Source organism: Cyrtonyx montezumae, unplaced genomic scaffold, assembly GCF_038088225.1.
Source record: "Cyrtonyx montezumae isolate F1298 unplaced genomic scaffold, pur_monq_1.0 scaffold_13, whole genome shotgun sequence".
Taxonomy (NCBI): domain Eukaryota; kingdom Metazoa; phylum Chordata; class Aves; order Galliformes; family Odontophoridae; genus Cyrtonyx; species Cyrtonyx montezumae.
Genome location: NW_027071859.1, coordinates 30688339 through 30743505, shown reverse-complemented (window position 1 = coordinate 30743505; position 55167 = coordinate 30688339). Strand labels below are relative to the sequence as shown.

General features: G+C 37.7%; 1 protein-coding gene across 1 annotated transcript; it reads right to left on the bottom strand.

Moving 5' to 3' along the window:
- Window positions 1-14518: 14518 nt before the first annotated feature.
- TTK (TTK protein kinase) lies at window positions 14519-45866 on the bottom strand. Its single transcript, XM_065730934.1, has 23 exons — window positions 45786-45866; window positions 42052-42228; window positions 39661-39808; window positions 39191-39416; window positions 35953-36059; window positions 31590-31733; window positions 29126-29234; window positions 28962-29037; window positions 28782-28879; window positions 27952-28051; window positions 27165-27288; window positions 24187-24368; window positions 23926-24062; window positions 22533-22659; window positions 21757-21849; window positions 21090-21247; window positions 20859-21010; window positions 19377-19501; window positions 19040-19123; window positions 17062-17238; window positions 16233-16323; window positions 15840-15937; window positions 14519-14725 (listed from the first exon to the last, which is right to left on the bottom strand). Exons 3-23 carry the CDS (start codon window positions 39806-39808, stop codon window positions 14636-14638), a joined length of 2646 nt encoding a protein of 881 aa, XP_065587006.1. The 5' UTR covers window positions 42052-42228; window positions 45786-45866; the 3' UTR covers window positions 14519-14635.
- Between the last annotated feature and the right edge of the window lie 9301 nt (window positions 45867-55167).

The window sequence follows — 55167 nt, the reverse complement described above, 5'->3', positions numbered from 1 at the left end:
AACAGGAGAATTGTTATTGAGAAAGGGTCTGACGTCCAGAGCTACCTCTCTTGGAGAAACAGCGTCTCCATGTTCAATCATTTACTTGAAATTGTGTTCAATAAAGCAAGTTTCATACAGAATCTGCCAAAGGGATTACAGAATCCAAATCAATCAGCTCAGTTGCAATGCTTGTTTGAATACAAAGAACACAGAGACACTATGAGAAAGAAAAGCATGTGTCTGCAGAATGCTTAGATTAGTGCCAAAGAATCCTTTCACCCTCTGTGGTTGCTATGACAAGATAATAAAAGCTTTGTGGCAGGAGGATACATCCAAGCTTGTATCGGGTGAGGTGCTTATACCTACAGTGAGGGTCATTCTGATCCAAATCTCTCTTCCTCATCCTACTTCCTCCTGCCCCACACACTTATTGTTCATTAGATAAAGCAGAAAAGACTCTAGCATATCCTTCCGTAAAGCCAGTGCTCGATACCTTCTGATGTGAAGATGAAAACCTGCTACCTTTCCCATAATTGGCCAAGATCCCAAAGAAACCCTCAGCTTGCTGTGAAGTAGAGCTGAGCCGAGGAAAGCTGGCTCTGGGATACAAATGCTTCATATTAAACCTTGTACTCTGTACATACACATAACTTCCTAATTGTGTTTTATGCAAGTGTGGACAACTGACACAGCTTGACCACACTTGAGACTGGAGCTGATGGCAACCACATACGTGGGGGTGAAAATATTTTGAGGGTTACCTCTAATCTTTTCCCAGCTCTGACTTTGAGAAGGCTGCTGGGAGATGTGCCATGCCTGGGCACTTCCTCAGGGATCTGTGCTCCTACTGGGTCCTGGGCTCATTTGCACCCACCAAGTTCTATAGAGTATCTTCCCAGACACATAAAGCATGAAACAAATAATCTGTGTAGATAAATAAATGACCCTGATGTGGTTCACTGGTAGGAGAGGATAACAGTGATGCTCTGAGGGATGCAAACCCCCCCTGTCTCTGACTCAGTAGAAGCAGGGTCTCACCAGCTCAAGCAAAAATCTCTCCAGGAACTTTGGAGTTAGGTTCCCTTCATCACTTCAGGTCACGCAGATCATGTATGTGGTAACTGAGCCCAGCACAAGTACTTCAGCAAAGAGAGATAACTCCTGGCAGTCACACGCAGGAACCTACTCACTCCTGATATGACAACAGTCTCCAGAAGTCTATTATTTCTTTTCACTCAGACCACCTAAAAGGTAAAACAAGCTACTCAGACATAACTGCAACATGCAAGGACACAGAACTACATGCAGGTTGACTTCACAGATAGAAAACAGCTGATGACAGACAATATTACAACTGACTGTAGTTAACCTTTAATTGGGATCCAACAACAGCATGTGTGTGCTAAATACATTATTTCAAAAGCAAGCACATATATAATCCCATCTTATTTACGCAACAAGTAAAATTAACGTAAAATGTTAATCTTTGTTCTGACACAACCATGTTCACATTGTACAGCTGCTGTGCTGATGGTACCATTTGACATTGGGCCTCAAGTAGAATTGTCGTGATCCTGTCTTTACTGCACTCTCTATGAAAGGAGGCCTTTGTATTTGTGAATATACTAATTAAAAACAAATAAATAAATAATGATTTATTCACACTTGTTTTCAAGCATGAGCTGCCCTTTTTAATTAGGTCATAGCACATGCTTGCCTTGCTTTAGCCCAGTATAAGAGAGAGCCCAGGGGCAGCTTTCCCCAGCTCTCACTCATCACCTATGACTGATTCCTTCTTGCTGCACCTCTCCATGGTGTAATTCTGATTTACGAGCTTATAATCACAACAGGCAGAGAGCCTGAGAGCCATTTATCTTCATCTAAACTTACTGATAATTCTTTCACACCTTCATCTCCATCTTCCATCCTATATAAGGACTGAAAAGGATTTCTATGTGAAAAAGGAAACACAGTGCTACGCTGTTTTAGGCAGTGCTTCCACACAAGATACAGCTCAAAGTACAAAACTGGTTCAAAACAATTGCTCTGCAGCAACTAGAATGGGGTCTGTATCTTAAAGCATCAGAAATGGAAGATGCAGCCGCTGGCCAGGTGGAACACAAACAATGAAGTAAGAGCTCATCTGATGTACGCAGAAGATGAGAAGGAGATGAGGCATTGAGGTACAAGGCAGACGGGGGCTGCTAAGCTAACGGGTCTATGAAAAAAACAAGGAGTGGAAGGGATTTTCAGGTAACAGTCCCTGTGGTGTGGATGGAGAAATTGGACAGGAATGGAAAGGAGCTGAAGACTAAGAAGTGGAGCTAAACCAGAGCCTCCAAGGGAGAGCATGGAGTTCACGTACAGCCAGGAGAGAGCCTAAGGGACTCTGAACACGGTAGAAACACCCCACATAAACACTCAACCCTATTTCACAATGTCTTTTTCAACAGTTTAATAGCCCTCTCTTAGATACTGATGAACAGGAACCATTTACTACTGTGACACATGTGGCTAACTGCACTACAAGCATGTCTCATAGATGCTCCTGAAGTATGTATTCACAGTCCATGATTGTGACTTCTTTGCCTGACAGAGGAATGGGATAACAGGTATGACAACCTGCACAGCTGGCACTCAAGCTAGGGAATTGTTTCTAAGTATTCCTTCTCCAAACATTTAATGAAAAGGAGCTTCTATTCCATGTACTTCCAGGGGTTATAGAGGCAGCGAGTTACTCCTCACCCTGATTCACACAAGGGAGACTTTCAGGCTGCTGCTTCAGTGCTTCACGCTCATCAGCATGACTGGCAGCACCAACCCTCACAGCCCAGTCACCAGCCTTGCCAATAAAGCTAATATCTCAGAGAATAGAGACACAGCAGAAAATATGTAGGAAGCAGGCAGCTGACCCAGTGACAACAGGCATTCATTTTTTCCCCAACCCTTTACACTTAGGTCGCTCAGCCAAAATGGCTACAGTTTTTTATCTATAAGGTTAAAAAAAAATAAATCAGCTTTGCACATTGAATATAAGCATGAGCAGCCCTGTTGGCTCAGGCTGAGTTGGCTAAAGCCTTTTATTGGTGTGAAATTTCATCTGTGCTAGAAGAGATGAGTCAGTGAGGAACATAAGGCCCACAGTGTCCTGTGGCCCCTATCGGGCCACAAATAAGAGCAGGTCTAGAAGCAACATCACCCTTGCATTTCAGACCACTGAACTTGCATACAATTAAACGTAGCACAGAGTCAGTGAAGCAGAGGCCTCTGAGTACCACTGGGGCACAGCTCCAGGGCCCGCAGCACTCACCAGAGAAGAGTACAGTCTTCCCCGTGCTCCCTCAAGCACCAAGCTTAAACGGAAGTCTTTTCTCCGGTCAGAAATAGATTTCCTTAAAAACGCAGGGAAGAATCCATCCCCGTTGTCGGCTAAATCTCTGCTCTCAGCAAGGCGATGGTGCCCTCAAGTGGATGCAACTTGAATCTGAATTGAGGTGGGTGATGTAGAACTAAGTAGCTAAGCGCAGCTGCTAAACCGCCTTGGCTAAACAGTGCCCGCCGGCCCCAGGGCATTCCTTCCTTGGCACCCAGTATTGGTCAGAGACAAGATATTAGGCTACGTGGACCTTGGTTCTGACCTCACATCTGCCTTTTTCTAATAGTGAAAGGATCAGCAGATAAGCACAGATGAGGCCGTCTCATTTTAAAGTGAAAGTAACACGCCAAAAATGTGTCCAAATTTAGAAGAAAAATGTGGAATGACAGAGATGCATGTGGAAAGTGATGAAAAATACAGCTTGAGTGTGTTTAAATCAGTGCATCTTGATTAATTTCCCCTTGACAATCAGTAGATCAGGATAAGTTATGCATACACTGACAAACAGCTACTGGCACAACAGCCTCTTACTGGTTGAAATGGGAAAAAGTGAGGGGAGCTACATGAGCCACTAGGACAGGGGACAACATACAGCATTAATAGTGGGCTCACTGAGAAGACTCAGAAGTGTGAGTAGCTCTGTGCAAAGAAAGAGCAAGTCCTTCGAGCTGAAAAAGCCCTTTGAAGGTAAAGGATCACAGCTAATATTTTCCTTAGTGACAGAAACAACACTCTAAGGAAATCTATCACTAACCTCTGCTTTACATCAGCCTCAGTTCAAAAACAGTAACTCACATCCAGATAGTAATCTTCTCAGATGAAAATTAATTGCAATAGACCCAACAGTGCAAAGAGCAGGTCAAGCACCCAGAACCAACAATTTGAGCTGTGTGCTGAGAGCTCAGCAGTAGATGGCAAGAAAGAACAAAATTTCCTATCAGTCATTTTTGATTGGTTATCAATGGCAACTGCTTAAGCAGTTGGAACTGAATGATCTTTGATGTCCCTTCCAACCCAGGTCATTACATGATTATATATTCTTTTTCTGCAGAACTAGCCCTGTGTTTAATACATTCCTTCCATATGTGTTTGGCCCATCCTTAGGGAAGGAGATTTCATGACTGGGCTACGATGCTCTAGAAGAAGATGAAAAATCAACCTGTCACACCTCACAACTCAATATACCCTTCAAACTATGTTTCTAAGTACAAAATTAAGAGAAAGAGATGAAATTTTCGTTAAGCAGAATGAACAAGACAACTTGTAATAGCTCCAGTTTGCTGCAAGCAGATAAAACAATAAGCTGTTATGGAAAGTGTGTTTGGATGTACTCCCTTTGGATTTTCAACTTGAAGCATTGCTAATGTTATGGATTAATCTTACAGGCTCTCATCCTGGTGGGGGATTTCAACCATCCAGATATCTGCTGAGGAAGCAACACTGCAAGCAGTGAGATTCATAGAATCCATTAATGATAATTTCTGGTTCAGGTATTGGACAGACCCACCAGAGGTGAAGTGCTGCAGGATCTGGTGCTCATCAATGCAAAAGGGATTGTTAAAGATCATTAACACTGGGCTGCAGCAACCATACCCTGGTTGAGTTTGTGATCTCAATACAGGCCTGGCACATGGAGTCAGGATCCTGAACTTCAGGAGCAAACTTCAGGCTGTTTAAGGAATTATTATATGAGATCCCCTGAGAAACTGACCTTAGAGACAAAGGTACAGAGCAGAGCTGGCAGCACTTTAGGAACATATTTCTATGAGTGCAAGAGCTCTCCATGCCCCAGAATAAGAAACCAGGCAGAGAAGCTAGGAAACCAGCATGGCTGAGCAAGGACCTACTAGTTAGACTGAGGGGAAAAAAGGATAAGTGTAAGCAGTGCAGGGGAAGCACAGATGGCTGCCCTGGAAAGAATATAGGGATGTTGCCCAGCTGTGCAGGCATGGGATCAGAAAAGACAAGGTGCAGATGAAATTGAACCTAGCAAGAGATGTGAATTACAACAAGAAGTGTTTCTTTATATAATGCTGGGCAGAAGAGACAGGCAAAGGAGAGTACACCCCATCTGATAAATTAAAAGGGAGAGCTAGCCTCCTCTGACATGGAGAAGGCTGAGGTACTTAATGAGATCATGGCCTTGGTCTTCATTGCCAGTCAGGCTCCTTACACCTCTGTTGTCCCTGAGCTTCTAAGCAAAGGTCTTGGCAGCAAAATCACTTACAGTATTAAAGTGAAATAAGTCTGAAACGACCTCACGAGGCTGAATATGTACAAGCCTATGGGGCTGAACAATGTACATCCCACAGGGTCCTGACAGAACTGGCAGATATACGACTGTTAAGCTGCTCTCCTCCATTGTATTTGAAAAATCGTGGCTGTCAGTGACTGGAAAAAGGGAAACATCACTCTCATATTCAAGAAAGAAAGAAAGGAATACCCAAGAAACTACAGGATGGTGAGCCTCACCTCTGTACCTGGGAAGACGGTGGTGTGGATCCTCCTGGAAAAGATGTTAAGGCACACATTAGATGAGGTGATGTGACACAGCCAGCATGGCTTCACCAAGAGCAGGTCATACCTGATTGATCTGGTGACCTTCTACAATGGAATGTCATTTACCTGGACATATACAAGGCCCTTAACATGGCCCAACACAACATCTTGATCTCTAAACTAGAAAGAAATGGACTTGAAGCTGGACTATTCAGTGTTTAAGGAATTGGATGGAAGGCCGTGGTCAGAAGGTTGTCAGTGGCTCTATATCTAGGTGGAGGCCAGTCAGGAATGGCATGTCTCACAAATGGTGCTCTCTAACACCGTTATCAGTGACACAGACTGTCAGATTGAATCAGAAAGCTCATTGGTGACATTAAGCTGACAGGTGTAGTTGACACAATAGAAGGGAGGAATGACATAAAGAGGGGCTTGGATGTGCTCGGATGTGCTCAGGAAACAGGCACATGAAAAGGCCTAATGGAATGGCCTGCCTAGGGAGGTGGTTGAGGCACCATCCCTAGCGCTGTTCAAGAAGCGTTTAGATGAGGTGCTAAGGGATTTGATTTAGTAGTTGGGTAGGGATAGTGATAGGAGGATGGTTGGACTACATGATCTTATAGGTCCTTTCCAACCTTATGAACTTATGAATAATGAAGTTTAACAAGGCCAAGTACTAGGTTTTGCACTTGGGTTGAGGCAATTCCAGATACAACTACCGAACAGGAGAACTCATTGAGGCCCTGCAGAGAGGGACTTCAGGGTCCTGATGGATGAAGAGCTTGACATGAGCCAGCAGTAGGAACTAGCAGCCTGGAAGGCCAACAGTATCCTGGGCTGCATTAAAGAAGAGGTGGCCCTTTGCCCTGCCCTTGAGACTCCATCTGGAATACTGTGTCCAGGTTTTCCAGAACCCAAGGGGAGCTTACAAGTAGGAAGGGTACTGACTTTTTACATGGCTTGGCAGTGATAGGACAAGAGGGAATGACTTTAAACTGAAAGAAGTAAGATTCAGGTTAGGTGTTTGGAAGAAATTTTTTACTCAGAACGTAGAAGAGCTGAAATGTTTTCCCAGAGACTCTAGATGCCCCATCCCTGAAAGCATTCAAAGCTGTGTTACACAGGACCCTGGGTGGGCTGATCTGATAGGTGGAAACCTCAACCATGACAGAGGAATGGAACTAGATATTTTTAAGGTCCCCTCCAACCTAAGCCATTCTATGGTTCTACAAATGACATTTCCCCATGAAACCATCACTGGAAAGCTTCCAGCCATTGCCCTACAACAGGGAATAAGAACGCATATAACAATGCATGAGGCAATGTGCTGTGGGAAGGCTGAGGATAGGGGAACTGGGAAAGGAAGGGTTGGTTAAACAGGTTTTACAAGGACAGGTGGGGAAACCAGTCCATGCACGATGGCAAACTGTGTGCCAAAGTGGTTATTGGAACATGACCAATTGTAGTGACCAAAGCTGCTGGCAGGAGCTGCTGCTAGCCTACATACATGGCTATGTGCAAAACATTACCTGATGCCTAATATGTCAGTATGTAGTTACAAAATGAGTTGGGAAAGTTACAGTGCATACACAGGACCTAAAGGTGAAGTTTTATAGTTTTATTCACCAGTTCTAACCTGTAAGAAGCAGAACTGAGCCAATACTTAATCCTATATAGGAGTATAAGTGCTACACTTGATTTCCAGCAGCCTTGCATTCATTTTGCATCAGGGCTAAGATCTTCACCCTGTTCCTAGCTTCCAGGTGCCCTACTGGAGGCATGGAGGATGATCTCAGCAGAGAAGTTACAAAACTGGCATAATTACATGAGGTACTGACTCAGAAGATGAAGGTGGGATGTGAGATAACAGTGAGATACAGTCAAGAAGACACTGCTAGTGTACAGAATGCCTGCTATGACATGATTGCTTTTCAGATGATACTAATGCATCTAATCAAACATTTGAATGCTGCTTACGAAAATTATCTTGTTGACAGGCATGGAGATTGAAATCAAGTATCTAGCACCCAAAACACCCCAACCACAGGGCTTCTGCTAAGGAGCCTAAACATTGCTGAAGCAGTTCAGAGCTAGAGCCCGTACTATCCGATATTGGCTTTCCAAAAGTGAAGCCTAGTAAGAGATTCCATCTCTGGCAAAACGTCACAAGTGCTTGGGATCAGAGGCTTAAAGGGAAATCCCAAGCCAGAGATTGCATCCATACCTTTTGCACTCAGTGCCAAGGATCATCCTAACTTCCTTGAACACGCCTAGTCTTTTTGAACCTCCTTATATACTTTTGGCTTCCACAGTAGCCTCATTTTAAATGTAATCATATTTTACATACAAAACAGCATCTTCCTTTCATCTGTTTAAAACTTCTAACTGATCATTTCATCAAATGACTCCCAGTATATCTTCAGCCAACACGATGCTGACCTCTCTTCCACCATCTTGCCAACAATATTTAACACTAGGATCACTTGGGTATGTGGATCACCACAGCTCCTTCAGCCCACTTCACTGCAATCTTCTTTAAGTGAGAATGGCTGACTACTTATTTGATAGTTTTCTCCTCTCTGTCAGTTGAATGGGGCTTTGAGCAACTTTTTAATCTATTGAAGGTATCCCTTCATGGGGCCAGATGTTCTCTGGAAATCTCCTCAAATCCAGTCAATGTCATCCTTTTATGATCCTTGAGCAGACTTTTCTCCTCTTGATATATTAGCCTATTTTCAAGACACTGAAGGACTCTGTGTTAGCAGCTTTTGGAAAATCCAAATACACTGTATATAAATACCACATACTCAGGCTCTGGAGGAAGAACTTAGATTTTTTTCCCCTCTGTATTCATACATTCATACCTTGAATCTGCACCATAGACTAATTTTCTCCCCTCAATCTACTTATTACTGAAATCTTACTCAGCATTTTAATTCTCCAGCTCCACATTTTTGAAGACCAGTATCATATTCACTGCCATCCATCTCTGGCCATGAGATTAAATTAAACTCACACAGTACACTTTCTAGAACAGCTACTACTAACTCCTTTAAAACTCCTTCAGTTAACACTGCCTGGAATTGGAGATGTTAGTGCCTGAAAAAGCTACTTCTGACACATCATATTCAAATAGTTCCTTGGAGCTTTCTCTTACAATGAAAGGTTCTGACATGAAAAGTTGTGTGTCCTTCTGTGCTGAATACTGAAGCAGATAACCTAATTTCCTGTTGATCTACTCTTCCTGAAAAAAATTAACAGCATAAGCAGCAACAGGGCTTCTTAAAAATCAAAGCAACAACTTGAGCTTTCCTAGCAAAGCAGATGATGCCCCAGGTTTGAGTGTTCAAGAGCCATTGAGATCATGTCCTCAGTAATACACTTTAACTTTTGGTTAATCCTGAAGTGGTGAAAGTTGGCCAAGACTTTGTCTATCCCTTCCAATTGAACTACTCGATCATACAAAACAGCAGGGTTTCTTTGAATCTTCATCCACTCTCCCTAAAACTATTCTTTGTTAATATTTGCATTACTTAACATGCACCCCTGCAGATAGAAAACATCTTCACCTTTGCAGCATCAAAACTCTGCTAAGAACCACTAAAATCTGCTAAGAACTAAAATCAGATCAGAAGACATTTCAGCACACATCCACCTTCTGGTGGATCCACCCAAGTTCAGCTCCAGTTTAGAAACTCCAGCTCCTTATTACTGAGGTACTTTTATCCATAAAGCTCACTGACACACTATGCGTGTGCCAGTGAACACCATCTTGACAAAGGGCTGGCTGCCTTTTACACAAACTACTGGGAATGTGGAAATCCCATCTCAGCAGCCAGGCCCTTTGAATGCCCAGGCTACTAGATATGTCCAAATCACATAAAGCAGAGGCGGCCTTGGAAGTTTTGCCTTACAGTGCAATAGCTAACATCCTCAACAGTGAAGTGAAACACGTGGGTTGCAGGCCTTCCCTTCTTCTGCCTGAGGGATAGACATTGGTCACTGCTCCCCACTGGATGGCTCTGGAGACCTTCCGTGCCATGACAGCTGCTACATTGCCCAGTACTCTTCATCCACCATTGTAAGGAGACGCGATTGCTTTCTGCCACATTGAACTGTGCTTGCAGAAATCAAAGACATGTTTATGAACATTCAAACACCATACAGACAATAAGCTTTATTCCCCTCTTAAGAATATTTTGAGCACATTGCCACTCTACTATAGCAGCATTAAGAGCTCCCTCCTTCCCACACAGGAAATGAAGTACAAGCTTTGCACAACAGGCATGGTAAGAAACAACTCTGCCATACTGTAAGTGGACAAAAAGAATGAAAAGAGCTAAGTTTCAAAGTAGTAATTAATTCAAAACCACATGGGAAACAAGTATTAACATAATAAGTTATATTTCCTTAAACATGCTTGCTGCTTAATTGTAATTTTAATAGGTTTTAACAAAGATGTAAATTAGGGAAGAAACAACTTGAGATAGACAAAGCAAGTATTCAGAGTTTACTTACACTTATCACACAAAAAGCACATTATTAAGTGGGTACCAAGACAAGCCAGAGATCTTTACAATATACTGCGTTGAAACAAACGGGCTGATACTGTTTAAATACTGACATCTTCCTAGTATTTATTAAGGGCTCAAAACAGCAGCACCACTATTCCTTAAATTCATCATCTCTTTCATTGCAAAAGCTGCCTAGATTTTAGCAATTCATCTGATTAGAGCTGGCGTCTTGGAGTTACATCACTGTTTAGCTGTGATTTCACCTGCTAAGGCAAGGAATTGAGGTGAGGAGTCAGATTTTTATCTTGGGTTTCATTGTAGCAACTCCCATGAAAGTGTATGGATAGGCTGTATAAAGCCTCCTGTTTCAATACAGGTGTACAGTGCTATATCCTACAAGCAATCACACTACAGTGCCTTCTTCATTCTATCTCAGCTTGCAAGAAGATGTTTCTTAATTACTTTATGTGGAACAAACAAACAAACAAGGGCATACTTGGAAAGCTTAGTGACCGGCTTTGTGAACTTGGCAGGTGGGAACAAATAATTGAGCTTGGAAGCAATACATGCATTCAGCAGGAAGAGAATACTTGTGTTAACCATTTAGATTTTAGGTTTAGCTGAAATGGGATCCCCCTAGCCACAGAAGTACCAAAGAAAAATATGATAAAATTGCATTTTCTTTTATCCTGAGAACCTGTGAACACTGATGGAACAATGCAAACAACAGGGAGAAAACAGCAGTTAGTTTTCAGCACTTACTGTATCACCAGCAACATCACTGGCACCTGCCATCCTTGTTGAGGTGCCAAGGAGTAAGACAGCATCAGAGACGGACCATAATTCAAGGTTACTTCAATTGTTCAACTTGTAACTTGATACTAACTGCTGCTCCCAAGATTGGTCATTTATTTAGGATAAGACTATGCACTTAAATAACAGAAACCCATGAGAGGAACCACTATCATTTGATCACTTACCTTCAGTTTAAAACATCCCTCTCTGTACTCTCCAATGTTTGGAATTCAATCATTCACTTTCTGCACAGCTCCAAGTTCATCAGCAGCACAGAGAACACTTTTCAAAAGCCAAGGAGGAAAAGAGGAGCCTGAGCCCTCTAAGCCACTGGGATACATGCATCTCTCATTCCTTGGAGAAATGTTCTGAGAGCAGAGTTACACAAGACAACAGCCTCTTTTTCTTCTCATGTTATACAAGGATTCCATTTTGTATGTTGGCATACCAAGAAAAATTATCAGAGCCTTCAGAACTTACACATTAATCCATTTAGTCTTCGGATTACAACTATGCTTACAGAGAAGCTAGCTCAGCTGCTCAGGCAGAACAATGCTGTGCTAATCCACAAACATGGAAGGTTCCTTTCTGTGGTTAGGCATTTCTTAGTGTTACCTGTTGACTGAAGGCTTTTATTGGATCACAGCATTAGATTTAGAAGTTACAGCTACCCCAATTCATTTTTTGAAAGAATTGCAAAAGGGAATTTACTGAAATGTTCTCATTTACCTTTCTACTTCTCATGTAGCTACAGTACATCAGTAATAGTCTACACAGCATTACACTATGCATACGTATCCAAGAACAGTGTTTGTAAACAGACATGCCCTGCTCTGGTTAAGAAAATTATCTTCTCCCCCCACCTTACATATGTACAATGTCCTGCAACAGCAGACTTGAATGTGATAGTAATGCAGGATGGGCGTTTTATAATCTTGAGAAAGCTCCAGGCAGCAAGCCTCTGTTAACCAACATATAAAATGTGCTTTTTGCCCTTTAAAAAGAGAACAACACACCCACCACAACAGGAATGCACTCACAGGCAGTAAGGGACAACTGCCAATCTAGGTAGATATTGTAATCTAGTACTGAGGCAGGAAGGGAATATAAATAAGGAATATAAGTTGTTCAAACTTTAAATAAAAAACATGACTAACAACCTACTGTAACTCATCAGTCCCAATCCTCTTTCCACACTCCTATGCTGTGGTTTCTTCAGCAGTGACTGCGTGAGAAAAAGGATTGCAAAAGCACATAACAGTGAAAAAAATGTGGCACACTTTCTCTGCATATTCAATTTTAAGCAGCAGATAAACAAAACAGTGGAAGTTTTAACAACTGTAACAGTAGAATAGTTATGCAGAAATATTTCCAAGCCTAATCCAGAGAAGTAGCTAAGAGACACTTCAATAGCTCTTCACAAAGAAGGAAGATTCTGCAGAGTAAAAGTTCTCTCCACTAGTTTTTCTCTTAAGCATTTCCCCCAACTCCCCCAAGATAAAGCCAGAGAATGTTTCAGTTCACATGCTGTAAGGAGTTTCCCAAACTGATACAATAGGAAAGCTACCATGTTAACTTGTTTTTCTTCAGAAGCTTCAGTCTTTGCAACAGGTTTTTATGTAAGAGACAAGCAGGGTACAATGACCATATACACTCATTGTGCTTTAGTACAGGAGTAATGAGGTCTGAAATAAAAAAAAAAAAAATCAAGAATAACAGTATCTTTGGAAAAAACAATCCAATAATGCAGAGAATTCCTACTAAGCTAAAATAAAAGAGGGCAGAAGTTAAACAGCCACAGGTACACCACACCTCAGAATAAGTGTTCTTTATAAAAGAAGCACTTGGTACTGTCACAGCAGGATGGCCTTAACTGGCATAGGAAGATAATGAAGGCTTGGCTTTCAATCAGGCTTGAAACAGAAGCCTAAAAATTATAGAAATTCTGTTCCTCAGAAGTTTGTTGGTTTTGGTTTTTTTTTACTACTAAATTATTAGAAGGATTGCTTTGCTGCCACTCAGATTTTTATTCCTCTAAACCATGAGTCACAGAAGCAAAAGCCACAGAAAGCAACTGGGAGGTGTCAGCAAAGCATAACACTCCAAAATCAAAATGAGAACAAATTCTGTGAGTCCAGGTAACTTGAAGAAAAATCCTCAGAATTAAGGTTGGTAAATACTTAGTGTACGTTTACAGTGAAAGAATTCCTCCACAAAAAAGGAGGATTTACAGTAACTTATCAAGACATCTTTTCCATTGTGAGTTACCCAAAATTAAGTACAGAATACAAAAGCTACATTAAAGTTGTTCAAATATTTTAATACTCATCTGAAAGGAAGTAAGCATGAATTCTGTAATTAACATGTAGAAATCATCAAGGAAGGCTTCTCTAATACTGACTTTCCACTTTTCCCATCACTGTTCAAAGGGCACAACACTCTTAACTCATGAAAATCAAGAAGCTCCACTTCAGTATTGAACCTAGGAACTTTATATGCAGAACTCATGAAGGAAAAGGCAAAAAACACTAACAAAAATACTTGCTCAAGATAGATTCTACAAACTGACAAACTGTATTTTCAAAGGACAACAGGGCAGCTGTCTTGAAGGCAATTCTTCTCCCTTAGTCTGAAACAAATATATTTAAATGCCTTTCAGTTAAGTAATTTAAAATACACTCTTGCACCAGAAATATACCTCAGTGACAACAAAATCTGATCAATCCACTAATAATCATGTATAAAAACCCAGTCTAGCTATATTCAGTAGGCTTTATTTACATTGCTTAGTGCTCTTAAAAAATCCAAATGAAGTGGTTTCTGAGCATCATTAATCTTAACATTTTTTCTATTTTGAAGTTTGTAAAGCATACTGGATTTGCAAAGCAGTAGTATTTTTAACAGAACAAACCATTTTATCCCTGTTATTCTCTAAGAGCAATGCTTCCACTGTGCCATTTATCAGTTAGCAAAAGAACAGCTCAAGAACTGTATGACATTTACATGAATCTACCAGAATTGTAACTGATGGCTTACATAAGCAGAATGCTTTTTTTCCTTGGGTGTGGACAAACCTGGACACAAGAGACTTCTACTTGGTGGCAAAGAACAGAACAGCACAATATTGTGTTTACACTGTAGAATATTTCAAGAGAGCAGCAAATTTTACATAGCCACCAACTGGTGTTCTAAGAAGGATTTTCTATTGTTTAGTTTCAGAGTGATAAAGGAGCTTAAAGAATCTTGTACAAATTTTTGTAATCCAAAAACTGTAGTGCTTTGTTAGAAAACAAAGACCACAGTCACAAACTAGCCATTTTCACCAAGTGGCAAGTCAAGATTTACTGTAGGCTTTTTTTACATTTAGTTTTTAAAATGCAAACTTTATGCTGAGTGTCCTTTTAAAAGCTAGCAGCACAAAATACTCTTTTGAACAGACCAGTTAAGTTGCATCCCAAACAGCAGTACATCACTTTGCTGTCCATGTTTTTTGGCTCCCAGATTTAGCAAATGCTGATACATCAAGACTTTTACCACTGTTGCATTGTTCATATAAAGTCTGAAAACAAATAAAAACACAGATATTTAGGTAAACACACCTGTTTCACATAGATTTTCAAACTTGATATTTATAAGCAATGTTACCACCTGAAATAACTCATCACATTTGGAATATTACTAACTGCACTAAGATTTGTCTCAGAAATCAACCAATGAAGATGCATTTAAGATAGATTAGTCATACAGCAGATGATGTAATGCAATATAGTGCCTGTAAGAAAGCACACATTGACTTAGCAGTGTGAGCAAAAGTAGCATTTCACAAGTTCGAAGAGAACTAATTACCAAGATTTGAAATCAAGTTTACTCCATTAGTTGTCTCTGGTGTGGAAATATCAGCATGGAAAGAGATATGCATACAAAGCCTGCTCACACTGAGTATACAAGGAAGCAAAGTTCATGTGAGGAAATCAGAAAAAACAGTGGCCACAAACACAGCCACATCACAATATTGCTAGAAGGACAGTATCTTGCTCACACAAGTTTCAGATCAGCTTTCAGAATGAAAGGAAGAACCATCTATAGTGATAGAAGATCAAACTTCAGTAAGGAATATGGGATATATTTTTGTATTAAATTATTTTAGGGTCACTTATGGCTGTTAGAGAAAAATCAGAAAGAAAATCCCTATGGGTGCCAGAAAGTAGTAATACCCGCAGACTTGAAAAAAACTCCTCAGCATGCCTGTGTTCTTCAAGAAAAGCAGATCATGAAAGTCAGGGTTTAGTTTGTCAATATCTTGAACGCAATAACAGGGAATTAGGTAGGACAAGAGGAAGACAACAGGCAGCTTCTAACTTTGTCAGCTTAAAAGAAAAGCAGCACAGTAAGGACTGTTTTGGAGAGGAGATGCTAAGGCCAGACAGGATGATGAGCACTGGAAATGAAGACATACAGACATACCAGGAAAAAATAAACCAAGATAACCACCAGCTTTTGAAATCTTCCTGTTTAGATAGAGAGATCCCACACGCCTGCAAACAAAGGCATGACAATATGCTATGTTCTTGCAGCAGTAGTTAAAAGCTCCCTTTATCTTTCACTATCAAGCATTTTACTTTTTTCACATGAACACGCACTAATACACACATTGGGAAAGCCACTTTACTTACCCTAGCAGCTCTGGAAATAGAGTTGGGAGAATTTAAGTCAACAAGTTGGCCAAGGATACGCTTTACTTCCTCTGTTGCTCCTTTTGCATTTGTAACACCTGAAAGTTAATTTAAAAGAGTTAGAGCAGCATACAATTGTGTATAATTACCAACAAGACTGTAAGACATAGACAAAAGGTCAGTTTTGAAATTAATCATTTAAAAATTAGAAATTAAATGTTTAAGTGAAGTCATATATATATATATATATATATATATATATATAACATACATGGGTACAAAACAAAATCTATTAGAATTTCAGAAAATAAAAGCTATGTTAAAAAAAAGACTTGATTTCTTGAACAGAACTGCTGTTTAACAAAGATTTCTTAAAAAAAAAAATAGATGTACCTGTTTGACACTGGGTTTGAATCTGAACATAGGGATGTATCAGCAACTCCGAAACAGATACTCGTTGTTTAGGATTTCTTACTAAACAGCGCTGCAAATAAAACAAAGAACATTTTGCCTCCTAATCAAGGGAACCAATCTTAATTCCTAAGAACTAAAATTAAAACTGTGGGTATTTCATGGCCTAGCAAATTAACATCTGAACCTCTTAACTGTTAAACCACTAACTCTGAATGACCAACAACCCTAAATACACCAAAAGATGACCCTAATTACTCCATGAAGATAATTGCTAATGAAGGGAAAGTTGAATAGTCTGTTTTACTCCAGCAGAAACATAGGAAGAAATCATAGGCTCTGGTCTTTACATCTCTTTATTCTGAAAAACTCAAAATGACACTGGAATTTGAAAGTCAGGGATAAATGTCTCAGGATCCTACTTCGTTCCCTCCTGAGCAACACAATTAGGGCTCTTAAGTAAAACAAATAAAATAAGCAAAGTTTCAAATGCAAGCAAGTACACAGGATAAGATAACTGGGTGAGGAGTATAAAAGCTACTTTATTTACTTCGGCTGGCTGGCTCAAAGGAGTTAAACCAAACTAAGCATTTACTTGCTACTGAGATGAAAATGGATTTCTACTACAGAAACAGTAAAATAGCTCTAGTTTTAGTAAGCCCTTTGGAATAAGGCCTGTTACTACTAGCAGCAACTAACATTTGTGAAACAAGCTCCTCAAGTACAATTCATTAATTCTATTTAAGAAAATATGTTTTAAATAAAGAAGTTACCATTATTGGAACCAAAACTAATCTTCAGGAACAATTACCTTTAGTACATCTTGAAGATCTTTCTCAGCAATATCTGGGAATTCTATTTCATAATGAGGATCAACAATAGCATACAGTTTTTTCCGTGTGTTTGTTATATGTTGAAAAGGAGTCCTTCCATATGTCATACAATACAAAATGCATCCCAAAGACCACACATCACTTTTTGGACTTATCTAATGAAAGTAAACAAAAAAAGATTTCCTCACTTAAGGAGTGGTAACTGTACAGTTCACTTAGTTTAGCTCTTCACACTGGATAACATGATTGACAATGCATTACCTACTAACACAATACTGTAACATGACTTTCAGTAATTGTGATAAGTCTCTTTTTTTAATTATCTTTGAAAAAGCCTAATTCCATAACTTAAAAGCCCTTACACTGAATAGCAATATTCTGATGTTGGATTCACTCATAAATCCAAATAAAACATACTGAATTAATTCAGCTCAGAAACGAGTAATGCATCACAGAGGTATGCTTGTGCCTAAAGTAGGAGACTACAGCCCAGTTCTTTTAGGCTTGAAGAATTCAAGATCTAAATTCCAATCACCAAACCTGGGCTGCTCTTAATAGAAAGACTTCCCACTCTTCTTACTGAAGCACTTTTAAGAAAAGATGAGGTTGTAGTGTAGGTAGAAGTGGAGTGAATATGGAGGAGACAGACTGCATTGACTCAGCATCACAATGGTTGGATTTCTGATGAAACAAGCTGAGAGCCAGAACAAGCCTGCCCTTTGCATGTTAAAGAATTTAAAGGTAGAAGTTTTAAAGAAATAGGTATAATCTTTTAATAAAGAAATCATTTATAAACCTCAACTTATAAAACATTCTGTCCTGTATCTCACAGGATTCAAGATAGGATGATGCCTGTGTCACCGTCATATCTTCCCACTTAAGTAAACACACCAAGAGTGTTTTACAGCACAAAATTTTTCTTACTTTCATAAGAAGATTTCTAAGCCAGATCTATTTATGCAGAATGCTAAAATATAGCTGTAAAGAAGCTAACAACAGACTAAAGAGATCCATCAACTTTTGGAATAGACATTACAGTGGCACAACAGGCAATCAAGGAAGTGGCTAGGGAATGATTCAGTAGAGAATATGGAAAATCATGATCATAAAAATTCAGATGAAATGAAATCTTGAACTATGGTACTATACGTCCTTCCAGGAACACAGCATTTGTATCAACCTTCTGACGCTGCAGGTTCTGGAGTAGCTGAGGTTTGTGGTTTATAGCACACAGGGGCAAAAAGAGACATCTCTACAGATAGAGACAAGCAATTCTCTGTCTTAGCTTTTAGACTGGAAGTTTAGCAGGAAATGGAAAGAAACCTCAGGAAATTTTATCAGGATTCTTTGAAAGCTAGGTACAAGGAAACTATATAAAAATGTGTCAACAAAAGCACTGAACACAGGACTAAGCATAAGATAAAGTAGATGAGACCTGGGGCAAAACATCCACAGCCAAAAGAATGAAGAATTTCCAGAACAAATTAGAGTGATCATTAAAAAAAATAGTATTTTCATTGTAAATGCCAGCAGTAATCTTCACTAAAAGCCATCAATAAATCAGAAACCCAGAATTCAGAACAGAGTGACATGCTGCATAAAGTCCAATACAGATAACTGCTGAATGTCTTTTATACTGATAGCACAGGAAAATTGATTGAGACAGTTCTGTTTATTATCAGTTTACATTTAATACTATTTATTGTCTTCTGTCAGTTACTTCAGCTCCCTCAAGTCCATGCACATGTCTTGCTTTCAATTTCATTAAATCATCACTTCCCTAAACATTCTGCAAACAAAAAAAAGTACTTAGCCTTCAAGCTCTGCCCACCACTACCTTGCCATAGATTTCACTGTACTCAAATTTCAGCAGATTTTGGAAAAAAACTAAGCCTTAAATCATATACATGAATTATATAACAAGCAAAACAATAGGATAAAAAAACAAACCCTTACCTTAGATTGAGATTTCCCATTTTCTCCATAGGAAGAAGACATATCTTGTATTGCTTCAGGTGGCATATAATTCATTGTGCCAACCTAGTAAAAATGTATAAAAAAACTTCCTTATTTCGATGAAATATGTACTTAATTTTACAAGTAGTTTGACTTTTATCTCAAAGTGCAATAAAGAATATAGAGAATATGCTGAAGGCCAACATTACTTTAAATGCATTTTTACATTTTTGTTGAAGTTAGTATAGAACTCATTCAAGTTGGAGGATTAACATAGTCAACAAGCACTACAACATTTTACTGAAAGCTGTACATCAACTTTCCAGAAGTGCATCACCTGTGAATCTTTAACAATGCTGGTCACATCTGGCTGCATTTGGTTTGCAATGCCAAAGTCAATCAGTTTTAACATGCCATCAACTATCAGAAAGTTCGCTGGTTTCAGATCACTGTGAACAATGCCTGTAAAATAGAGTTTGAAGTCAACCCAAGTTGTAAGTCATATTTTCATTGCTCAGTTACCTAACTCTTATACAGAGAGAATATGCATATCACATGTTGAGTGATAATATTATCTGCATATTTCATTTAATAAAGTGTTGTCTTTTCTTAAATCAGCAGTTAAACTTGCATAATAAGTTCATAGCTTGAAGTATTTAAATCTGCAGTAACCCTGAAATAAGTCCCTGAAACTCAAGTTGAATAGTTTCTCTTCCAGTACAGGACAGGCCCTCTAGAGGACCTAGGCTTATGCTGTAGGTACACAGCCATGCAAACAAAAGAGTCGCATTTAGCTTCAGATTCCTTAAGTTCTCTTTTTGCCACAGCACAGGTAGTAGCTTTTTTGTAACCTTCACTTATATAACAAAGAAGTAAAACAGGCACAGAGTACTATTTCAGTGTTAATAGACTAAGTACAGTCATAAAAGCAAAATCAGGAAAGAAACTAGAAATTTAACTACTAAAAACAGATGGTAGTAAAAGATTTCTGTAGTTCTGTTGTTGCTGATCAGGAACACTGCCATACCAAACTGTTCTGGATCTATCCAATTATTTACTTCTTTAATTTTATCCTAAATAATTAGCTCAGGATCCAGGAAGCAGAAAATAGCAAACTAAGCTCTCTCTTTTTCCCTCCTTCTTCCCTGCAATTTTTTTTTTTTTTTTAACAACAAGAACCAACTTGGATCTAACAGAAGGTTCTCTTCACCAATGATTTCCTGCACTGATGTCTCAAATACACTCTGCTTACATTATGAATTAAAAGGTTTGGTCATTCTTACCCATATAAGAAACCAATTCTGTATATTATCCAACCTTCACTGTGTTACACAGAAACAGAACACTGACACATGCATTTCAGTTATGTGGATAAGGATGATAGGAAGCCTCAAGAACTACAAGGATTGAAAAAGCTGAAACATTAAGTAAAGAAGACAGATCTGTGCAGAAGTAAGGAAGTCAAAACTCCTTTGGAGAGTATAAGTGGTTTCTGTGAGAACGTTATGGAGAACAAGTAGTTCCAGGAGTCTACAGTGTAGTCCATTACAAAAATCATTTTCTAGCTGTTGCAAGGAAATAGAAAGCATTATAAAACAGTGATAGTTGTTGATCCCTTTGAGTCTACAGTGAGTCCTACCTCAATATGCCTAATACAACATCAGGATACACTCTCTTCTGTTCTATTGTCACAATACAGTAAATACCATCTTCAAAGATCACTAGGCTTACACCAAAATTGAGAGCAGTGTCACTTCCAAAATTCAGAACACCATCTGTCCTATGACCTATACAAATACCTAGAATTATTTAAGAGTACCGTGTTCATGGATTGTGTGAACAGCTTCCAACATATTTTTCCAATAGCTCTTCCGTTCCAATGGATCGATGTTTTTCTTCTTTTTCAGCCAGCTATTGAGATCAATGTTTCCACACTCCATTACCATGTAGATATGTTGATCAGTAATTTCACTAAAACAAAATAAATGTTAAAATTCAAGGCATCTTTATTAAATCAATACTGCTTGATATGAAAAGGAAGTATACTCACTAGCTATAAAGACGGATTATCTTATCACTATGCTCTTGTAGCTTACTCAAATGAGCAATTTCATTCTTATAGCTTTCAACAGTCTGCTGATCAGCTTCTTCTAGATTCACATACTTGACTGCATACAGCTGCTTCTTTTCATTCAGCACTTGAAACACCTGAAAAAACAGTTAAGTTCATTCCATCTTGAATCTGATTATGCCATGGTCCCCCATCACTATATACTAATCTAAGATAGCAAGGTGATCACTTTCTTATTTCTGTAGTTTCTGATCAGTTTTCTAAGTAAATGCATTCAGTACTTTCATTTACTGTTTTCTTTATTTCAACACACATTGCTTCATTCACCCACTTTCGACTTTCTCCACTGAAATCAATACTTCTGCTTAATATTCTGAAATGGGGATGCCACAAAGTATTACAGCAAGCTCAGAACTCTGAAAAATAACACGGTAACAAATCTCATCTGCATCCTATGCTTCTCTGTACCTATGAGGGATAAAGTGTAAGCTTGGCTTTAAAATCATGTTTTAGGTTCACGTCAGACAAACACTTCATATATGTTAGCACAAGTTCAAGTATTATTAATTAACTACAGTATATATTTATATTAAATACCACTGTGTAAATGAGTGACTACATCTAAAAGGCTAATATAGCACCTTACCTTGCTTGAGCCTCCACTACCTATTTGCTTTAGTATTGTATAAACTCTTCCTTTAATAGCAATGCATTCATTTGAAGGTATAGAAGCTGAGACCTGTGTACATACAGAAAAGTAAAAGAAAGTAACTATTGGTACACATGCACCATAACTTGGTGGAGCTCTACTTTTATTAACATCATTTAAGTTGTCCTGATGTTCCCGAACAAGGTAAAGCATACAAAAGATAAACCTTAAATATGTTTGTCTACAAAAAGCTGAATATCTCCATAGCATAACATGTAAAACAATCATCAGAAGTTTACTAAGCAGCACGATTTCAAAAGTTTGTCCATCAACATACTGAATACAGGCCTTGAAAAAGCCTTAAACTTTGTAGGGACTGCTGTGCTCCTAAAAATAAATGCAAATACCTATGTTCAATTGAGTAATTCCAACAAAATTTACTATTTAAGCTCATAACAGTTGCATAAGTATCCCATTTAGTTTCACATTTTTATTTTAAATCACTCAACCTAACCAGGATTACCATATGTATATGCTGAAATACACTCAGTAAATACACACACAATATAAATGCTCCACAGCAATTTACAGCAAAAAGCTGTAAGCAAAAAGCTCCACAGAAAAAGGAAAGTAGAACCTCTGCTTTCCCCTACTTACCCACAGATACAAGTGGTAACTTTAAATGAAAAATATATGTAATACACACATTTCTGCTACAGAAGTCTCCAATGAGAACATGCTAAAAATGGCAGAAGTCAGCTTAAAATTGTCACCTGCAAGCCCATTTGATTTTTAAATGAAGCTGCTGGAGTATGTGGTAGAAAATATGGGAGCTGGTTGTAGGGAGTAGAAATCTGATATCCTGGTGAAAAGCTGCTCCTTACAATCGGTGTTCTGAAACTAAAGGAAATCATTGGTAAGAATATCTGCATTCAGTTGTACTTTTTTTAAAATGAAGTTTTCTAACTCCAAGATAAAACCTTCATTCCTCCTTAAAAGTTAATGCCAACCAGCAAACATCCAAGCTATATTCAACAATTAGAATTAAGATCTTTCACTTTGACTTAGAAGTCCTTAGATCTACAAAAGAGCTGTAACAGTTAGAAAACACTTATTTAAAGCAGTAGCAAACTAACTTCCCTTCTTCAGATACTACCTGGCACTCCCTGTAAGCTAGAAAATGAAAGCACCATAAAACTAGAAGGGCAAGCCAGTAATTCCTTAGCTTACTCACTGTTTAAAACATTACTGGATGAAATGATTTTTTTTTATTGAAAGTTAACATTGAGACAAAGCTTCAAGACAAACATGAGAACTCTTGAGAAAATCATCCAGGCTGCACATGAACCAAGAAAAGAACATCTATTTAAGTAAACTAAAGATTACAATAAATCCTTGATACCTTTTGATTATCCCCTTGATGTGTCTACCACATACTCAGTTACATTAACAAATACACTCTTCCCCCTGTTTTTTCATTTACTAAAGGCACAGGATGAATCATGACTTACAAATAAGTATTCATTTAAAGAAAAACTTGAGTGTTACACAGATAGCACCAGGCTGCTCAAACCTTGCTTTAAATGAAAAGCTATTAGTTTCCTCAAACTCTAAGCAGGTTCTTGCAATATTAGTTTAGTGATTCAGAGATGTAAGTAATGCATTTTTGAAGTAACCTAGGCTAAAACACCAACTAGTAATAATCTGTGTGGTTTTAGTATGTAAATATCAGAACTGGAAAACAATTTTGTACACTTCATACTTATTTTGTAGAAGATAAAATGACAAATGTGATTTTTCAATCCTTCAAAACAGTCAAAACAGCTCTCGATGATCACAGTTACACAACAGTTACACATACTTGTTATCTTCAGTATGTATTGTGTACTTGATAATTTGATTTACAGAAGTTCACAAGTTGTTAAAGGGTGGAAGAAGCAAGAACAATTTCTTTGCAAAAACTTTTTTTTTTTTAAATCAACCTATACCATGAGATAACGTGCTCTGCTCATCACAAACATTCGCACAACATAAAGTGTTGGAAGCAGTCAGGAATCTTCCTTGTTATCTGAACAGAATAACCTAAGGAACCCTGTTATAAATCAGAGAGGTAGTTCCAGAGATGAAGTGCTGCCCATGACTGTACAATTAAATGAAGTAGCTTACCACTCCATATAATCAGTGCATGTAGAGCTTGGTGTTCCACAAATGTACAGTGCTTCATTTTTCTTAGAAACAGCATTTGGTGGTGATATTCGTCTTGAAAGGGGAAGACCAGATTGGTCAAGACTCGACCGCTTTCCCTAAAAAAAGGGAATGTATTATTCCACATGAGAAGCCACCATTAAAAAATCATTTTTTTTTTTTTTTTACAATACGTGGAAGTAGCTTCAGGTAACAAATCATCACATATCCCTGTTACTTTACCTTACTATAGTAGTTCTGCTCCATCACTTCTTGACTTGGCCAATTTTTTCTGGAGTTAACACAGTTCAGTTTTATCTGACCAAATTGTTTTCTATAGCTTTCAGCAGAACTGGATTGTTGCTGTTGATTTTCCATGCTCCTTGGCTCCGGTATCTTCAGTTCTTGATACTGGAGTTTATTTTCTGAATAAATCATATAATTAAAAATCTTAATACTCGGTACTTGAAACAGTTTCTGGTAATTTACCTCAATTTCTAGATACTTTCTCCCTCATTTTCTATATCAGAATAAATGAGAATCATTGATTTACTGAAATCTGACGTCTTTTACAGGAAGTGATACTTATAAAGCATTAGAGCAATCTTCAGAGTTTGTATTCAGCTCACTATATTAACATGACTTTCTTAAAATCTTAGAGTATTACTATAACATAACATAAATGCTCTGCATGTTGGCAAAGAAAATATTTGTAAGACCATATTCATGAGTTGCAGTACAACATCCTAGGACACTCTAAGAATGTTTATAAAGCACTTACAATAAGCTTGCTTTAAAACTTCATATTTGAAGACCACTGCCTGTAGTAACAGGCAACCTATAATCCAGTGTAATTACTGAAGCCAAAGGCATAAAGCAACAAGGTTGCTCAGTCTGATGGTTCCTTTCTCAGGGGGTAACAGGACAAACTGTAGTAGAGTAGACTGTAATTAGCATAGCTTAAGAGTGTTCCTCCACCTGCTTGCAGTTTTTGATTCACATAACTAGAAAGCATATGCTAAGAAGTTCGATGCAATTTTAAAGGACTGAGCTACAAAAGAAAAAAACTAGTACTTAATTTGGAAGCTTAAGTGAAAAACAAACAGGCAAAGTATAATCTGAAACCCAAACTAGTGGGTAAGGTTTGATGGCTTTATGGGTTGTTTTTGTTTCATAGACTGTCAAGGTTCAGTAAACTGCAACCCTCTGTTGTATCACAGAATCACCAAGGTTGGAAAAGACCTACAAGATCATCCAGTCCAACCATCCTCCTATCAACCAACAATTCTCTCTGAACCACATCCCTCAATACAGCATCTAAACATTCTTCTGTTTGCATCTTTTTAAGTTGGTTGGAGGGAAGGGGCTGAAGTTGAAAAATTGTCCTTCAAATTAAATTCTCTTACTACAGGTAGGTATACGTATAATCCTAAATCCAATTACTGTAGACTAACAGACATTCTCAGTCAGTTTCTTCAAAGTCACTATTAGTACCCTTCCAAGCTTTACCAGTCCTAAAAATGCTATATAAGGCAGAGTTTTTCTGAACTGTTAAACATTATAAGAGGCTTCTTCTCATGGTTCTTATTCTATGTAGTAAGGTAAATCAGGCAATAGATTCCAAGCATTAGATATTTCACTAGCACATAAGTTATTTCTAGAATACACTTAAATAGATCTGGTTCTTAAGCTAGAAATTCTTCTAAGCAAGTATATGAAGTATTTTCAGTAAGAAACTAAGCCATTCAAATAATATCAAAACTTTTACTTCTTTAAAATGAGTTTAAAAATGAAACAAAAGCATAACTGTGCTATCACTGCAGATAATCAAGGAACACACAGAAGAGTGAAAGGGAGAAGCATTACACTGCTTAAAGCAAGTGCATTTACATTAACTGACAGTGCATTTGATTGTGAACATTTCAGAGGCTCATTTCAATGTCATTTATTTAGTACAACTGCCACTGACATGAACAAAGGATTCCTGCACTATAAATTGGTAAATCTGATTAAATCGTCCATATGGAAAAAAAGTTTAAAGACATTTAGCGAGGTTTTGTAGTTCTGTTCTTTTCAAATGCTTTAAACAGCATAAATAATTTGCCATTTGACAAAGCATCTCCACACTTCTGGAAAACCTCTTAAGAAAACAGCCATAGACAAGAGAGGAAGTTCTCTAGTCTACAATTTGTCCAAAGACTAAGATGAATGTGTGAGGTGTGATAAAACTCAGGTCAGAAAAATACCATTACAAGAAGAAATGTCCAAAAGTTACCTCTAAAAGTAAAATTGGTTAAGATGCTTGAGTTGACCAAGTACAACAGAATACAAGTGTAACCTAACAGGTGGAACCAAGAGGAAGGCAAGAGAAGCATGACCAAAACAGAAGTGAGTGATCACACCTGAATTAATGTTAATAGAGAAATTCTCACATACAAAGAGCAGTAGCAAAGATACCTACTTCCTTATACTACTAGCTACACAGGAGATGAAGAAGGGAATACTGAATGCAGTGGATAACACAGATGCACTAGATCCACAAGAAATTGAGGGAGCTTTGAACTTCCATTTCCCTCGGAATAGAAGACAGCATCACAGCAATCTTTTTAAGCTCACTTCAAATAAAGTATCTTAAAGTAAACTTCAGTAAGAAATTAGAGCGATGGCATCTACATGACAAACTACAGGCACTTACAAGGAAAGTCACAGGAGAAGCAAGCTAGTATGATTTTAGTGTCAAAATAAAGCCTAAATAGATGATGCTCCATGAACATTTTAATCCACAGTTGGAATTGCTGTCAGCCAACATACACTTCTCCTGTATAAACTATCACTTATCCTGGCAGCATTTTCCTATGCTCAGGCTAGCAAGACTTAATTTGAAATCCTGTATTGATGCTATTTCAATATCAACTTACATTACACTTATGATAAACATTAAGGATATAGAGAATTAGCACTACACATCAGCATTTTATTTCAAGCCCAGCCATCCACACACAGGATAAATACATTTGACTTTTTGAACACTTATTGCAGTTTTTTTGGCACTTCCACAGGCACCACTCAGTCATATTTTAATTGCTCTCAAGCTTCAAGCAGATCATCCTTACTACTTTTAACAAGTATTTTCTTCATCAGTCCATTTTTTAAATACAGACCAGCAAGTTTTCAATATTAATTCTATTTCAACATCCTAGAACATTACATTAATACATTACCTTCTCTTTTCATCACAAGACTTGTATCTATTTTGTTTTTGAGAGTGAGAGTTGAGTTGGTAGCCATTTCCAAGCTGTTCTCATCCAACATCTGCAGCTGCACAGAATTCTTTTCTTTTAATAACTAAAAAAACAAAAAGCATGTTAAAAAGTAGTAAAATAGATCTCAAGTATAGTGTCCAAAGAATATTTCTTTCTGATAATCAATGGCCAGCATATCACAGAACAAATTCCAGAAAACAGTGCAAGATACACAAATATTACTAATTTTGTTACCCATTAACAATTGCCAACAGACAATTTCTTTAACAAAGACCTAACTGTTGCCTTTCTGGAAGGACAGGATAAAAATGCAAGACATGCTCAAAATTAGACTCCATCAAAAGACATGATTTACAGCTCCATAAATCATTTAAGAGACCTGATTGAATTAACTTCATGGAAACAGAATACTTCCCACAACAAAACTCTTGACTACAGTTGAATGAATCCTGTAGTCAAGATGCAATCTCATTTCCTATCTGTAAATTACAGGATAGATTTTTAAATCCTCCTCACCCTGTGCCCTCTCTTCCATCAGATAGACAGAGAGCTTTCTCTTAACACCTGATTACACATAATGCTTTTCAATTCTGAAAGCTACAATGAATGTTTCTGTTCACAACTGATTGCTTAACAGAGCAATTCTACCTTACTACTTTATCATACTTGAAGTAGTATTTTTTTTTAACAACACCAGACATACAGGTAGGGTTTATTCTGTCTATCTGAAAAATATTTATATTACCTTTGAATCTGTCAGGTCGCACGAATCACTCCCGCTAGGTTTTGGTTCAGATAGTGGAAAAGGTGGAATCAAGGCAGTACATTTGGAGCTAGATATTTGCCTATTGAAATAATATTGTTAATTGTATAACATACATATGTAACAATTGTCTTTTGTGAGTCAGATATAGACAGTTGTGTGAAGACTTCTGACTGCATATTTTAAAACTACAGGAAAGTGAGTCCACTGATAGCCAAGTAAGAAAAAAGACAGAAGTCTTTAACAATGCCACCATAATCCCATAAAGTGACAGATAACTAATTGTTTGTCTTCTACTGAAGAAATTTCAAGTTCTGGGATACACGTAATGATGTGGTGTTTAAATGTGCAGACCCTTCTGCTGCTGAGCAGTTAAAATAAGATGAACATAATAACTTTCTAACAACTAACATACGCATTGGTAAATCTCCAAGAGAAAGATCATAGTAGTATAGCTAAAAACTGAGGATCTAAAAATCTCCTGGAAAATAAGACTGCCTTCTATTTAATTTTTGGAACTCAAATATACAAATCAAGTTATTTCCAACAGAAATTTTTGTTTTAGTCTCTGCCTCTCTGCTGAGGCTATTGATTTGCTCAAACAAGAAACTGCTTGCATAGCAATATGGATTGATCTCATTATTAAGACATGAAGATGTCTAATATCTATCACAATTATGACTGTTTGTCAATTATCTTTAGTTTAATTTTTAGCATGGCTAACGTTCTATTTCCACTGTCACGAAGAAAAACTATTCCTATTGAAAAGGAATGAGAATCTGTTGTACTGCAGTAAAGCCAAGCAACTATACCGTTTCATAACGCCAGCTGTAAGCGGGACATCCATCTTCTGTTCCACATCATCAATATCAGCTACTAGTTTAACAGGAACCCTTCCAAAAGGGCAGGCCTAAGAGTAAATCACAAGTTAACAAATGCATGAAGTAGTATTACAATTTTAAGATTTTGAAGGAAAATAATTCATGCTATACCTGGTTAGATTTGTTTAGTGATCTTAATGGATTGTGGAAGTTAACTATAGCATCAAGTTCTTGTGATTTCTCCTCCCTGAAGGCAAAAAAAATAAAACAAGTAGTAGCACGTGGCTTTCTTTTGTAAATGTTTTAAGAAATTAACTAAGAAATAAAGCTATTACCCAAGAAGTAGTTTAGGAACAGCAGAAGAATTTTCAATTGAATCATTCCTTTTTATATTTCTCTGATTTCCAACTATGCTCTGAAGTCCAGACTCCTGTATACTCGATACTGTAGGTAAATTAATTAGGATTATTCAGATTGTACAACAGATTGCATTCCTAAAGAAAAGTGTTTATAATGATTTAGAAAGAAATGCATACATCTGCAGTAATCTAGTATAATATATATTTAATATCATTATTTTCTATAAATATAGGCATACATTATACATTTTTTAATCTTGTAAAAGGCTTACAGCCAAAGAGAGATCTAGGACAGACACAAAGTGACATGTAACAGCTAAAGAAATATATTAGTTGCTTGATTTCTACAAAGCTGTGATAAGCTTTAATCCCTTTAATACAAAGACTATCCAAGCAATTTAACTTTGAACTCAAAATCCTCAATCACCGCACACAAAGAATACTGAAAGAAAATACTAAGTAATGGTTTAAGTAGCATGACAGTAGTGAGGAAGGAACAGCAGCTTTCAGATCAAGTCCATTTTCTAGATCCCTAGTCTCAAAATAAGCCTTCACTCTAGAACAGCATTATCTGAAGAATGATTCTGAAACTCAATCCACGTGGACTCATTGGGAAATCTAGAACTGCTCACATTTGGATTTTCTGTTCATTCACACCCACATCTAAATAACTACAATCAATCTTAAATTAAACACCAAACCCCAGCTTGTTCCAGTGGTATTACTTCAAAGGTAAAACAGCACAGATGAACAAATTCCCTGCTACTACTACAGAGACTCAGTGACTTGTTACCAAAAAAGCCTGTTTGTACTCTTCTTCTCACTTACATGTTAAGATAGTACATACAAGAGTACTCGTTTCATATCAGGTAAATTAAACTGAATAAGACAAAGTAATTAGCTAAGTGTAATTTAACTACCTGATATTGCTCAGGGCAAATTTGAGAATACTCTACAAGCTGTGTTCTACTACTGCAAGTTCACAAAAGATAAGGAAGCCAAAAGCAACAGCTTCATTTGCCCCATCTCATCCCAACAGAGAATCTCAGTTATGGAAGATTTGGCAAAAGTTATCTGAAGTTGTACATTAACCTTAGAACAAAAGGTAAAGTCAACTACTACTGAACACTGCCATCACCCGAACTATTTCTGCGTAAAGCTGAAAAATAGAAGGGAAGGTAACTCCTCAGAGATGAGCAAATCAACATGAGAAATCAGAACATACAAATGCATCTATATCACACTTCAATAATTTCCCATGTACATACTGCATAAATGTGTAAAATATAGAAAGAATCTCTCTTCATTCAGTGAGCACTGAAGTATGAGCTGCTTTAAGAGCTTTAGGTGAATACTAAACACAACTTCAGTTTACTATCCTGACAAGTCTTTCTAAAAGGTAATTACTATCTGAATAGTCAGATAAACAGCTGAGCTCATCTACAACACAGGAGTGTTTAAAAAAATACACAATACAGAATATACATAAAATCAAAAAACTATTAGCTAAGATCTTCCTCATCATGTAGGCCTTAATTTCCTGTAATGATGGAGAAATTCATTACATAGCATTACTATTTTTAAAGAAGTTTCAAGCAGCAGCTCTTTAAGTGAGAATATTAAATAGACAAGACTTAAATGCCTGCATACTCAGAGATAAGCCTCTTTATTGCTCCAGAAGTAACATAATTCAATTGACTTCGATCACTGAGCTTGGCTTTATCTACATCCCTGCATTTCAGATATTTCTAGTCTGTTGTTATTGCTTTTCAAACTTTTATCTTTAAATAGTTGCACTGAAATGAAGCATTTTTTAAAGTATTTAATGTTACAAATTAATGTGAACTAAAACTAGACTAGCCCACTCTTCCCCTAAATTCACTGATTTCTAAATGGCAGATAAGCCTTCCACACATTCTTTCAGAGGTATTCCTTTAAAATTAACAGTAAGTAAAGGATGTAATATCAGATACAATTTGCATAGTCCATTAAGATTAACTTAACCTGGGACACAGTTCATCCAGTGTGGAATTGAGGTCAATATGGAAACAAAGCTTTCAAGAAATGACTATCACAATTGAATAATACTGTAAGAACTGCCAAATACTTATTTCCCCCTCATAACCAGCATTTCATATTAAGGTCTACTTAACAGGAAACAGCAACCCTCTATCATGCTTCTGAAGAAGCATCCCTTATAAACAATCTATTTTGCACTAATTCTATCCTTCACAAAAGGAGGCATCCTTCACAAAAAAATTTTCCATTGACTCCAGAGAAGAGATGAAACCAGGTAGTGAAAAAGTAACAATAGAGAAATATGACTGTTTATTGGACAACTAGGGATTGAGTTTGTATCTAGAAAGGACAAACACTGGAATAGTTTTTCCATCTAGCAGTAGAACTTGCTTAAAAATCAATATTTTAAGATTGCAATTACCTGCAAAGTTCTCCTTCTCCTCATCTGAAAGCAACTGCTTTTTTAGTGAATTAAAGTTTTGTAGAGCAGTTTCTAACATTTCCAGTGGAACAGCAGAGCACTCCACAGCTTTCTGAAGGAGCTGTTTACACTTCTTTACGTTTCCTAAGTAATAAAGAATAGGAAAGATGAAGTAAATAAAAAAATTGCACTGTGTCAACAAGGTCATTACAGCCTTTTTTCTTTGAAAGACATAATTATGTTTATGGTGTCATATTAATTTTCCATGATTCTCTAAGGTCATTGTTCAGTCGACACATTATCCCTTAAATTTCCACTTTTGGAATACTGCCTAGAAGTAGTTACAGATAAATCAATTAAGCGAGGTTCCTTACATGAAATTGAGCCTATAGTCATAAAATGATTTACAACTTTATAACTGCATTATCAGCATTTCTTTAGTGTTAAAACCACAAGAAAATACAACAAATACTAAAATCAGTAGGATTTTTTCCCTTCTGTAGCATAAGCAATAGGTTTATGGACTTGCACTTATCTGACTAGATACTAAATTATTTGTGTATTATAAAATACCTTTAGCACCCTTAATAAACATCAAGGTTAAATGTAGCAGTTAAGTCAAATATCACCACTCCAGAATGCACTATAATTAAGAACAGAAGGGTGAAAAGGGATGATGAGTTTGCTTTCATTTCAGTACAGATATTCTGTGGTTCTTTATTTTGAGTTTCACACATTAATACTTGCCATAAACTGAAATAAAGAACAGATAGATATATTTCACCAAAAGAAACATTAAAGCATTTGGTTTGCGTGTAAAAGCACATACATGTGTAGCTATGAAAAAGTATCAGACACAAAGAAATAAATGCACCGTGACCAAAATCTTCCCATTGGCTTTTGTTCAGAAAGCATCAGTACAAAATGATACAATGATGTTACAGCAGTTAATACACAGCTGTACCTTGAAGTTCTCAATACCTAATTTCTCATTTCTAGAGCAACAAAGAGTAAAGCACTTCAACTATATAGATGTAGCACCTGTAAGAATAAGTTTTTATTACACTCTAGCAGAGCTCCATGTCTCTAGCACTCAGAACTTCACTGATAACTGAAGGTGAATGTCAGTGTTGCCTGCAGCTAAGATTGGAGCCAGAAGGGCAGAACTGGTGCTCAAGCAGGAAAATAATAAGAATAATCTCCAATGTCTGACAAGGAAGCAAGTAAGCATTAAAATAAAATTGGCAAAAAAAAAATCATTTAGGTCTATTTTGTGCATATTCAATGATTTTTTAAACCTCTTGACCAATACCATTTTCCTCCCAAACCCTTAGCAAATGGATAGTGCTTTTTGCAGGGGGAAGTTTTTTGTTGGTATGGTGGGATTTTGTTTGCAAACCTCTAATCAGCATTCTACCAATGTTTATAATAATTAACTACACAGTTCTTTACAATAACATGATATTCAAAATGAGAACAGCTTAACTCTGCATTAAGCATCACATCAAATATCAACAAACATGAAAAAGATAGCTGCGTTAAAAGTAAATTCATTCTAACACCTCCTTATTAGATGGGAAACAAAGGCAAGGAAGTAAAGCTAGAAGTGACTTATGAGTCTGTCAGTCTTCACAAAAAAGCTGAAATGATCTACACTTAGGCAAACACTTGAAGAATTTTTATGTGATGAGCTCTGAGCAATTCACAATACTCTTGCTTTAAGCACCCAGCCCAAGGCAGAGATAGCTTCTCATCTGGCTTATTTCAACAAAAATAGCATCACTTCTATTACTCTGTTTTAATGTTATGAACTTTCTGTTTATAAGCAAATTAATACTAAAACTGAAATTAATATTGTTTTAATATTTTCACTCCAGTTTTCACCCACAATTTCACCCAAAACAAGGAATTGAATATATTCATTCCATCCTAATGCAAAAGGAAAGGTTAATTCAGAACCAAATGGCAGGTCCATCAGAGCACCACTGAAAAGACATCGTGGAAGAGGTACTAGAGCATGACAGTCCTCCCTTCCCTTTGTCATAGCTGGACAAGCTCACTGAAAAGCAGCAGCACTCTTCAACGTAGTATTCACAATCCTCTTCGAAGCACCCAGCAGGGAGACTACATTATCAAATGTCAAATCAACCAGATCAAAGGTAACAGATACAAATAAAAAAACCACATGAGAGAAGACCAAGCCAAACTACTACTTGTTCCTTTGGGATTAGTATTTCATTTCAGGTGGATTCTTTGCCATCAAAGTAAAAAGAAAAAAACACTGATTGCATGAGCAGATCCCATAACTGCAGGGTGAGTAGGTTCACGAGCAATTGTGACAGAAGGGTGAAATTTAATTATTAGTAATCACTTGTAACATTTCTATGTTTCAATTAAGTTATACAGTGGGTTTTACACTTGCTATAAGTATTTAACAGCATCCTTATTAAGGTAATAAACCAGTAGTACTGCAATAATTAACCAATACTTTGTGAGCATTATATGTAACCAGTTTTTCTAACTACTGTTTATAAAGCTAAAAATATCAAGCCATACCAGAACATGGCCAGATAACTGACTAATCTGAAAAAACATGGAATTTCAAGTAACAGATATGCAGATTTGTTCTCTCCTCCCAACCCTGTTGAAGAAAAATACTCAGTATTTTTCCCCTAGTTATTTTGTGGCAAGCATTTCTGAGGGACATTTCCATGGCCTTTGCTGTTCCATTACAAGTGGGATTTGTTTAATTTGTTTAAGAAACACACTGGGATTGATCAAAGGAAAAAAAAGAAAATAGAAGAAATTAGTATTTTGTTACTGTTTTAAATGAAATTCATTCAATTTATTGGACAATATCTAAAGTCTATTCTGAAGTCTAAAGTCTATTCTTCTAAAGTCTATTCTTCACAGACTAGTCCTGTGTAAACAACAGAGGCAAGCATAAAAAGAAATATCTAGTAAGCTGCCTTCTAGTAAGGTGACCTGCCCAGGCCACCTCCAATACAGACAATGAGAAAACAAGTCAACATGAACTCTATGAACTAGTTGCTGGCCCAAAACATGGGGGATATGTTTTTCTAAATACATTTAAGTCATAATTTATACAGTCTAAAGGAGTTTAGTCTTCAGTCATCTAGAAACTGAAGTGATATAAATCCTAAAATCATCCCAAACTTCTTCCTGAGTGCAATGGGTTGACCTTGACCAGGAATGAGACATTCACCAGTCATTCATGCACTCCCTGCTCCAGAAAAGTAGAGACGAATTGGAAGAGCAAAACAAAGAAAAACCTCATAGGTCAAGATAGTGTCTAATAAAGAAAAGAAAAGGGGAATAGAACTAATAAACAAGTCACATAGAGCAACTTCCACCTCCTACCAGCAGTTTTGTGCACAGTTCCCTGGCAAATGCTGTGTAAAGGGTACCCCCCCCCAAAGCTTTTTGTCACTTTGGTGAGTTTGAATCAATTGTCCTTTTCTCCACTCCTAGCATACTCAGTGTAGTGGGAAGCAGAGTGAGAGAAAAAGCCTCGACTCTCGGCAAACGTTCAACAACAGCTAAAACACCAATGGATTATCAGCACTGTTAAAAAAAACCCACAAACCTAAAACACAGCATCAACAAAGAAAAAACTCCACTCAAGCCAAATCCAGTACCATCCAGCAACAGCATAAAATAGTTTAAAAAAAAAATCTATTCTCAGTGCAATCAGTCCCACCAGAGACAGACAAGTATTCTTGATTTTTTTTTATTTTGACTTGGTGGGAACATGACTTCTATGACACTGCAAAAGGAGTTAGCCTACTACTATTATTAAGCAACAGAAGATATCATTCATCTCCACTGTCCCAATACCAACTTTCAACAACAAAACAGGAAACAAAAGCAGTCAAGCTACTTGAGAACTTGAGCAACAGGAAACCTTAAATTAACCAGATTGCATTTATGGTCCAGCATTTTGTTATTTTAAGCAATTACAAAGATCTGCACTTGCTTCTTGGATGAAAATGGCCTCTTTCACAAGTTGGAGGTATCTAAAGGAAAATTACCATCTAGATTTGATGAACATAATTTTTCACACCACTGAGAGACTAAGTCAAATTTGTCAGTAAAGTCTAAGCTTCAAAATAAAAACAAGAGCCAATTTTTACCTCGTTCCAAAGTATTTTCTAAAATGGAAAAAACAAATAAGATACGTGCATAATAATATCAGAAATGAAAATACATTATAATTAAATTTCAACCAAAAGAAAATCCAGGTATTTCATTTTCTGACTTAATACCTACCAGCTTCTTTGCGAAACATAGCAGCAGAGGTTTAAAAAACAAGAGCAACACAATCAAACGTTTTTCTACACACCTTGTGATAGCTCAAACTGTGCAAAAGCCACATGCACAAAAGCAAATTTCTTGCAGTTCAGTCTGGCCAGATGAAATTGGTCCCGTGCCTCCTCTGGATCTTGAAGACTGTAAAGGCAACACATTATTAGGTACAGAGCATACAACTGAACACATAGCAAGAGAACATTCAACATTCTTTTCCCCAGAATCATCAACAAATAATCCATGAAGTACATATAAGCAAAGAGTCATTCAAAAAAAAAAAACAACTAGTAATTGAAATATCAATCAAATCCTTTCCAAAAAGAAAAATGTGGTCAAATGTGAAAAGAAAAGCTGGAGATTCATTTTGAAAAATAACATCAATAGTAATAAAGAACATGCAGCTATTTTCCCTCAGAGCACCCACCAACATCTTCCAAGCTGTATGCTGACAGAGAAAAATCCCCATTATCTATCTGCATCCATCTACACTAAAGAGGATGCAAAAGGGGATGGAGGAGCAGGGGAGGAAAACAGGCACAATTACTACATTAAAGATACTCGATTCTGAATTTGTGGGGATAAAAACAACTTTGTTTTCCACAGTAACATGGTAGGGTTACCAATACATCAATAAAGTGAACATGAACTCTGAAATTTTGTCAGAGGCTACAAGCATTTCTACTGTGAAGAGTTTCCACAACTGCATAAAAACTGACAGTCCCTTAATAGGGATGAAAGTCACTGAGGTGTTTTTTTTTCCTGTCTGCGTATCTATAATACCATAGCTATGGAAAACTAGAACACAAGAATTTGTAATAGCTACCCCTATCGAGAGGTATACAGGAACATCAGCTCCTTGTGAAACTTGGTGAATTCACTCAGTTCTCCCCATACTTCCAGGCAACAGTCTTATCAGTTAAATTTAGTAAATAGTGAAGCTCATTTGCCAAGCACACAGCAGAAGTAGCAGTGACAAAGAATATATCTAAAAAATGTTGTTCCATAAAGTCTGAGACGCATCAGCCAAAGTTAGCTACGTAGGACAACACAGTACACCAGTGTTTATGTATTTCAAATGACTACTTAATACCCAATACACCACACGATGTCATGACGTGGAATATCAGCAACACAACAAAAATCATAAAATCATAACATAAGTACTTGTAAAGGCTGAAATCTATACAAGCTAACAGGCAGGTTTAAAGGCAGGCATAGATACCCCCACCACCTACTTCTGTTGTTGAGTGTTGTGGTTTTTTTTTAAATCTTAAAAAAAAATAGCAAAATCCACACTAAATACAGAAATCTCCTCAAAACTCCATCCTGGCTCAACAGGTGCGCACAAGTATTACTCTGAAGCACGACTATAGGAAAATAAGCAACAAATATGACAACAGCTTAAAAAAATAAGCATAGAAAACATCACAGAAAGATAAAAAGAAGGACACATTTCCCCTAGAAACACTGAATTTTTGAAACAAACAGTCTGTACCATAGTTTAAGTATGTTAGTACAGCCCAGTACACCCAACTCATTCAGGGCAATGCCACAAATACAAAAGAACTTATTCACAGGCAATGTCAGAGAAAAACTGAATTAGCCTTTAATACACTGCTTACATTCACATGCAAAACAAAATAAAAGTTTAAGCATTTCTGTACAAAACCACACAGGCTTGGAGAGCAGTAAGCAGAACAAGATCTGATGCTAGTAGCAAGGACTGAGTGCCACACACTTGGAGGCACTACATACAGAAATTGCAACAACACTGCTTAAAAAAGCAGAGGGTACTTAAGTACATCTGTTAGAGAACATTTTAGCAGTGAAATAAGGTGCACAAACTGCTGCCAAAAGAAACCCTAAAGGTGGTAGCAGTGAAGCAACTTAACACATTTGTCTTGCTTTTTGCAATGCGATACATAGAACACCGAACAGAATTCCAGGATCCATAAGTTCAAAACGGTATTTTAAAAATCAAGTGGAAAAAGACGTTCGTGAGTTTCTTATCAGGAAGGTAGGAAATAATTTTCCTGAAGGTAAACTACTGTACATGAGATAAATACAGCTTAAAAGACTCCATTTTTGGACTTTTTTTCCCCCAAAATTAAGATTGAGTTCACATTAAACCATCTCTGTTCCAATGAAAAGCAACTGGCCATCAAAGAGGAACACTATCTTTCTATATCTTTTGAAACAGGAAGTGTTTCTGAAACATATTTCACTCCAACACATACACAAAACAATTCTGTCTTCAGGATGCTGTGGATTCACTGCAGGATGTTATTCACTCCTGACTGTTTACCAACAGCAGATTCAACAAATAACTAAAACATAATGGAAGTAAACACCAATGCAATAAAGCCCATGCAGATAACAGTACAGAATAAGCAGATTACATCATATTGCAAAATCAGAACACCTGCTGGAGTTCTAATGGAAGGAGTATAAGAACAAAGAAATACTGCCTATATTCATTGAGACCACTGAAACCACTTAATCTACCTAAGAAAGATTACTGTGACAGTGAAATGCAGCTCTTCAAAAATATATTTACACTGTACTTCAACTGACAATAGAATCCTTTCCAAAAAAAATGTAATCTTGCCCTAAAATAGGTCTGAAAACATCTGAATAATCACAATTGAAATCTGTACTAGTCAAAGCAGTTAAGTACAATGAGAACTCGCTTCATAAGTAATAAAAGTATAGAATAATGTTCCAAGACGTTCTTCCTACCCTAAAGGAGTTATTTAATATAGCTGAGATGTGTCTTCAAGAGTAAGGGAGAAGAATAGGCAATGAGATACCACTGGATTTTGGCTGGATGAATTAGATAATAGCAAGCTATCTACCACACAGCCATAGTAAGACACAAGAGACAAGAAGAAATAATCTTGAACTTAGAATACATACAGTTTAACAGTTGTTAAGCTACAATTTATGTTACAGCTTGATATCAGATTTCACTCATACAGCTCCTTTTGAGATACAGTGTAAAGCTGAAATTAGAAAGAGTTATCTCATGCTGCTTTTCCCTATGAACTCTACACAAACTGTCCAGAAAGAAAAGCATCAACATCTCTAAATCAAATCACTCTGAAATTGTTTTTCATTTAGCAACGATAAGAAATGCAAGTACTATGAAGTAGCCAAAGCTGCTCAGTTTCAAGGCGTCACTGACAACAAAACACCACACTATTTTATCACCATTAAAATTTAGAAGTCGTTGATGAGAGCTCTTGCATTGAAAATTGAAGATCTGTACTTACGCTTTCAGCTCAGCAAACCTCACGAGGATGCGAGCGTAGTTCTCATCTTCACTGTGCTTTTCTGCAGGTAGCGCAGTGACCGCTTGACTGTAGCGGCCAATGAGTCTATTCAGTACAGTAAGATCCATCTGAGGAACCCCCTTTTTCTCTAGCCGAAGCAAAAAAGATAGCCAATCTTCTGGATTATTTGTTGTCATCATTATTTGATTAACAGTGCCAGAGTTATCTGATAGAAAAATAACAAAGCGGATTCAAACTGCGGCTACACAAATAGAAGAAAAGTTTTCATGCAATACTAACAGCATGGAGTCACTCTTCTGTTCCCCCTCCCCCACTAGCATTTCTTGAAGGAGATTAAATGTACTTCATGGTCAATAATAGTGAAGAAACACTACACCTTAAACTCCTCTGGTCAATGGTTCTTCCATCTTTCAGTTGTGTAACTGAAAAAAAGAGATTAAAACATGTACCTGTTGTATCAGCTGATATTTTAGTACAGTTCAGCTCATCTGTGATATTGTCTTCGTTCTTGTATTTGTTTTTTAAGTCTCTAACTCTATTCATGATTGAAGCAATACGTGGCAGTCCTCTTTCACTTAGATCCTCTTCCTCCTCCATCTGCAGACAGAAGTGAAAACAGGGAAGTTATTGAAGAGCCCACCTGCAACTGGCATTAATTGGAGTTGATTCAGGAGAGTCCCTCACTTCAGTATGAGGAGTCTCAATTTGCAAAACATAACTATTTTAATAAGACAGTCAATTTAGTTACACAAGTAAGCTGCTATTAAGAAGTCAACTTAACTGAGCAAAGGAATCAGGATATTATAATATATACAAATTTTTATATTATTCATTACTACCTTGGTGTCTCTGCTTAACTGTCCCATCATGTGGAAAAGAAAGGATGGAAGGAGAGGTTTCCATTCAATGACACATGTAGGAATGGGTTAGGCTACACCTTAGATGCATCAGTCCTCCCACAACTCCACCAAAATTAAGTATTTCTTTTAATACAGAAAGGAAATCTAATACTATGAACCAGAAATTTTAACAATTCTCATCTTACAGTAGAAGCATTAACCATCTCTTAATATGTTGAAGCTTCTAGCTCATCTTTCAGCTGTACTTCTTCCTTGCATGGTTAGGATATATATATATTTTAATTTATATACAGTTGGGTGGTGAGACACTCTTAAAAACACCTGTATACTTGCACTGGTTATGCCTTAATTTTAACAATATTCTTCCATAAAGTAGTTCTCAATTGAGAAGTATGTTGCATTTATTTATACAATTAAGCTTCTAAACCAAATGCTTTGAAATATTTCCTCTCCTTAGCCCACATTAAGTTTTCCTATAGCAAAACTTTAGATCCTAGGCCACTCTGCAAAACAGTTCTAAGAGATTACACAAATAGTGAATGTAGCAAATACAGGGGAACCAGTAAACAAGATGCAACAAAATACTATACTGCACTGGTTGTAATAAGTATTATAGAATGTTTGTGTTTAAGCATAACAAGTCAATGAAAAGTTGCTCAAAGGAGGAGATAAGATCAATTTTAAATTACAGAGAAGCAACCGAATGGAATAAAAAGTTCATCCATTCCCCCCTAACCCCACTTACTAAAAGAAAAGCCTTGCAATAACTTTCAGAACTTAATTTTTAGAGTCATTATCATCCAACATTTGTAAAGCTTGAACATCTGAAAGTTTGAAAGCAGTAGTCAGCTTTTCCATAAGACCATCAACCAGAAGGTTCATCATCCTTATAGAACTTGGTTGTATAGCAGAAGCTGCCATAATTTACGTCCTTCCTGTGCTTGAAATAGCCATCACAAACGTGAAGCACATTTCAATCTACATGAAAATGGTTATTTTAGTAGGTTCAAAACAATGTTTCTCTGTAAAGCCCAAGATTAGTCTGACAGTCTGCCAAGTGTTAAGTGAAAAAGACATTCACTTTATGATATCTTTGCAAAATAGCAAAAAAATCCACTAAGTTCTGTAAATGATTCCTTCCTTTCTCAAGAAAGAATAAGCATTTTCAGTGGTATTAAGAAGCAAACATACTCCCCAAAGTTGTAAGCAAGGACTGCAGAAAAAGAACTATATGTTGTCTCTAGCTTTCAATCAGCACTAGCTGAAAAATAATTGTTCAGAGAGCAGAGACTAGAAGAATCCCAACCCCGATTTCTCTTTGAAATAGATTTTTGTTCAACATACTTCAATTTTTTTTAAAAAATACTTCCTTTAACACACATTCCTCCCCAAAGTGCCCAGAGAAGAATAATTTTCAGTTGCCTTGAGACAGTCTGTATAAATGATCCCATCTTTTAGAAATCACATTGTTAAAAATAAAAGGTGATTACTGTAACAGACTGTTCACATGCCATTCCAAAGATGATGCTTAATTACTTCACAGGAATAAGAACAATCATCTCCTCATTAAGAAGATTTTGGGACCTGTTGCAGTTCTGCAGTTAGTTAATACAATAGAGGTGGCTACAGAAACTAACATGCTCCAGATCAACTCTTTTCACTTGAAAACATTTCTAAAGATCAGTCCTTGAGCTGTACATCAAGAGTACAGATGAAGTCAACTTCCTGAAGCTAAGCCTCAAGCAACTTTAAGCACCAAGAACAATAAAAGAAATTTACCTTGTATGTTCCAGAACTGTGATTTGTAAATAAAACTATAAATTCTATTGTTCCCCAGATAAATTTTTTTAAACACTATGTTTACATTTTCCTCACCTGCACTGAGGTTTTATTTCTCCAGCAACAGGCTGTTATAAGTAGTAGACAAAAAATAGTTAAGATCAGGTCTATATAGAAAATTAAGTCAGATGCCAAACTTACTTTCCTGGTATGTGGCTTCTTAACTGCCAAAGGTTCAATATGTACAATATGGAGAAAACTTCTGAAGAACTGATAAGCTCCGTCAAAAAGTAGAAGTGGATGAGGGTCAGATTACTTCAGATGATCCCAAGAATCCAGCAACGGCAAGAGATGTTGTCCTTCATCCTGAAGAAGTTCCTGAGTATCAAAATTGAATGATTACATATTGAGAGAGAAACAAGTACCAGTATATTCTGTAAGCTTCCTGCATATTCATATCACAGAGTTTTCATTAAGGCAACATGACTAACAAATTACTAGCAATACTAACCACCACAAAAAAAGAATTACTTCTGGACTACAAGCCAACACTTCTAAATGTGTCTGATGGTTAAAAAACTGTCTGGATGAAAAATATATTTAGAATACAATAATTTGTGTATTGCCATGACTTGCAACTACTCTTCCACAGATTTATATAAACACCAGCAAGCATTCAGAGTCTCACATTGGCTAACTCTGCTACAAGATTCTTTCTATGAAAGTATTTGCCATGAATTTGTGTGAAGCACCTTCAACATTTGACAAGACAGTGAAGGCTTAAAACATCAGCATGCAGTTATATGTGCACCCAATTGCAGAAGGATGAAGTGGCCATACGAGTTGGCCATAAGATTCCATGCGCAATAGACCTGGTAAAACTTATTTATTATAAAGAGTAGCATTCAGACTTGATAAGATGGATTTGCAATGTCATTGTAAATTTATAGTTCTGATGTACTACAATGTTTCTGAACAAATCAAGAAGCATTTTTTTCCTCAAATGAAAAATTGAGAAAGTTTAATTATTGAACAACAACAAAAAACTATATACAAGGCATACTTTTCCTGCTCCTGGAATCTACTGAAATACATCTGTTTATTCAAGGAGTTGCAGAAGGCAAACAAAATTTTAAGCAAGTGCCCAGGAGCCTGCCTGGCCCTCTTCCTCCAAAAAAAATAATCAAGCAGTTTACTGAAAGACACTTGTGCCCATCCCATTACCTAGATCATTCTTTAGCCCCTAGATTACTGTGACAACAGCTGTTCTATTAAACATATGTCTAGCTCTGTTCCAATGGCCCAATTAAAATTTCTACAAAGATACTATCTGGTGAATAACAAAGTTAAATCATTTATGTAGAAGAAAAGTGCTACCTACATCACCAAATCAGGAACTACTTTGTTTTTCTGGTACTTACCCACTTTTCCTCTCATGTTTAAGCTATCTTGCCCTCTCTACACACAGAAAAGTCACACACAAGCAAGAAGGGAAAAAGGAACATAACCTACACCTTCTTTACTTTCTTTCACTCATGTATTCTCTTCAATATTTCAAAGTTGCTCACTGCTCAAGCACATACTTGTTGGTAGGACAGAAAATGGTGGCCATTAGAAGAAGCAGCACTATCCCTATAATTCTTTACAAGTGTAGTTGCATCAACATTGCTTAAACACAACAGTAATAATAAAGACCTTTCATGAATGTTAAGAGCCTATTCTATAAGCATATAGAAGTTCCTGCCACCAACACTTTCCCATTTGTGTCCAGAGCAAAAAAGAATGGAAGCATGTATCAACACACGGCCAACCACCAGAAATGCTTGGCATTATCTGTCATTTATCTACTTAGTCTGCAGGTACTGCAGCAGAAACCAGGCTTTATGACAACTTCGAAGGGACAGACACAAGCTTACAAACTGCTCAGTTTGTCTAAAGACCAGGGGAAGTCATGAAAGCAGAGAACCTGTTTGCTAAAAAAAAAAACACCACATTTTTTTAGATTAAAGTCAGAAGAGCAAATTGCAATGATAGGTATATGAAAGAAATTCTGTAACTTTGTTAGCCTGGACAGGTTTTAAAAGATGTTCTTCCTAGAAAGCAGCGAGCTTAATAGGTAACTGTTTGTGGAACAAAACCTGTTATCCAACAAGTTGCATTAACCTTACAAATCCTGCCCAGCTTCAGCTCCCTTCGTGTCCTTCATAGGTTCATAGGTTCACAAGGTTGGAAAGGACCTACAAGATAATCTAGTCCAACCATCCTCCTATCACTATCCCTACCCAACTACTAAATCAAATCCCTTAGCACCTCATCTAAACGCTTCTTGAACAGCGCTAGGGATGGTGCCTCAACCACCTCCCTAGGCAGGCCATTCCAGTGCCTGACCACTCTTTCAGAGAAAAAATGCTTCCTCAGGTCTAATCTAAATCTTCCCCAGTGAAACTTGTGGCCATTCCTTCTCATCCTGTCATTATTTATCAGGGAGAAGAGGCCCACCCCCTCCTCACCACAACCTCCCTTCAGGAAGTGGTAGAGCGCAATAAGGTCTCCTCTGAGCCTCCTGAGGGTCAGGACCACCTCAGGGTGTCCTGTATGACACCCTGATTACAAAGACTGTTACAAGATTGTTAGCTATCCAAATACACAGACCCAATAACTTGCCTCTAGCCTATTCCCTAGTCTAGCCACCAAGTCTCTCCTTTACCTAGCCACTATTTTCCCCAAAATAAAATCATAGAATCAAGGTTGGAAGAGACGACCAACATAATCTACTTAGTCCAACCACGAACACACCACCACCATGCCCACTAAACCACGTACTTCAGTGCCACATCTACCCTTCTCTTCAACACCCCCAGGGACAGTGACTCCACCACTTCATTGAGCAGCCTGTTCCAATGCACTACTGCTCTAAGAAGAAGTGTTTCTTAATATCCCGTCTGAACTTCCCCTGGCACTGCTAAAGCCCCTTACCTCTTGTCCTACCCTTAGTTACATGGAAGAAGAGAATGACTGCCAGCTCACCACACCCTCCTCTCAGGTAATTGAGGACAATATGGTCTCCCCTGGCCTTCCTCTTCTCCAGACTAGACAAGCCCAGCTCTCAGCTACTCCCAAAACATTTGTGTTCCAAATGCTTCATCAGCTTCCTTGCTCTTTCTGGCATGGTCCAGGGCCTCAATACTCTTCTCACAACAAGCAGCCCAAAACTGGACACAGTACTTGAGGTGTGGCCTCTCCAGTACAGGAAAAGCACATTAACAAAGCTTCCCTCCAGGCGTAAGAAAAGGTATGTACACGCATAATCACTGTTTGCCTTCATTTATAAACACTGAAGCCTAAATAGAGATTTCTTGAAAGAGAAACCCAACCTCGAGAAAAAACACCACTCAAAGAGTTAACAAAGTTAACTCCAAATAAGGAACACAGAAACTGTTGGCTATAAGACACAAAAAGATTCAGGTGCTAGTCGAGAAAAAGTTCAGCACCAGTGACGCAGGTGTAGCACAACCAACGTGAAACCTGCACAGTGTGAGAGCTCCCAGAAAGCAGGGGAAAATCAAGCAGCAACAAAAGCACGGAGGCGGAGCTTTCAGTTCCAAAGGCTCAACGATGCAGCCAAGCAGCAAGACACCCTGACGTAACCCGGGGTATCGCTTTCCCTTCCTCGCCCACAGGCCCCTCCACGCTCGCCCAGCTATCGGCACGGCCCGATGCAACGCCACGACCAGCGGCAGCCCCGCCAGCACGGCTGCCACCCGCCAAGGGCCCCGCGCCCACGGGGCAGCACTCGCCTCCTGCCCGCGGCCGAGGGCGGGGCCGGCAGGAGGCCAGCCCGGCTGCAGGCGGCCCAAGGCCCGCAGCCTGCACCGCGAACCCCTGTCCTCCCCGGACCCCCCGGCCGGAAACACCGCCTCAAACACTACACTCACCGCCGCCCGCTCGGGCCGGAACCAGGCCGCGCTCAGACCGGACCTAACTAGGCCCCGCGCTTCTCGCAGTTTGAAAATCCCCCCCCCAGCCAATGCCAGCGCTGATTGGCCGAGAGAGGGGAAAGAAACAGGAACCTGCGTTTCTATTGGAGGAGAGGAGCTGTGGTGCCGCCCCCACAGCAGTCACGGCTCCTCACCGATTCTCTATTGGTGCTTCGGGAAGGAGGGGCGGGAGGCTTTGCGCAGGCGCAATGACAGGCAAGGCTTGCCTGCCCGCCGCGGGGCTGTTTCCCTGCAGTCTGGGTGAATTCTTTCTCTATACATTTATGTACACCATATTACTTTAATAACTTACTAGTTAGCATTAGCTTTCTTTATAAGCCGCATGTGGTGTTAATAATATAACACCAAAACAAGCTTTTAGTTGGAATTAAACTTAGTCATATTGTACTCATCTCAAACACAAGCATCTTGTTGTATGTAGCAATGCAAATTCACTCAGTGCTTTAAGGAGAGAGAAGTTTCAAGAGAGAAATTCAGTCCGAATACATATTTTACAATGTACTGGATCATCCTGCAGGCATGCTTGTTTTCCTCCAAGCGTTAACAACTTTTAGCTGACGAGCAAGGTGATGGTTTTATCCCACTCTACCTTGCTCCTCACTGGACATACACTTTCTTGGTGGATTTGGAGATGGTGTGGTTGCTGTAGAAAAATCTAGATTCAGATAGCCTAAATTTTTCAGTTGCTTATAACTGAAAGAACGTGAAGTGTCTTTAAATATTTAACTGAGAATTCAGTTCATATCACAATAGCTTCATACACTGCTCCTACAAGCCCACCAAAATTATGGTATTTAATATCAGAAGGAAAAAAAGGGAGAGAGAAAAAAAAAATGCAGTGGGTGGATTGGTCTTCCAGAAATCACCTGCTAGAAAAAAAAAGAGCAGATCAAGACAGTTTTAGGAGGGCTTTGTGGATGACAGCGCAGCAAGACTCTTGGAATAGCACCAGGAAGATATAATAATGTCCAACAAACATACATGGGATCGAGCTTTCTGATACTGTACTGTAAATCCAACAGATCAGAGCACTTCCTCTGCTCCTCAGGACTAAGGACCTTCCCATATCTATGCCACATTTGAGTTGCCAATTGCCTCTTTTCCCAGCATCCCTCAATAATTTTATGAAAACCAAGCTGTTGAAAAACTTATTTTTCCTTGCCTTTTCTTTATGAGTCTTGGTGGATTTGGAGATGGTGTGGTTGCTGTGGAGCTCTAATATTCCACCAGAATCTGAACTTTGTGACAACTGCAAGACACAGCACAAGTGGTGCAAGTCTGGTCTGCATCTGTTTTTAGTCAAGTTCGTAGTTGCAATATTCTATTAGCAGGAGTTTTGACTGGATCTTAAAGAGAAGAGGGTTACATCCTTCTAGGGGAGGTCATTTGAGTTCTGTGGAATACTTTGTAGAAAGAATCTTAGTGAATCCAAAGTGAACATGAGAATGAAGATGTGTTGACCTCTGGGAGAGGGGGAATAAAACAGCAAAGACAGAAGAAGATCAGGAAAAGAAAGGCTGTAAGACTGTAATAGCAATAGGAAAAAAAAAAAAAGAAAAAAAAAACCTTCCATATAGTACCATACAGTGAAATATAAAATGTGGTGTTTGGATTGCTGGCAGAACAATTACTTAACTACTTATACATATTTATGTTTGCTATTCATTATAAAATCATAGATGCATAGGGAATTGCCTCTATCTAAAGGTGATTTCAGTTTGAATGACAAAAGTGACATGATAATCAGAAAAACAAAGATGTGATTAAAAAAAAAAAAAGGCTGACAAAAGAAGAGAGGGGTCAGTTTGTAAGGAGTTGCACCAGGTGAATCCTCTTTCATTACTTTAAATATTTGATCATATGGTAAAATTTGGATCAGGTTGAATTTCCATATTGCAAATGCAAGCATGACAAATACACATGTAAATCACAAAGGATTTTTCAAATGTTGAGGAAATATTTTTCCACACTGGGATGTTTTCTGATATGTTTATGAGATAAAGATCGTCTTCCAGTTTAAAGTTTTTAAGTAACCAACCCATCCTCTTGAGCAGGTATTTGCTATTCAGTGTCTCTGGTGTGAAACGCTGATCTAAAGTTAAGAATCATAGAATTCAGTTCCAACCAAGTTGGGATGGACCTACAAGAATCATCAAGTCCAACTCCTGGCTCCACACAGGACTACCCAAAATTCAAACCCTATGTCTGAGAACATTGTCCAAATGCTTCTTGAACTCCAGCAGGATTGGTGCCATGACCACTGCCTTGGGGAGCCTGTTCCTGAACACAATCTGATAAAGAACCTGTCTCTAATATCCAACCTGATGTTAGAGATGGTAGCTTATGGATTACAGCTAATGGCAGACATTCAGTGTAATTGATTCTTATAGAAGTGCATTTGGAGTGTGCTCTGATGAGTACTTATTTAACGAGTCTTCATTTACTGAGAGCATGCAAACCAGAACATTGCATTGCTAAAACGTACATATGTCCACTAGAAGAAGCAAGCAAAGATTCTAGATGGTGGAGTTGATTCAACGACTGAGAAGTTGTTATGAAAATAAGTAGTTACTTAACAAAAAAAAACTAAGATTTTTAGCAGCTAGAGTAACCACCAAGTGTGTCATGGTTTTATGATTTTTGGTACTGGTATTCCACATCATAACATCATGTAGTGCATTTAGAGTTAAAGAGTTAATGTTCCAGCTCTGTGGACCATCGATAGTTCCAGATATGCCTGTCTCAGAAAAGAAGAACTCCATTCCCCAGAGGACTTTGCGATGCTTTGTGTTCTTACGTGTTTACGCTCAGAGGGAAAGATAAAAACTGTCTGCAGTCACGGGACTCTCTCTTCCCTTTGGGACCGAGCTCGGCAGTGGGTGTTTGTTGCAGCCGTCCGCCTTCAGCGTTAGCGTAAGGCCTTCGGTTTATTGGACACTCTCTCTCTTGCTCATTTTATTTGATTCATTTGCCTCAATTCCAATTATATTATATTATATTGTGTTATTTTCCTTTCTGATATCTTATTTAGTAAATTAGCTTTCCTCCTCAGATCGTTACCGCTGTTTTGTTCCAAGGCCCATCTCCCTTCTCCTTTTTCCCTTTTCCCCCTTCCCCTTCCCTGGGGTGTGGGCCCGTGGGTCCCCTGCCTCAATTGTCACGGTACCGGGTCGAACTGTCCCGCAAACCGCTGACAAAGTGTCTAATATTCCCATTCATTCTATCTGTTATGTCTCTATGATATACTACTTGTCATTGCTGACTACTTCAAACTTTATGTGTAATTTATTGGATTTGTTTGGTTTTATACTGAAAGGGATGAGAGAACAGTACTGTTACAAACATCAATGGATCTTATTTCATAATTGTTCACTGACACATCTGATTCATGCTTTGTGACTGGACTTAGTAAATAAATAAACATGATGGACGTTTGATCACTAAAACACTGTGCCTGGCCTCTGTGTGTTATCTGATAGGTACTGTGTTGTGCTGAATGTTAGTAAAATGTTCAATTTAGAAAATGGATTCAATCAACAGATCCCCAAAAGGAAGTGTTACTAAGAATTTTTTTTGTGCTGTTCATTTCAGAAGAATATTTCAAGGGCTGGTTCTAACTGTGCCATATTTTGAGTAGTACGTGTCGACAGGGAAATTATGTAAGAAATAAAAAATACTTCACAAATATTTGAAGGGGACTGTTTTGGAAAAGGGAACCTTCTGTGAAGAGTGATCCTACATGACTAAAAGCACATACATAACTGTGTTAGAGATATGACCACATATGAGATCTCCTAAGTAATGGTAGCATACATAGCAGACTTGAATACAAACTTATCGAAACTGGACCCGATGGAGAAAAATGAATTAGAGGGAGGTTCTATACTTGGGAGGAAACTGTAAGAGAGAAAAGGAGGCACGGGAGTGGACAAAAAGAAAGCTGAGAAATAGGAAAAGATTTGGAAAAGCTCAGGAATGAAACACATTCACTTTGCTTTTGGCATCTCCAAGAGAAAATCTCATAGTAAGATGTTATATTTAAGCGTAAATTCTCCAGATCAATATTCAGGGCTACTACGTAAAAATTTCTAAGCTGTGCTAAGAAGAGATAAGTCTGGATAATCCAATGGTCCTTTCCACCTTGAACTGTGTGAATCCATAAGTCTCAGGAGAGACATCCATGGTGTTCAAGAATTGTTCAGCATTCTTTATTGCTTGGAAAATATGGGTCTTCCAACGTTTCTTTCAGTTTTGTTTCTTCAAAACTCCTCTTCCTAGTGAATCAGATAAATATTTCTGATGAGTCTTCTCACACCTTATATAAGTCTTAATTTTTTGTTCTTCCATTTTTTGCTCTTTATCTTTCTTCTTTGCGTTTTTTTTGTTCCTTAAGTGGTGGTCAGATTTACTCTTTACTTTTACTCTGTCAAGCAAGTAATTTAATCTGAATGCAAACCTTTGTTACTTGCCAGGAAACTGCTAGCCATTGCACAAGCGAAAGCCATGTTGAAGATGGGGTTAATTGTACTGCTTTTATGGTAAATAACTTTGGGACATATCTTTACTCATTTGGTGGTGCAATGTCTAATTGTTTGTTATTGCAATTAGAAGTAACTGCTAGCATTAAGCTTTTGGCTACTGTTAAAAACATAAAAACCGGAAGGGTAGGGTTAATTGGCCTCCTCTGAGCTATCTAAAATGCAGATAGGTAGTCAAGGCTATGTCCATGTTCCCTTCGCAGCCATTGCAGAAGGGGATGCCTAATCCCACATCCTCCCAGTCTGCAGATACAGTAAGGGACATTCAGGAAGGATATTCGTTCCTCTCTGTTGACTGTTGAGGAAATGTCTACATTTATTTTTGTCTAAGTGAGAAACACACCGTCAATTAAATAAGGCAAAGCAAATTCTTTCTAAACTGCTTTCTTCTCCTTATCTTGTCCTCTGCTGCATCTCCTAACCTAATTTGTTAATAGCCTTCTGCCTTCATGGAGATACTTTTTTATTGTGTTTTGTTTTTAAGCTAAACGTGGAATGGATTTAATTAAGTTTCTTGCTCACTTCCAGACCTTAACTTACTCCCCTTGGAAATAAAAAGACAGCCTGCTTATTTCAATGATGAATTTCTGCACAGGCCAAACTTGCATTCTTATCCTGTCAATGATAGTTCATTTTCAGATGTTTTTCTATGCATTGCCACCTCATGAGAGAAAATATCTGAGATTTTATTTTCAACACCTATGTAAAGCTGAGAGTTATTATCCACAATTTATACTGGAAAACTAAGACATGGGAAAATGAGCAGTGTATCTCATGTCATGCAGGATGCCCAAAAGACACTGAGACCTCAATCCCAGAGATCCTGATAACAATTCCAGCACTTTTAGGAACTTTCTAATTTGAGAATTTATTTGGAAATTACCGGCTGCAATAATCTCTGACAAAAAGTGCACTATTACACTTACCCACTTCCAACAGTGACAATTATAGAGCTATTATTCTATCCGTTTCTACAGGCTGTCACTAGCTACAACAAATATTAGGTGATTACTTATCTGTATTCTAGACAATCACTTATCTGCCTTGGATGATTTTTTAAGAGGAGTTCTATATTTTGCTCTGTTATGCGTTTAATACAACATGTGTATGAGGCCACACAGGAAATTGATGATGATATGTGAATTGTGGTACCTTCAGTGGGAGGATAATATTCATCTGCACAAATCTATTTCATCAGATCCAGCTGGTGCTGTTGAGCCACTTACTTCATATTTGACCAGACTGAGTTACTGATTCATGTGGGCTGGAAATAACTGGAAAAGAACAAAATTGAGAAATAGGGTGAACAGTTGTTGTACAGGTCCACAACTTCGGGTCATGCTGGATCCACAGGTTCTGTTGAAAGTCTATGTATAAAGAACAGAAGAAAACACTTTGGTGTGTGTGTGTATTGGAAATTTTCAGAACCTGGTGGATCCCATGATGGAACTCATCTACCTACCAGTGTTAAACTAACACATCCACAGACTGAATATCTGTAGACACAATTTTAGTTGTTAGAAGACTCATTTGATAAATCCTTTACCACAGCCAGTGAAAACCAAAATGGATACCGCATATAATTTTGACCTGTCCTGAAAAATGGATGGCAAAATCCAGATTCAGATAACCTAAATTTTTCAGTTGCTTATAACTGAAAGAACATGAAGTGTCTTTAAATATTTAACTGAGAATTCAGTTCATATCACAATAGCTTCATACACTGCTCCTACAAGCCCACCAAAATTATGATATTTAATATCAGAAGAAAAAAAAAGGAGAGATAAAAAAAATGCAGTGGGTGGATTGGTCTTCCAGAAATCACCTGCTAGAAAAAAGAGCAGATCAAGACAGTTAGGAGGGTTTTGTGGGTGACAGCACAGCAAGACTCTTGGAATAGCACCAGGAAGATACAAATAATGTCCAACAAACATACATGGGATCAAGCTTTCTGATACTGTACTGTAAATCCAACAGATCAGAGCACTTCCTTTGCTCCTCAGGAGTAAGGACCTTCCCATATCTATGCCACATTTGATTTGCCAATTGCCTCTTTTCCCAGCATCCCTCAACAATTTTATGAAAACCAAGCTGTTGAAAATTTTATTTTTCCTTGCCTTTTCTTTATGAGTCTTCTACTGGCATTTTGGTAAGTCTCTGAGCTTTGCTTTCTCTCCTCTTCCTTATCTATGAAAAGTGACTACAATCATGTATTTTTAATTACAGTAGATCTACATGTGAAAGATACCATTATAAGCATGCAAATGTAGATATTGTCATCCTTACATAAATAATAATATATTTGTACTGGAATGTAGTGTCCCCTCATGACTGGAAGAAATAGGATTGAAAATTTACTTAAGCAGCCAGTCATTAGTGCTCCACCCTCTGAATTGTCAGTGCATCTATCAATGTATAATCATGCCACAGAGATTGTATTCTGACCAATTTTTGTCCTTACTTGTGACCTTAAGAAGGTAGTAAATAAAATATTAGCAAAACTGGGAGTGAATGGGAGGAGCTGGAACAGAAGTAAGACTATAACAAACTTAGGTGTATACAAAACAGAAAAGAAAATAATAAAAATAAAAATAAAAAAGGTAGAAGCATTTAAAAAGAAGACTAAGTGGGTGATGAATAATATTGCAAGGGAAGTATAGAAGTTACACAAGGATGTGTGTTGTAACTGCCACCCCAAATCACCATTTTAAGCAGTTAAGTACTCTGATATGCAAGCTCTCACCCCATACCTATTTTCTTATTCTTCTGTTGGAGGTCACTACTTTTGTAACACAGATAAAGAATGCAGGGTACCTCTTAAATCCCAGTGAATATGCGATGGTCTGCTGAAATGATGCAACTCAAATATTTTATTCCACTTTTCAAGGAATTTTCAGCAGGATGAAGTGATTTTCTCAGACTGGTTTACCTCTTATCTCAGTAATATGATCAAAACGTTCATGTCAGTTGTTCTCAAAATCATCTCCTATCCCTAGTAATGGATAAATTCATTCCTATCTTCGAAGTTCTCACTGTGTTTGGCAGTAAACTTGTGAAAACAACTCAAATATTAATGACACAGTGTTTGGCATTTGTCTCATGTTTGTGGGAGGCTCCAACTAGGCTAAGCATTTATCTGCTCACTTCAATAGGATTTTGGTATGGTAGATGAAATGTGAGCATATAAAAACTGTTAAGTCTACAGCAGAATAATGATCTACTACCAGAGAAGCACGACATTTTACCCAGAATGGCAGGGACACAAATTCCTTTGCTTCCAAGACTAGCAGAGATCAGACTTGCCTATTTTCTTCTTAGCAGCTCTAGATAGACTGCATCAAAAGATTAGTGCTTCTCCTCATTACCACCTTTACAAATCATTTACAAATTGGAAAGCATTCAGAAAAGCATTAAAAAATTCAGAGAGTTGGTAAAAAATTATGTGGGATTAGAACTGAATGAATTTTATTTGTAAAGATTCAAGTACCATGCAGATAGGTCAGGTTTGTGTTGCATCATCTTGATGATAACATCTTGAGCGTTCTGTGGAGGTACATAGTGATTACTACTCATTAGGATGGTTGAGAAAGTGGACCCTGTTATTTCTGATCATACACTGAATACAGATTATACAGACATTGGCAGAGAACAAACTATTCTGAAACATGAACTCCATGGGAATGTCTCAGAAAAAAATACCTGCTTGTGAATACTGCTTAAACTGAAGTGATGTGTGTTGGTTTTTAATTCTCAGTACAGCTAAATAGCCCTATCATTTCACTCCACAGCATGCACATATAAATCTTTTTCATTCATTTTCTCTGCTGTGCAGTTATTCATGTTTTTTTAACTCATTTTCTTCAAAATCATCAGTAGTTACCTTGAGCTATAAATCTGTAGTTTGGTTGCAGTTGATAAGAACATTAATAAGTAGTTTCTCTGTAAGTTTTTAAGTGTGATAGTTATTATAGTAAGACTTATTTTCCTAGTTCTTTTTAAAGGGAAAAGAAAACTGATTAACTGGAGAACAAGCTCTTAAGGGAACTAAAGCTTACTGACTATTTCTGGGATACCTTCCATTAAGCAGAAATAAAGAGCATTTTTATTTTCATAACATGAGACCATGTAAATGTGAAGAACTGTAGGATTTGAAATATCAAATATTGCATGTATTTGCATTGCTGGAATTAAAAGGATCAAAAGGAACGGAAACTGAAGATGAAAAATTGCTTCAGATGCCGTTTCTATAAAGCAGTAAAATACAAGGTCAAGTAAAAAGTCTGGCCTCCAACAACAACTTATTTAAAAGGTTTGAAATAATGATTCTGTGTTATATTTTCCCACCAAATAAGTAAGTAAAGAGAGCCAAAACATCCACCTCAGGACATCCTTGTTAGAGCTCTTAATTTTAGCTCATCTTAAATGAGCTAACCTGGTTATTGAAAGCAGTCCAAGGGCAGCAACAGAGAGCAATGTGGACTCCCACACTCAGCCCAGAACTGTCGAGCTGTGAGGCTGTGCACTATCCCACGTACTTCTACACACACTCACTGTTGCTTTTGGTACCCAAATATGTATATTTTTAAGGAATACCTGCAATATATGACACTGTATAGGCAAAATAGACTGATAAATATATTACTTGTTCCATGGAAATCTGACTGTAACTTAAGACGGGATCCTGATCTTTCACAGAGTTAGTTCCTGTATTCTCTCCTGACAAGTTTGCAGAAATGCAGATAATGAAAAAAAAATCTGGTTACTTCCTTAGGAAACAGATC

Bases quoted from the DNA above. Each gene is read 5' to 3' on its own strand.
- TTK (XM_065730934.1), bottom strand. From the start codon at position 39,808: ATGGAGGAGGAAGAGGATCTAAGTGAAAGAGGACTGCCACGTATTGCT. The intron at 31,734-35,952 runs GTGTGTAGAAAA...TTTATTACTTAG, and splicing joins ACAGTTTGAGCTATCACAAG to GAAACGTAAAGAAGTGTAAA. The intron at 27,289-27,951 runs GTAATATAAATA...TTGTTTTTTTAG, and splicing joins GCGACCTGACAGATTCAAAG to TTATTAAAAGAAAAGAATTC.